At 31.0% G+C, this 69,182-nt stretch overlaps 5 protein-coding genes across 6 annotated transcripts; 4 read left to right on the top strand and 1 right to left on the bottom strand.

Annotated features, from left to right (window-relative positions):
- The first annotated feature begins 13,090 nt into the window (after positions 1-13,090).
- Positions 13,091-22,193, top strand: LOC132725550 (microfibril-associated glycoprotein 4-like). The gene is made up of 3 exons (XM_060710689.1): positions 13,091-13,294; positions 14,490-14,985; positions 21,892-22,193. Exons 1-3 carry the CDS (start codon positions 13,091-13,093, stop codon positions 22,191-22,193), a joined length of 1,002 nt encoding a protein of 333 aa, XP_060566672.1.
- An 8,145-nt stretch (positions 22,194-30,338) lies between these two features.
- Positions 30,339-34,549, top strand: LOC132725523 (microfibril-associated glycoprotein 4-like). The gene is made up of 2 exons (XM_060710661.1): positions 30,339-30,784; positions 32,890-34,549. Exons 1-2 carry the CDS (start codon positions 30,437-30,439, stop codon positions 33,577-33,579), a joined length of 1,038 nt encoding a protein of 345 aa, XP_060566644.1. The 5' UTR covers positions 30,339-30,436; the 3' UTR covers positions 33,580-34,549.
- Positions 34,550-43,497: 8,948 nt separating this feature from the next.
- LOC132725541 (microfibril-associated glycoprotein 4-like) lies at positions 43,498-45,074 on the top strand. The gene is made up of 2 exons (XM_060710679.1): positions 43,498-43,506; positions 43,804-45,074. Exons 1-2 carry the CDS (start codon positions 43,498-43,500, stop codon positions 44,479-44,481), a joined length of 687 nt encoding a protein of 228 aa, XP_060566662.1. The 3' UTR covers positions 44,482-45,074.
- Positions 45,075-54,109: 9,035 nt separating this feature from the next.
- On the bottom strand, positions 54,110-58,994 carry LOC132725561 (uncharacterized). 2 transcript variants are annotated; one of them, XM_060710707.1, is made up of 4 exons: positions 58,918-58,994; positions 56,902-57,115; positions 54,864-55,010; positions 54,110-54,329 (listed from the first exon to the last, which is right to left on the bottom strand). In XM_060710707.1, the coding sequence occupies exons 2-4, from the start codon at positions 57,098-57,100 to the stop codon at positions 54,127-54,129; spliced, it is 549 nt and encodes a 182-aa protein (XP_060566690.1). In that variant the 5' UTR covers positions 57,101-57,115; positions 58,918-58,994; the 3' UTR covers positions 54,110-54,126. The 2 variants fall into 2 exon arrangements, with proteins under 2 accessions (XP_060566690.1, XP_060566683.1); XM_060710700.1 differs by having other exon boundaries at positions 54,112-54,329; positions 58,896-58,994.
- Positions 58,995-62,850: 3,856 nt separating this feature from the next.
- LOC132725534 (ficolin-1-like) lies at positions 62,851-63,502 on the top strand. Its single transcript, XM_060710669.1, has one exon. The coding sequence runs from the start codon at positions 62,960-62,962 to the stop codon at positions 63,500-63,502; it is 543 nt and encodes a 180-aa protein (XP_060566652.1). The 5' UTR covers positions 62,851-62,959.
- The last annotated feature ends 5,680 nt before the right edge of the window (positions 63,503-69,182 follow it).

Raw genomic sequence — 69,182 nt, 5'->3', positions numbered from 1 at the left:
AATTTTAAAAGACCGACTATAGAGGCTGCTAAGCATTATATTAAGTACCAATACCAAAATCGAGAGAGAAACACAAAAAAAATATTAACAAAGTAGATATTTTTGACAAAAAGTGGGACAGTTTGAAATATATTTTCATTTCTTCATACCAAGATTAGTATGTGAGTGTGGACATGGTGTTATTGATTATGTGTTATTATTATTTTAAACACAATATGACTAGAAACGGTTTTTATTCATTAGACTACAGGCTACAAAACTATATATTGAAAAGTTAAGTGAGATTATAAATTAATCACAGGCTTCTATTTTTTAATGTACCTTGTGTGTTTGTTTTGTTTGTTTATATATATGTATGTCTTTGTATGTATGTATGTTTGTATGTATGTATTTATCTGTGTTCAAAATAAACGGGGTTACCATTTAAGGGCCTCTAAAAAAGAAATAAGTATTCCCTATGAACTTGAGGTGGAAAGTGAGTTTCTTTTATTTCAAAAGCTATACTTGAAGGCAATTTTGTTTGCTAAGCAGTTCTGCTAAATTTTTGAGACTTTGTAAATTAATTCTGAATGTCTGTTTCTAATGAGCAAACCATAAAAGCATATATTGAAGTAAAATGACTAAAATAAATTTAGAGATTTCATGTTTTTACCATGTTTAAATAAATAAGCTTTTCTTAAAAAAAAAAAAAAAAAAAAAAAATTGAATTTTATGGAATAGAGAGCAACAATTACAAGAAAAAATTTATTTTGCCATCTTTTATCTCATGTTTATTTGCGGCGCTGATATACACATTATATATTTAAAATTGATTTCTTTTCTTTTAAACATAACTCTCATGAATATTAATGATTATCACCCAGACTTTTAACGAAGTCTCTCTTTATTAAATGTGATCAAAGTTATAAAGGATATTGAATGAGTGTAAGTTCAATAATGAATTTATTGAACGAGTTGAATACAATTATATAATGCAAGCATAATATTATTTTATAGAACGCATTAATAACTTCAGTAATGAATTAACACAAACATAATATTCTTTTTATCACATACCCAAAATTAAGACTGTTTAAAGTAAAAAAGAACCATTTTCCATTGACGCGCCTATATTGCAAACCTTAAAGTTAGCTTGTCTTTACACTATATTTGTATAACGCAAATGAAGTCACGTCAAAATATATAAACGATCGTGCAATGCCATGTTTACGGTATCGCAAAAACGGAACAGATATGATATAAAATGTGGTATTGAACAATTTGCTAGGTGTTATTTGCGGGAAATTTATGCCCGACGAAAGAGAAAAGTAAGATTTCGATCCAGTACATCCATTAGCCTTCAAACGAAGCCATAATCAATTTAAATAATGTGCAATTATGGCTACAAAGTATAGTAAGCATTGTTGTTTATAAATACATGTTAAAACCTATTTCTACACCCAAAACAAATATATAAAAAGAAGAGTATCCCTGGTATCAAGCAATTTTGACTTTCTATACAATAAGAAGACTTAAAACAGAATAATAAAAATAAAACACACACACATATTTTGGCTTTCATAAAAAATATGAAATTAGTATATAAATGTGTATTGCTAAATCAACACGAGCAAAATATGTGTCAGGTTATTTGCCTATGCATATTGTTTCAGGGAACTAGAACAGTGCATACAAAATAAAAAAGAGGCTTTTGCAGAATAACAAACCTTTTTGGCATAATGGACGTTTAAATAAGATGAATAAATAATTACAATGGTTTTTGTGGGTTATCATGACAGTCAGATAATTCACAATTAAAAATCAAAAGACACAGTTAATTTTACGCAAACCTCCAAAGAATCTGAAAATACTGATTTGTAGGACAGAAATGTTCTTTGGATATCATGAATGATGGAACAAGTCAATTTTTACTCTTCATTGGCGATGCAGGTGTTGTTTTTCTATAGCCAATTTTAACAATTTTATTGCACGATCAAGACAACAGCAATGAATGATTATTGCAGTCATTGAGATGTGTGGACAAAATGTAAAGTTACTTACATACGAATATTCTGTTGTTTGTTGATAATTGTCTATGTAAAGTTACAGAATATTTTTCATTTAATGCGATAATAACATTTAGATCATAACATATCTATTAAAGTTAGCATTAAGTCAACCAACAATCTTGCAACAGAATATAAAGACAGCCGTCTAATCTTATCTTATGCGCTTTTCAATATCCATAAATAATATTTTTATTATTTTATAACTCGCTAAAATGCAAATATCAGATATACTAGGTCGAAACAGGGTAAAGTTTTTAATGTTGTTGAATTTATATGTTAATGAATGCTTCTAGAAGCTATAATTTGCAGGGCACGTGGACACGACGAACTATCAGTATTTTTTTCAGTAGAAGATGAACACTGTATATAAAATATTAAAGAAGCACATGAAGCATACTTGTTTCAAAATAGCTTTTTTCATTTTGTATCAGAACTATTTTTGTTCTATGATATTTATGCTTGTAATACAACTTATGCAATTTTAACATAGATATCATATATCCGAATGGAAGGATTGTCAAACAAACACTCCGCTGGAACCATAAGCCGTTTAACTATAAATTTTAATAACAAAGAATTCCCAGAGGAACAAAATAAAAGTATGTTTACTAAATATAGTGACAATTACGTCATAACATTTAAACAACATCCATTCATTGCTTAAGCATACTTTATTAAAGTACCATGGTGTGGTTCTGTTTTGATTGATTAGATAGGCCTCACAGGAAAACACCGCAATACACCTGTCAATTACAAAACAGGCTTTTTCTCACCAAATTATGAATAAATTATCAAAAGCAAATTTTAGAAAAGTGAGCTAATGATAAATTTGGAAACTTGGAGGCTGGGTCAATATGTAATGCAATATAGTTAATTCATTTAACAAAAGAGCAAATATTTAACAGTTTTCTATTTTCGCCATTTTTATTGTGTAGAAATACAAAGTTTCAGACAATAATCTAATTTTTATATGTTTCAGCATTATCCTTCTCAGGTTAAGATAAAGAGTAAATTAAATAAAGCTTGAAATAACCCAGTTTTTTCTCCTATTGGTATTACTCATTACTGATTTATGACTGATGATAACCAAATGTTGTAGATAACAGTGATAGTTCGTAATACCCGAGACAGTTATAAAACTCTGACATCTACTTATCTTAAATATTAATGCAATCAATATTCAAACGTAATAGCATTTTTTTCATCACATGGATTCGAAAAGAGTCACATTGAAGTTTAATTGATCATCAAATTGATTTGAGGATGTTTTTTTTATTCCACAATATCAAGTATTGATATAAAACAATATTGCATTCCAAAATGATTATGAACAGGCTCTCACAACAACCTATATAGCCAAAATTCAACATTTTCTTTTTTGACTTGTTTGGGCAACCTTCTAGATTTCCTGTTTGCACTTACTTTGAAGACTTTATCACCCAATCGACCAAACTTTAAACGCATTGCTTCCAAATAAATTACTTTTCAGGAGCAAATTCATATTTAGACTTTTGAAAATCCATTTAAATAATTCAAAATTTTAGGCTTATCAAAGTTCAGTTAAATCTTTATTTCAAAACCGGTAACAAAGTAATGTAAAGAGCTAAAGTAACAAAAAAAGGCTTTTGCAGAAAGATTTAAAACATTGGCTTGTCAATGAACAAATCAAATGATAGAAATTACACATTCATTGTACACATCTTGTACACCATCTAACTCTAAGTAAAAAACTTAGTCAAAAAATCACAATGTCAACCATAAGAAGATAACATAAGGTAAAATTCAGAAAGCTTTTCACTGATAGAAAAAAAACCCGATTTTGTTTAAAAAAAAGGAACATGTGCGGGGCAAATATTGTCATTTCTGCCCTTTTTTTGTTTTAAATCTTACAAACAATTAATTCGCCCGAGATAAAAAATTTTAAGGGTTTTGAAGAAATTTGTTCGTTTACAATAAATCTATTTTAAGGGAAACTCATAAAAAAAAAGGGGGCCTCTGTAAAACGGGTTCCAAATAAAGCTTTCATTTTTAATTTAAAAAAAAATGCTAACCTTTGCAAAATATTATGTTGTAACAGTTTTGTCCTTCATTTTGGATTCATTTATTTTAAATTTTTATTCAGTACATAAAGATTATTTATTTCTTCAGTAAAATAAATTAGGGGCAAAATTAATTCCCAAAACACTTGACTTTTAACATACCCTTACTCCGAAAAAAAAAAACACAATATAAACCATAAGTAAACAACAGGTTAATTTCAGAAAGTTTTTCACTGAACGAAAAAATGGATATTAGGTTAGAAAATGAACGTGTGCGTGCAAATATTGTCATTGCGTACACTTTTCTGTTTTTAATATTGAAACACAAATTAAATCAGCCGGGATAAATATATAAAATGATTATGTATATTTATGACAATAAAAAAAAATAAGCTTTGTAGATTTAAAACAACTTTTGAATATTCCTAGCATATAATTAAATCATAGAATCCAGGATATATTGATGGTAACGAAATAATTTCTGTCGGCAAACAAATCATTGCTTTGCTATGTCCGCATAAAGCATTAGGAAAATCCGACAAGAAAACAGTGAGCTGTTTGTGAAAAGCTGATACTGCGTTATAACTGTTAAAATAATTAGAAATGATTTCAAGTGATATTTGTAATATTTATATTTGAATCCAATGAGAATGCGTATAATGCAATAAGGGATCGTTTTTAATTTTCTTATGCAATACGTTCATAAGAATTACAAAATTTTGATGTCTTTACAACCTCAATCAATCAACTTGATCTTCTAACTTGAGTATACAAATTATTATGGTCTTTAGTTTGTCTGTACCTCATAAATCTGATATGTTAAAAGAAACTTCGCACAAGTATGTGTGCGGTCAGACAATCTGCTTGTACATACGTTTTTCGTTGTCATGTTTGAGTATTTAGGGTATGTTTGACACAGTACTTGTAATTGTCACTGCGTTATAAGGTCTTTTGTCTGATTGCAACAGTAGTGTTTGGTTAGATAGAGTATGCTTTACAAAGAATATGCAATGATCAATGTATTTTGAAACATTTTGTCTAATTGTAACAGTAGTGTTTTTGGTTAGATTGAGTATGCTTAAAGAAGTAATTTTAGTAAAATATTTTGTATCTACTCTTGTCGGGATATTTGTCATTTTTTTGACTAATCTGTTATAACCGAACGAAAACCAGCGTTGTTTATTTTCAAGACCAGCTGGATCTGCAACAAATTTAATGTTATGGATTAGAATATAAACGATTTACAGCGACAATTTCAATGCCATCTTTTTATCTCACGTTTTATTTGGTGGCGATGATGAAATCCCATATATTACTTAAAAATTAAATTCATAATATGTCACTGAGCATAAGTGATTATCACCCAGACTTTCAAAGCGAAGTTTTCTCTTTATAAAAGGTTGATCAAAGTTTAAAGATGAAAAATATTGATAGAGTGTAAGTTCAATACTGAATTTAAGTTGTAACTTCAGTTATCGAACTTATACGAATGTAATATTTCTATTAATTACATAGCCCTAAGTTTAAAGTAAAAAAAATCATTTCCATTGACGCGTCTCTAGTGCAACGATAATAAAAAGCGCTTTTTACACGCAAAATATAAAAATGCGTCAAAATAGATGCACGGCTATGCAATACCAGTTTTACGGTGTCGCAAAAAAGCGTGACAGGTATATTATAAAGTGTGTAATTGAAACAATTCGCTAGGTGTTTATAATTTTTTAGCGAATGTTTCTGTATTTATTGTATCTGATAAACATAGCGGGAATTTATGCCTGATGAGAGAAATGTAAGATTAGTTTAGCCATATTCAGTTGAAATAATGTAAATTATGGCTACAAAGAATAGTATGAATTGATTGTTTTATAAATACATCTTAAAACCATTACGACATCAAACAAACACAAATGTTGAAAAGAAGCGTTTTCCTGGTATCAAGTAAGTTTTGACTTTCTATACAACAGGAAAACATAATGCAGACGTTTTCGAATGAATATAATACACACATATAAATATTTTGGCTTCCATACAAAATACTAAATCACTATATCAATGCTTATTGCAAACATCAACAGAAGCAAAATATGCTTCATGTTATTTTCCCATCATGAATATTGTTTTGGGAAACTAGAATAATAATCTTTTGCAGAATAACAGATGGTTTGGTTTGTTATCACGATAGTCAAATAATTCAGGATCCAAATTCAAATGACATAGTTAATTTTACGCAAACCTGCAAAGGATCTGAAAATATTAATTTGTAGGATAGAAATGTTCTGTGGATATCATGAATGATGGAACATGTCAATTTTCAATCTTCATGGGCGAAGCAGGACCTGTTTACCTATAGCCAATTTTAACAATTTGATTGCACGACCAAGACAACAGCAATGAATGATTGATTGAGATGTGTGGACAAAATGTAAAGTTACTTACATACGTTTATTCTGTTGTTTGCTGATAATTTTCTATGTAAATTTAAGATTTTTTTTATTTAATGCTATAATAACATTTAATTCATAACATACCTATTTAGTTTAGCTTTACGTCAACAATCTTGCAACAGAATATTAAGACAGTCTTATCTTATCTTATGTGCTTTTCAATATCCATAAATGATATGGTTATTATTTTATAACTCGCTAAAATCAAATATCAGATATAATAGGTCGAAAAAAGATAAAGTTGTTTATGTTGTTGACTTTATGTGATGAAACTATATGTGAAGCTATAATTTGCAGGGTACATGGACACGACGAACTTTCAGTATTCTTTAATTAGAAGATGAACACTGTTTATAAAATATTAAAGAAGCATACTAGTTTTCCATGTAAAAGCGACTAGATTTTTTCACTTTGTATCATAACTATTTTTGTTCTTTGGTATTCATTCTTGTTATACAACTCATGAAATGTAAACATAGTCATCATATATCCGAATGGAAGGACTGTCAGACAAACACTTCGTTGGAACCATTAGTAATTCAACTATAAAGTATAATTACAAAGTATTCCCAAAGGAAGAAATAAAAGTATGTTGAACTTAATATAGAAAGAATTACGTCAAAACCTTTAAACACCATCCATTCATTGCTTAAGCATATGCAAAATTTATTAAAGTACCATGGTGTGTGCCTGTAAGGATTGATTTGATAGGCCTCTCTTGGAAACACCGCAATACACCTGTCAATTACAAAACAGGCTTTTTTGCGCCACATTATGAATAAGTTATCAAAAGCAAATTTTAGAAAAGTGAGCAAATAATAAATTGAGATACTTGGAGGCTTCGTCAATATGTAATGCAATATGGTTAATTAATTTAACAAAAGAGCAAATATTTAACAGTTTTCTATTGCACCCCTTTTATTGTACAGAAATACAAAGTTCCAGACGATTATCTAATTTTTAAATGTTACAGCATTATCTTCCTCAGGTTTAGATAAAAAATAAATTAACTAAAGCCTTAAATAAGCGAGATTTTTGTCAACATAGCTGAATTGTCACAACTGACTGATACAACCAATTGTTTTATATAAAAGTGATAGTTTGTTATACCCGAGACAGTTAATACTTTGAAATTTACCTGAAATATTAATGCAATCAATATTCAAACGTAAGAGCAATTGTTTGATCACATATTAACAAATGCTTTATGATTCGAACAATTCGTTTTAAATAAATTCGCAACAAAGCATGGCTTAATTTTTTATTTGCATTCCGAAATGACAATGAACAGACTCTCTCAACAAACAATATAGCTAAATATTCAACATTTTCATTTTTGACCTGTCGGGCAACCTTCAAGAATTCCTATTTGCACTAACCTTGAAGACTTCATCACCCAATCGCCCAAACTTTAAACGCATTGTTTCCAAATAAATGACTTTATTTTCAGCAGCAAATTCATAACTATTCATCTCTGCACTTTTGAAACGTCATTTAAATAATCCAGAATTGTACACTTATCAAAGTACAGTTACATCGTTATTACAAAACTGGTAACAAAGTAATGTAATGAACTGTAGTAACAATAAAAAGGCTTTTGCAGAAAGATTTGAAACATTGGCTTGCCAATGAACAAATTAAATAATTGATATTACACATTCATACCTTACTAGAATTCAAATAGAATTCGGAACAACTAATTGTCTGGCTTGTTTGTTTGAAAACAGAAACGATTTTAAATGAGATTGATTTTTTTAATTAGCTGATAATCGGAAACCTTCTTTTACATATAGCATGGTTGTTGTTATTGGTGTTGTAATGCTTTTAGTAACACCGACCCTGTAATGGTCAAATGGCAACAATCAAGCATAACTCTGGTGGACAAAGACGTCAATTACAGCTTTGTGTATCATTTCTGACATGAGCGAGAACATGAGTATAACCACTTACGTTCCATTATTTAGCTGGATTGCATCCTAACTTAAAACCTTTCTTAAAGTACAAAACCAATGACTACTTTGCATTAAAATAGAAGAAATAAAACATTTGGACACTTAAAAGACCCATGCATGAGCAGGGTGGACATCCCATGTGACCTGTGACAACAGAAGTGATATGTAATTGAATGTCGGCACACATTATCAAAGCGATTCCAAATTATATTTTCCAAGCTTCTTCTTTTATTTAAAACCATTTTCAAACGAATTAAAGCCGTGTTTAGTGCAAACAATATGAATGTGTTTGAGTTTGTTTATGTGTGCCGCCATTCAACTCATTATCATTTCTGATGTCACACGACTTGTGGGCTTGCACATGGTGAGGAAGCTCAAACAACAGTTCTGAAATATAACATTGTCAATAATCACCACAATCTTACAGTTAATTTAACTTTTAAGTAATTTTATTTTTGCTGTTTTATAACGTTTGAAAGATATATCAACTAAGATATAACATGGTATTCAGCTCAGAAATGCAATTTCGGTATTTCTCGTATCAAATAGTGATTCTACAACAAACGTGTGGTGAACAAGATATATGTTGCTCTTTGATAAGTTTTTTTAAGGACTTTAAAAACATATGACAAATGTTCATGTGGGTATAGTCGATAAAACACCTGTTCTAGTAGATTCAGAACCTAGTGCACTGTATCTTTTTGACACATTGATCTTCTTTGCTCTTAGGAAAATATATGCAACAACAGCAGAAATAACAGAGGAAGGTAATGGTATATAAAATGCTGACCAATACGACAGACCAGAATTCGTAGTATTGCTAAAAATCCATGATTTAAAATTGATTTCAAACTACAACATCTGAATTGCGCTATGTGTATAAATAAAGCAATGTACGTTTACAATAAGATCTATATTAAGAAAAACTTTAAGCATGGCGCTCTGTTAGACAGCCAAAATGAAGCTAGCATTTCTAAGTTCTTTAAATAAAATGCAAACCTATGCAAACTATGGTGATGTAACAAGATTTGGATTCATTTATTATTATAGCTGAGTAATTACAAAAAGTTGTATTTACTTTCTATCAGTAAAATAAAACATACTGTACACCATCTTACACCAAGTAAAAAACTTAGTCAAAAAATCACAATGTCAACCATAAGAAGATAACAGGTAAATTTCAGAAAGTTTTTCACTGAAAGAAAAAATTGATATTAGCTTAGAAAAAGAACATGTGGGTGCAAATATTGTCATTGTGTACATTTTTCTATTCTTAATCTTGAAACACAAATTAATTCAGTCGGGATGAATATATAACATGTTTATGTCAAAAAAGAAACTAAGCTATGTAGATTTATAACAATTTTTGAATATTCCTAGCATATAATTAAATCATAGAATCCAGGATATATTGATGGTAACGAAATCATTCCTATCGGCAAACAAATCGTTGCTTTATCCGCACATAAAGAATTAGGAAAATCCGACAACAAAACACTGAGCTGTTTGTGAAAAGCTGATACTGCGTCGTAACTGTTAAACTTATTAGAAATGATTTTAAGTTATATTTGGAATATTTATATTTGAATTCAATGAGAATACGTACTATGCAATAAGGGGTCGTTTTAATTTCGTAATGCAATACGTTCATAAGAATAACAAAGTTTAGATGTCGTTTCAAGCTCAATCAATCAAATGAGTATGCAAATTATTATGGTCTTTAGTTTGTCTGTACCTCAAAAACGTGATATGTTGAGAGAAACTTCGCACAAGTGTGTGGTCAGTTAGACAATGGCACAAACGTTTTTCGTTGTCATGTTTGATTAGTTTAGGTATGTTTGACACCGTACTTGTAATTATTACTGCGTTTTTACGCCTTTATTCTGATTGTAACAGTAGTGTTTAGTTAGATTGAGTATCCTTTAAGAAGTAATTTTAGTAAATATTAAGGCTTCTCTCTGGTCAAAGTAGTTGTCATGTTTGACTTACCTGTTTATATCGAACGGAATTCAGTGTTTGTTTTATTTCAGGCTAGCTCGGATAGCAGCAATTGAATGTTATGGATTAGAGAGCAACAATTTCAGCGAAAATTTCTATTTTTGCTCTGTTGTATTCATTCTTGTTATACAACATATGCAATATTAACAAAGTCACCATGTTTCCGAATGGAAGGATTGCCAAACAAACACTCCATTAGAACAATTGACAATTCAACTATAAATTTTAATTACAAAGTATTCCCAGAGGAAGAAATAAAAGTATATAGAAATAAATACATTTATAATTACGTCATAACCTTAAAACACCATCCATTTATTGTTTAAGCATATGCATAATTTATTAAAGTACCATGGTGTGATTCTGTTTTGATCGACTAGATAGGCCTCTCTGGAAAACACCACAATACACCTGTCAAACACAAAATAATGAATAAATTATAAAAAGCAAATTTTAAAAAAAGTGCTCAAATAATAAATTGGAATACTACAAGGCTGGGTTGAGATGTAATCCAATATGGTTAATAAATTTAACAAAAGAACATGACTTGCAAAATGTGTTTTTGTTCAGTCACAAAATGGAAAAAAATGGTATCAGAGTGCCATGTCTTCAGGATACAGTGTAAGTTTATGAACGGCCACCCGTTTCCCCTCAAAAATTCAATTACAGTATCTCTTTTGTGTGCAATAGCGTTTTCATGCAGAAAATACAGGCCTTTTATACCAGTCAAAAGACGAACTTTATTAATGAGTTTTCAATTTTCGTATAATAACACGAATATCTCTCATAATATTTGGATGTGATACCAACTAGAAACTGAATTGGAGAAAACATAACGTAGTACTACATAAACAACTTGACACTTGTCAATCACAGTACATGGTCGATGCACAGTTTTATTGTTACACCTGCAAATTGGTGTAAAATAGTGAAACAAGCTGTCAGCAGCAGTCACAATCTAAGAAAAAAGGACGATTTCATACTTAGGAAACATTTTTGTCAATTCGAATAGTAGAGCTTAATAAAAGCGAAATGTCGCTGTGTAGAAAAAAATGTATTTTATCAAATCGAAATAATATTTGTAAATACGAAATAACATTCCGTAAAACCGAAAAGACATTGCCTTATGTATGGAAGAAGAGAAGGGGTTAAATACTTTAAAAGACTATTTCATTTTACTACATTATGAAATAAAAAAAACAGTCCATTGAAGTTTTTGTATTGTCTGACATACATCGAATTTGTAATGTCGACAATCGCATATCGAACTTCAACAAACGAATGTTTCCTTCATCTTTCTACTTAAACCTATCCTTGATACTATAAACTTTGTCATGGATTGTATACATGCATTTCTCTGTATACCCGTTAGTGCAAATAGGAGTTTATATGTACAGTTTAGGTGTAAAGTGGTCCTGACAGTCTCATCTCTATCCATTATACAAAAATATGAAACATCCATTAACAAACAAGTAATTTACTTTAGCTACTATGTAATATTCAACTAACAAGCACCATCTGCTCGCGGAACATGTTATATTACATTCTTAACCATCATAATATCGATTCACCGAGTATTTAAAAATTAAAATCAAAAGCACAACAGAATTTTACCAAACGTTTGCCATAATGATTATACTTGCAACCTTTGATTGGTTGCCTAGGAATATCAAAGTATTACTTTACGATTTTTAATATGGCACATCACCAATAATGTTATTTAACATGTTACTTGCCTAATCGGGGATTAAATCAAGAATGGTTTTAGTCCTAACATTACAGTCACAAGCAATAATCAATATACAGGTTTATCACTTATAGTAGTTGTGTGGTTATCAAATAATTGAATACCAACTTATAGAAATAAGAGCCATGTGGTGAATTATACAAAATATTATAAACATATCATTGATGTTATTAAAATAAAATAACAAAAAAATCCAGAAATTATCATAAGCTCTTGTGAATATATTGTTATAAATATATTAACATTGAATAAATTTTAATGAAAACGCATACACCTTCAATTCCTCTATTGCTTCCATTAGTACCCTGAAAGTTACTTATACAATTACTAGTAACAAAAGAATTTAAAACAAACAATGTAGTCTGATTAAATGAGTTTTTACTACGAATATAAAAGTAAGAAATAACATATTTATGAAGTCATCTAAATTCATATCTAATGGCACGCTTAGTGTTGCTGAAAGAAATTTCTCCTTTCTTTCTGAGTTCACTCATTTATTTTAATCATTTATATCCTCACCTTGGATGGAAAAAACAAAAATTCATTTTCAATGCATCATACAAGTAATAAACATCTTATGTTATAAACAAATATGTTTCATTTAGTTACACCATTCTGCAATTCATCTCTGGATTTGTATTGTCATTTTTATGAAGCCAAAAAAGGTATTTGAAAGAAAGAGGAAATATATTTTTAAGAAAAGAAAATGGTACAATATGACATTAAGCTTATTTGGGTTATTTGTATTGTCATTTTGCAAACACAGATTGGATTAGGCGAAGAATGGACAAATTCCAGCGAAACAGTGATGTTAAAGTTGTCATATATAAATGAGATACAAAAAAGGAATAGCCTTGTTAGTATGTCGCAAGGTATATCCTTTCCAGCGTGTAAATACCATTGTATGGAATGGAAATACGCTGCATTTATCTACATCGAGAGCAATAAAACATGTCTTTGTGGCTCAGAAGAATATACAAATAATGTAGAATATGCAAGTTCTGATGAAAACACAGGTCTAGTTTATGGAGTGAGGGAAACTACTGTTTTGACATCATATGTGCAGGTACTTTTTGTTTAGCTTTTCATTGCGTAGGTATTAATCTATATAAAACAGCAATGTTATTGATTTGTCATGCCATGGAAAATTCACAAAATAAGTTAAACATCAATCAATATTATGTTACTAAAAGCATTTTAAATCACCATATTTAAAATAATGATAACTTTTAAGAATCAGATCAATTTCTTAGATACCACTTTGAAAACGATTAATGACGATGATAATAAAATAAAAACAACTGCGGTAAATAATCAAATTTATATCTTATTTGAATTATATTTAAAAAAAAAGTAAAAACACTTGATTTTCAAGAGTAAGTAAAGTGGACACAAGGAAAAATTTTTAAACTACTGAGAAAAATAAGTACCCTTGGGGGTCATCGAAACATTACATTGCATTTTTAAGCCATAAGGGGACAGCATTGTTTTAAGAGCCTTTTCCCTAATATATTTTACAAATATATCTTGCGTGCCCAATAAAAGATTTCATTTGCCCCTTGCGATCACCGGGGCACTATTGATACTGTAGCTAAAAGGGGGGCAAAAGTTTTTTACGCCTTTTACGTCGTTTTCCCCAGTGAAAAAAAATTCTTTTTTTCATGCATGAAAAGCGTTTGACAATATTTAAAAAGTTATTTACCTATTATTTTGGGGAATTTTTTGTTAAAGCCTTTTTTTAGAGGTCGTCTTCAAGAGATGTCTTTAAAAAAAATGAAAAAACGTTCAAAAAATTGCATACTTTGTTTAAAACTTTCCGGGCAATTAAACGCTCTCGCACTTAATTATTTCCTTTTTCCGTAACGCCCTTTCGTTTCTCCCCAAAAACCTTTTTTTTACTTGTGATTTTTTCCTTTCAAGACTGAAAAACATCTGCGGTCATTACACAAAGTTAAAATGATTTAAAAGTTGGAAAACCTTTATTATTTAAAAGTTTTTTTTTAAGGGACTTGTTGACGCATTTAAAATTGGATTAAATGGATAAAACTTTGAATTTCTGGAATAGGAGATTTTTTGTGTTGAAATAGACAATGGTAAAATATCTGCTCGTTTGTTATTTTTTTAACCATATAACACTACATGTTGACCCATCCTCGTTTATATATTTTCTTAATTGAAAATGACTGACGATAAATATTTGTACCATAATTTACTTTTGCAGACATCCGAAAAGTTAAACAAGAAAATACATCGTCTACCAGGCGTTTCTGACTGTTTTATCCCTATATGAGCTTGGCTATGCTGAAGACGGTGTGTATGTTATTCAACCGAAGGAAGGTGTTGATATTGAGGTGTGGTGTGACATGTCAAATGGTGGATGGACAGTAATTCAACGCCGTCAGGATGGATCTGAAATCTTTTATAGAAATTGGGATGAATATGTAAATGGCTTCGGGAACACAACAGGCGAGTACTGGCTTGGTCTTAAGTACATAAACATATTAACTACAATTGGGAGTGCACTTTATATAGAAATGGAAACGTTTGAACATGATAATGTATCACCCGCATCAGCTTTTGCCGAATATTCCACATTTAAGGTTAATGACGAAACTGATAAATATAGGTTGACAGTTGCAGGATTTTACGGAAACTGTTTCGATTGTTTAAATGCTCATAACGGTGTGAGATTCACTACATTCGATAATGATAATGACTTGAGAGGTGGTGATAATTGTGCCGTTATGTTCCATGGAGGTTGGTGGTATACAAACTGTCAATAATCCCATTTAAAGTGGTTTGAAAACTTGGGAGGTGCCGGGCTCAGAGTTTGGCAAAGGTAGTCACTTGGGTACAGATGTTGGGGCCGCACACGATAAGTCGTTAAAAGTGTTGTTCATGAATACTAGAAATTGGGTCTTCAGTTGTTAAATTTTTTTTCTTGAGGCACATTTATTTGTATACCTTAATCCCATTCAACGTTGTTGTTGTTGGTATTTAGTTTTTTTTGTTTGTTTGTTTTTGGTCCTTTTTCACGTTTCTTAAAATGTCTCATTAAATTTCACATTTGTTATCTAAAACTTTCCATGTGGCAGAACAAACATATCCTTTTTTTAAGTCATAATATTAACATTTTTTTTTTTTTTGATTTTTTTTTTAACTAAATCTTTTAATTATTGAAACGATGGAATGGATACTCAAAGCGTCAAGATCGCTCTCCTGGATAAAATTTTAATGCCTTTTTTATAAAGATAGCCTTTGATAATGGATAACCTTGATACATGATATACACTTTGCTTATTCGAAATGCATAAAATATATAATAATATACACATATGTATATAAATATATAGAACGTTTCATTGTGTACTGTAAAACCGACTTTTATATTGATTAGGTGATAGCATTTATATTAGGAATGTAAATGAATGTAATGGAAGCTAGCTTACAACGTCCCTAGTTTTGTAGTTTATAGTTAAGTATGATATTATAGAAAAAGGAACTGGAATCTTACGAGGAACAATTAAACGTAAAGTACTAAATTGACGGAAGGTGATATTCATCATGTAAGTCAGTACAGCACGTGTAAATTTTTTTTAAAAAAATTTATAATTTTTGAAGTTTTCTTCTTAAATTGTTTTAAAAGACCCAAAAAATTTTTGACTTTAAAAATTTTCTCTATTTTATTTGTAATGGGCAGTTTTTTTAAATTTTTTAATACAAAAGATAAAAGCAAGAGGCATTCGCCAGTACAAAAACATCAGCAATATATGTGATTTAAATTTAAACACAAAAAGTCCTGTTAAATCATTCATTGAAAATTACATTTTAAAAAGGTCATGTGAATTAAAACGCAAAAAATTTTAAATTTTTGTTCTGCAAAACGATATTTTTATAACAAATTTAAAATTTATAAAAATATTTTACCTGTATTCTTGGATCTGTTTTTTTATTTAGAATCCTGTGCAGTATTGATACATTAAAGGGCAATTTTCTATTCAAAACAGTGGCAAAAAGACCCCAAGATAATCTAGGAGTTGGGATGTCTAAATTAATGCATTTTTTCAAAAAACTTGTACAAAAGTCAAATCTTTTTTGCCTTTCGGAAACCCAAATTTCAACCAAAATGAATAAATTGTATTATTAATTAAAATATGTACAACAATTAATATAGTTACCATACAAGTAGCCGTTTATATTAATAAACGCCATACTTTTAGTAAAAAGCGTTGCACAATAAAAACGCATTACATGTATTCTTGAAAATGGTCTGACAATTTTGACCAACACTCGATCAAATGGTATAAAATTCTCGGAAGAATGAAGAATATTTCAGTCCTAGCAGTTTCTTTAAATTCATCTAAAGCTAAAATTATCCAAAAACAACACCAACAAGGCAAATTTGAATAACGGTTATACTATGTATTCCTCCAGGAGTTTGCTTTTAAATTACATTGAATATAGCAGATAAAGAGATCATATTATCAAATAAAACTCAATAAAGCATGTGCCAGTGTCAACTTTCGTAGAAAGTGCCGGTTAGCCCAATAAGGAAAAGCGTTGAACTGTATATCGTGCGACCCAGGTTCGTTTTCCGTGCATCTTTCTTGTGATTGATCATGAAATCATTTCTATGGTCATTCGCACTGTACCTCTGCTCTAACATGTACATAAGTTATCAGTTCCTTGCGATATTGAGGCAAGTAGTACTGGGAAATTGCTTGACAGCCGTCCAGTTAAATGCGGTTGCTGAACGGAGCTCTTGTAAATTTAATGTGGCTAACTGCCGTTTATCCGGAGTGAAAACTACCAGCCCACCACCCCTTCCTAATATTTGCTTAAACTTTTTGTTAAAAATTTAAAACAGTACTTATCAAAAAATGATCATGAAATTTTTGTTAATTATTCGATTGACACTTCTAAAATGGCCAAAGTATTTTGTGACATAAATGAGAAACTCTACCTTTAAAATCGATATAATCGTTTTCTAACACCTGTTAATTCAAACAAAAGACCATTCTCAAATATTAATGACTTACTTTAAATTCATCACGGTAATATAGATTATTAGATACAGAAACATTGTAACAAGTTAATTAACTTGCGAATTTCAAGCAAGCGCTAAAAGAACTATTGCGCGAAAAGCACCGAAAATATTATTGCAAATACATAATAAAATAAATTAGGTAGACCGCAACCTTACATATTGTCACGGTTAAATACGTGGTAAGTAATAACTCAAAAAGAAAGGGAAAATGGCAGCGTGATTTCAATTGGCTCTAATCAAACAAGATCCTATTAGTGCTCATCTTGGCAAAACTTACCGTTACAAATTCTAAGCATATCGACAGATGGAATAAGTAGGATTTGGTAAATTAAAAAAAACGTTAGAAATTTGGAAATTATAAAATTTTCAATTAAAAATTTACAAAAAAAACAATTTTTTAACGTTTTGAAAAAAGAATCAAATCAATTTGGAAAAACATTTTTTCTATAAGTTCCCCGTTTTGTTTAAAAAAATTTTTCAAAATTTTTTGGCAAATATTTCAAAAAAATTACTTTTCCCCGTAGTAAAAACAAAAGCCCGTTTTGGTTGTAGTTATATGCTTTTAATTTTGGAATTTTAAAACCAAAAAAGAAAAAGCACTAATAAGGATTAAATTTTCCTTTTTTGAAATTCGGGTTTTTTTCCTAATAAAAATTTTTATTTCCCCTTTTTTAATTGATAAAGTTAATATTTTTTTGGGCCCAAATTTAAAAACTTGTTTTCCCCGGAAACCTCTGAAGCACATAAAAATTTTTTTAAAATTGAGGTTTTTTTTTTTAACGAAAAAAACTTTTTTTAATTTTATTTCCTTTAAATTTTGGGTTTTTTTTTCCGGGGGGGGTAAAGGGGGGCCTAAACGCGTCCCGTACAACTCAAAAAGATTTTTTTTCGATTATGAATTTTTCAACGCCATTATTGGTTTTTTGTATTTTTTTTTTTTTTTTTTTCCAGGGGGCTTGACCGTTGTCGGTATTTCTAAATTGCACACTGTTTAATCACTTAAAGGGTATTTATGTGCTTTTAAATTTCTCTTTGGCTGCTAATTTATGATATTTTGGTTTCATTACCGCAGATTGCTTTTTTTACAATGTTGCTAAGATGTCCAGAGCTTCTTGCTTACTATTCTCTTGGCAAAATATGTTTAACTGATTTGTACTTCTTTGTACTTTGTATTTTAAAGGAACATATATCTATACTGTGTAAACTATTTGATACCAACATTCGGAATCAAATATGTTTAAAAAGAGCCTAAATATACAACACAGAGTAGGGAAGTGAGGCAAGCATTGTATTCGTAATGAGCAAAAGTACTTACGTCCTGTCCTTACCTAACAGTATCAGCATTACATATATCCAATGAACACCATGAATAGCATATTTTGATATAATATTTGTAATAAGTAAAAAAACAGATTTATTTTAAAACTTTTATTCTGACGGCACATTGTTCTGACGGCACATTACATCCCATGATTGAAAAGAATTTCTTTTTGTTATAAAGTGTAAACAGGTGTTTTAAAAAGTTCTTATAATGCACCTGAAGAAAAAACGGTGCTGAAATGGCAACTGTAAACGTATGTCAGGAAGGGAAAATTGAATGCCATTCTTTTACAGTTTCTAAGTTTATAACAATTTTTTCGGCAACGACAGTGTCTAGTGAGTAAGTAATATTGGATTTAAATACAAACTAACTTACAAGTTGGGATACCGATGACGTTTTAAGATATTTATTCAATTTGAACTTAGACGGTTTAAAAAATTTATTTACACTTCTTGAAGTCAAGACCGAAGTGATAACTTTGATTCAGACTTTTATAAGGTTCGATGTTTGAAATCCACCAATGAAAGTCCAGAAATCCGGAAATCCTCCAATGGACGGACGGCCGGATTTCAGAATATGAAATCTTAAGTTTCCATGAGGGCCATATTGAATTCTGATATAAAATCTGCATATGAAAATCGTTAATAAACAGGAACATGTAGTAAATACTTAAAGATTTTTGACCTTAAACAAACATAAACTTTACATCAATAATGTTCTTGAAGTGACTTTGCCTTAAATTGATATTAACAATAAGAATTTTTCTTTAAAAAAATGATGTGACAGATTTCAAGGCTGTCTGTCATTGGACGTCTGCTACACAGGAAATATAAAGAGTAAGTCAGTTTTCTGCTATACATAAAGGTTAGTGTAACACTTCTACCAGCTAAAATTGCAAAATGTCTTTACAGTGTTCCTTGGTCAATCAGGTAAGTGAATTTTTTTCTTGCAGAAATCAACAATATATGAAGCTATAGGATTTCACAATGCCACTTGGATTTCATTACGAGTATAAGTTCTGTTGGAAGTACATTTCAGAACTAGATGGTCAGATCCTTACACAACATTTTCAATATTGTCGTTTTTGGCGTTCTTTAGAGATTCATTTTTTCTCTTTTTTGATTTTAACTTTTTTTAAATAAAATACACTTACAGGAAAATAATAAATTTCCACACCATAGAAATACAAACTTATACATCACTCATAGAATAAATTCCTATGGATGATAATTCATAGAATACCGCGGTACATGTTACTAATTATTATGTTTTAACTGTATTACAACATAATAATATCTTTATTTAATTGTTTTAAACAGCATTTACATAGTATATTATACACATAGACCTATCTTTACTCCAATTATGTGATTACTCCAAAATGAATTTGATGAGTTTGACTTTGTAACAGTTCAGGTTCGAACAGGAGCATGGATGAAAATAAAAAGGGTTTATACGATGAAAGATCATATGATCATGATAAGGATTTATCCTACGTATGATTATAATGATGATTAATCAGAAGGGGGATTCATCCTATAGATGATAATAATAAGAGTTTATCCTTTTGATGATCATAAGGAAGATTTATCTTTATCGTATGAATAATCTCAAAGAGGGTTTATCCCATGGATATGGATAAGGAGGGTTCATTCTACGATAACCAAAGGAGGGTTTATTCTATGAATTATCATCCATAGGAATTTATTCTATGAGTGATCATTAGGAGGATTTTTCCTGTGGATGATCACAAGGAAAGTTTATCCCATAATTGATCATTAAAATTATTTGTCCTATGAATGGTCATAAGGCTGATTTATCTATTGGCAAATGATCATTCATGTTCAATACCTTAAATGTGTCTTTTTGATTATTGCATTATGAAATAAAACATTTTTAAAACAGAAAATCATGGTATTGGTTTATCAAAGTCAAAAAACTGATTCAACATGCATTTATTGTTCAGAAATACGTTATAATGAATAGTCTCAGTCTGTATTTATGCAATTATCTGTGATGATATTTTTCAAGTCTTGTCAAGAATAAATATTTTAAGTTCTCATTATTGATACTGGCTTTTTTGAAGGACTAAAATGATGTTGCTGTCAAATTGATTGATTGCATAACGCACAATAATATAAAATTTTTGACGATATTATTTATGAGTGCATTTATATTCATGGCGGACGGAATGCCTGATTGTTCAGCAAGAAAGATAAATAATCAATCAATCACAGTATCATTCAAATACTCCCAAGTCCATAGACAATGAAAAAATAGTGAAGTAACAAATTAGTTTCATTTATGTTAATTACAAAAATCGGGCGAACTCCTACACATGATGCTACTGTAACGCAACTGGAACAGCTTTACGTCATTGTTTACACTCACGCATTTTTTATTTAAACTAATTCATCTGAATTCTAATGATCAGTTTGGCTTATAACACTACAGACATCTCTATGTTTTAAGACAAGTTGTTCTTTAAGCATACGAAAAATCAAAACTTTTAACATCAATATTAAATTGGTTCTGACACTGGAAGAAATTTCATAATGGCATTTTGGATTGTGAGTAACATCGTTCTTAATACTCTGATTGGACTCAGTTTTAGTAAAGACTGGACAAAATATGGTGAAACTGTTATGTATAATTTGTCATATGTAACGGAAATACCACAAAGGAATAAACTTGTCACTATACCTCAAAGGGTATCCTTTTCAACTTGTAAATTTCATTGTAAAGAACAGAAATGCGTTGCATTTTTCTATATTAAACACAATGAAACGTGCCTTTGTGACGTAGAAGAATCTGCAAGTACGGAAGATATTGCAAACTCTGATCAAAACACAGGCTTAGTATATGGACTTAAGAAAACCAGAGTTTTGACGTCATATTTACAGGTACGTATTAAATATTCCTTTGAAACATTACATTTATATTTTAAGGTTTCATCTTTAATATAAGGCTGAAAGTTTACCAATGCCTTTATTTTTCTTTAAAGTCTTAAAAGAACTGTCCATATCAAATTATCAAAGGAAATATTGAACAAAGGTAATTGTAAATTTTAAGGAACGTAAGAAGGTTCCAAACCATTTTGATTATAATCTTGTGATTTTTTCTCTTTCGTAGACAACCGATGGATTGTTCAAGAAAAAACATCGCCAACCAAGCGTTTTAGACTGTTTATCCCTTTATGAGATGGGCTATGCCGAAGACGGTGTGTATGTTATTCAACCGTCTGAAGGTGTAAATATTGACGTGTGATGTGATATGTCCAATGGTGGATGAACAGTTATACAGCGGCGCCAAGATGGATCTGTGGACTTCTATAGAGGTTGGGATGAATACGTGGATGGATTTGGGAACACAACAGGCGAGTACTGGCTTGGTCTTAAATACATTAATATATTAACAACAATTAGTAGTGAACTTTATATAGAAATGGAAACGTTTGAACATGGTAATGTTTCACCCGCATCAGCTTTTGCCGAATATTCCACCTTTAAAGTCAATGGCGAAAGTGACGAATACAGGTTGTCAGTATCGGGATATAATGGAAACTGTGCGGATTCCTTTAGCAATCATAACGGCTGAAAATTTTCCACATTCGACAATGATAATGACGAAACAGGTAGCGGAAAGTGTGCCGTTGATTACAATGGAGCCTGGTGGTACAGAGACTGTCATGCTTGTAATTTAAATGGGTTATATTTGGGCGGTTCTAACACAGAATGTGGTAAAGGTATCACCTGGTCAACGCAAGTAAGGCATCAAGACCCCTTGACTTCTCGACCCCTTAGGATATTAAAATGACACTTAGACCCCTTGACTCTTAGACCCCTTGTAAGATGATTTTTCGACCCCTACTGACTAAGACATTTCGACCCCTATTTTAAATACTGGACTTTAAAAGAACCGTAAATATATTTTGAAAATATTGTATGACTTATATAATTCATAATTTTTAAGATTTTGTTTAAATTTATTTGTTTTTCTGAAATTTCAGTTGCAAAATTTACATTTTTTAAAATCTAATTTTGGTGATTAATAAACAAATCACAGTTTTCATTTGTTTAATTACGGATTTAAGTCCCGTGGTTTAATGTCATGGTGCTAATTTATAATTTCGTCATTAGCGCATTAAGTAACAATTATTTATTAGATATATAACATCGCAAGTTACAAATTATCTTTGATGTTATAGAAAGCCTTTGCTAATTATTTACACACATTTTTTAATAATATCATTTACTAAAATTTGTGAAGATATACAAAGAACGAGTATTTTCTACAACATTTCAGTTCTATTAACATTAAGCGTGTTTCCTATTAATATTGCCTGAATTGAAGGAATATTATTACAGACCTTTTTGCGTATATATTTGTCATAATCATATTAATTTATTAAATCATTATTTATTAAATGATAATGTCCGTTTTGTGTATTGCGTGCAAGGAGACTGTTCGTCCTTTACAACATGCCGTTACATGTGATATTTGTGAGAAGGTGCAACACAGAACCTGCAACACTGGTGAGTAATGTTTCATTTTTCTATAATTCATACGAATGTCGTATCAATATAAACTAAAAATTTGTAATCTTCAGTTTATTATTTTGTAAGACATAATAAAGTTACATTGGCAATGAACGTTTATACTAAATGAAATATTGAATTGTGTGTAATAGTTTACGGGAATGTAATTATTGACTGCGTAATAATATACGGTAGCTGACCCCACCATATTTATCAAAATAAAATATAAAAAACTATCGGTACTTTTAGGTAAAAGATATAGTTGAAGATATATTTATTGACTTGGTCTGTCAGATATTTACAAACTCACTACTAAAACAATTAAAACTCGTAACGGTGAAAATTAGAATCAGCGGTTAAACTGTATCCAATAAAAATAATTAAATAATAAGGATTTAGTTTTGATACACATTTAATCACTTTCATAGATATTTTGACCACAAAAATGAAAATGACTTTAATAAATTATCATCATACATCTCCCGTGTCATACATGTAAATGTTTAATCAGTGACACGTGATGGGATAAACACCGGCGCGTGCTGTTTATTAATCAAATTATCGGTTATACATGTATGTGTTTATTCAGTGACACGTAATTGGATTAACACCGGCGCTGACCGATACTAATCCGATTATCGCTCAATAGAACGGTATATACATGTACTATCAATAAACATAACTTCTTTTTTTTAAATTTCGTTATAAGATGAAACATTTGTATTTTGCAGGTATCAGTAGAATCGATTATTACATGGCACCTAAACGTTTAAACGTTGTATTTTTTTTATACAGTTCAGTTGTAGTATTTGCAGTAACGCTCCTTCAGATCAAGTTACACCTGATCATGACAATTCCGTTGATCCAGCAGACAAAGAAATGTTTAATTGGAAAAAAAGATTATCAATAAAAAATACAAAAATACAGTTTCAAAAAGTGCATATATTGTTAATATTGTAGTTATTACATACCTGTTTATAAAGAGAGTGATAGTGTCTGCGTATTTTATGTATTGTTATTTCAATGTAACGTGTGAGCATGCATATTTATTTGTGTTACTGTTTTTGTAAATAATATACATAAATGAAAAATAAACGGCTGAAAATGATGTTCTAACCTAGTCATTACTTTGTTTTTGTTTTTAGAAAATCACAGACTTTCCTAATATAACAAGACATTAATTAAGGGGTCGAAATGTCAGGTATATTTAAGGGGTCTAAGTGTCTTAGGGGTTTAAGTGTCAGGGGTCGAGATGTCTAAGGGGTCGAGGTGTCAAGGGGTCGAGGTGTCAAGGGGCCTAGATGTCATAGACTCCTGGTCAACATGCTGGGGGCAAAAATATTCTCTTAAACGTAGCGTGATAAAGATACGCCGAAAAACCGGAAAACGTAAGGTTTAAACAAAAATGTTAGCCTAAGGATTATTGCATAACTATCTTTCTATTTTTAAGACATTATTTCTGATGACAACTTTCTTATTAACAGTTGGCAAGATAAGTAGATAACATTTCTAAAGCAAATGTGTGAGAACATAAGATTGGAACTAAGTCTTATATTGCGTACATACTCTATAAACTCATATATTTTTGGAATAATTAAAAACAAACGTGATTAATTCATCCCCGTGTTATGATAAAATAATGAGAAATATGTGAACAAATAGTTGCATGTATGTACACATGCTGACAATATGGCATACATTTTCTATTTGGAAAAATACGCCGCTTTACATTTTTATTTGACCGTTTTTGATGATCTTTGTATGTATCACTATTTTTTTCTTTCCTTGTAAAGGTATATGTGGGTTATGTTTTTACAAGTGAATTGTTTTGATGCTTATTCTTTAGTTTTTGGAAAAATGAAAGGTGAATGTAAGATAATACCTGTATCATTTTATACTTTCTCTCTTTTTTTGTTGTTGTTGTTGTAAAGACGTAATTGGGTTATAGATAACTGTCTGTTGTTCTCTCTTTAAGGAGAGTAGAAGATATAATTGTTTATCAAAATAAGAAGTGTTTTTGGAAAAATATAAGTTATGAATGATTATAGCATGTTATAATAATGAGTCTTTTTCATTATGTTACAATCAGTCAAATGTATGAACATCCAAAGTTGATATGTATTTTCTTCCTACTGTTAACAGAAAAATAGGAAAGACGTTATAATATGTCTAATTATTTTTTTGACATAAGAGTTAATAATTGACAGCTTAGATTTGCAATTTAATAATATATTACATAAAATCGCCCATAGAACTGTTAAAAATTAAAGCCTGTACATAAACTTAGTTGAATAAGTTCATGTATTATATATAATTATTCTTTTTCTTTTTAGATAAAAAGACAATTTGAGTTTGAATGTATTGTATTTTTGCGAGTACAAAACAGTACTATGCTTATAATTGGGAAAAATAAACAGTAACATGTTTACAGAAAATTTAAAAAAAAACATTTTCTACATTTGTATTTGGAAAAATACGCCGTTTTAAATTTTCATTTTGCCATTTGAGATGATATATAATTTTCATGTTCTATATTTCACAATTATAATGAACATTCAGAAATGTTTGACAATATTCTTAATTTCGTTATAGTATTTAGTTATACAGGTTTGCTTATAATATACAACATTTAGCTTATAGACAAAATATGGAATGTATTCAGTGTTTGAATATGTCTTAAAGAAGTATGAACAAATTATCTGTTTCCTTACAATATTCTGATTCTTTTGATGGTTTTATCGGGAATTAATCGTATTCAATCTGGGATTTTTAAGACATCAAAGCCTGTGGAGAGATTAATTTTAATATATTGCAAGTTAAATCGACCGTCAGTTTTTATTTTCTGTTGGAAAAACACTTATGCGTTGTTTCAAACTATGTATTTCAATAATTTTAGTTTGGAAAGTTCATCATATAACTGTAATGCCTTCTTCAAAACAACATCAAGACAGCAATTCAAGGCGCGCCGTTGAGGTTCGTTTCTAAAAATAGAAGATCTCCGCTTTACTAATTTACATACAAAGTGCGGATCGTATATCAGAGGTATCGAGGGATTTCCTTATTGTTTCGGCAAAATTCATTTTCACCATTATACTTCTTTTGATTTGACAATTGTATGAAACTATCTAACTAAAATTAACATATTTTACCTTAAGAAAAGCTGAAAGTCGCTTTAATTTCGGTTAAAAATGTTCTAGTATACAGCAGTTTATCGAGAATTATGGAATATATTTTTTACTTTAATGACACTTATGTTAAAAGATATAGTCAGATATTTGTTATTCTTTTTGTTTAATAACTAGGTAGTATGCATCTGTATAAATGCGTATTGTTTTATTTAATATGTACTCCGTAGTTAGTTAAGCATTATAATTTGTTTTTCCTAGTCACGTAACATTTCTATGAAAAATAAAATATATTTGTACTTTTTGCAGCTGGAGAAAATGATGTTATGTTTACTTCTAGCAGATTAAAAGCGAAATTAATCAAGGCCAATATTAATTTTGTCAGTGCATATCACATCATATTCTTCAGCTAATATTGATATACTCTCACTTGTAGACTCGAATAGTATGTAATTATCGTCATTGTTAAAATGTCGCCCTTTTATTTGTTTATTTGTGGGATTGACAACTTTGAATACTGTCAGAATTGTTAAGATGATAGATTGATTTCATTATTTGCATATTTTCTTGTAAACAGCATACATTTAGCTAGGAGGTTGCATTTATAGTACTTTTACTTGATACACTTTGACTTTTGTTGTTGTTTGCTGATGCAATATGGGTTGTATATCTTACGTTGTGAAAGCAATTGCTGCTGAAGTAAATAATTCCAAACATTTTTTCATCAAAAGCACGAGACTTATAGGAATTCCACAGTATAAGTCTTTTTTATAAACATAATATGAATTGATTTATCATATTTTTTTTGTAAACTTTCATATAACTTGTTAGACTTGTTAATGTTCGGATTTTTCGGTTGGTTGACAGCCTTCATTGTGTATGTAAATGATTGTTTCCGGACATTTAATGATCAGTTTTTTGACTTCGAACATTGATTTTTCGTTAGTTTTTTTCAGATTTGGTATAATAAATTGGCCCAAAACGGGTTTCATTTGACTTTCGGTTAGTTGCATGTAACATTATTGACATTTTCTGCTGAACGGCAATTCTATTAGATTTTAAGGCAAAACAAAACAAAGACTTTAGGCTATTCCTTTGCATTAACTCAATAAGTACCTAAAATAAATAATAAAGACTTTTGGTTATTACTTCACATTATAACGGGTAATGATTTCATATTTTATAAAGAAATTAATCGGCAGTCCCGGATAATAATTATGCAAAGTTTATAAGATTTAGATCTATACGATATTAAGGACTGAATTATCTTGCGTATACATGTGTTGATTTTATTTGCAATACTGTTATTTTATTGACAGTTAAATTCATGTACAATTAAACACTTATTAATAAAATAGGAAAACTGTGAACATTCTTTATTCTTTTTGACTCGAGTTTCATCTTAAAATACGGCGTACCTCCAGAAGTAATGTATTATTGCAATGTACAGTGCATTACAGTTACAATGCCATATACAGTTATGCAGAGAAGCCCACTATTGACAGATGTTATTATGGCATATTTAAGCTAAACAGATTCACAAACTTTGATAGCTGCCTAAAACAAGTATCATCAATCCCTTTAACCCTATCCATTTCTATATAAGAAAGTACATTGTTATAATTGTGATAATGTAATTGTTCGTTAATACATTATCCTTACAGTGCTGCTAAATTATTGGTTATCTAGGTTTGTGCACGTTATCATAGCTGGATTGTAACACTACATTTACTTGGATTATCAGTGGGATTAGATAATCAAATAACAAATCCAGTGATACGAATCCAAGCCTTAGCGAGACTTCAGATGCCAAGATGAATACAAGGCAAGCAATCAATAGTGGGATGTCATTTTCTTTCAACTCGTGAAGTAAGGCATGGCAAAATAAAAAAGTGAGGATAATAACATGTCAGTCCTATCTCATATGATGTGCGATTAGGGAGAAATTGGTGTTAACACATCACCAACCTTACAAAATTTACATGAAATAATAATGTGAATGACGTCCTTATCAATTCACCTGTGTTTTTAAAGATGTAGTCATTGAACTGAGAAGTTTCAATGTTCACTTTTAGGCATCAATGAAGGCTATAAAGATAAAGTTTTATTATAAATGAAGTTGATCTGAAGTGAACTTGAATAATTACAAGAATTAAACCCCCTTTTGGTACACTCTTACATATGTATAGAGGAAATTGGCAAGACCGTCAAGGTACATATGACCTTATTTATTATTCAATGTTTCAAGGCTAATTTGATAAAAATGATTCCGATATAAATATCTCTCAAGTTGACCCAAAATGTGTCCTTTTACATCAGTCTATGTATCTGGTTCTAACACATACCAGTATGTGAACTTTCAGTCACCACACTTTGCAACAGGTGACACAACCACCCAATGTAACCAGTAATTATGATGATTGTAGTTATCCTTATTATTCAATGTCAAGGTACAGTGCCGCAACAGAATTGAAGGCGCAAATTTTAAACTGGCACCATTTAATTTGTTACGCAATGAACATGTAAAACGTTCTTAGCATGCTTTTTATGATCTCACCGGTTCCACCATTAAATTGCTATGCTTATTTTTAAACACCTTCCCTGTACAGATGACAATTTATATCTCTAAAAAACAATATATAGCAGATGCTCAACAGCCAAGATAATTTAACAACCCGCTCACAGGTCTTTGGTCGGCGCCATCTTGAAAATTCATACAACAGAAAAAGAGATACATATTTTTTCCTATTTTTACAATTGATAAATATAGTATTCTTGTTATTTAAAAATTATAAATAAACATTGATAATATGTAAAAACTTATGATAATATGCAAATTTCTTGTAAGGACAAATATTATAAAGCCCTTACAAACTCCGGTATCACATAGATGTAAGAGTTGTCACCTGTTTTTCAGGGACGACTTAAAACCGTAAGTGAAGTACATATATAAAATAATTTATTATACTTGAAGATAATGATATTTACAGTGTTTCTTGTATGATTTGCAGTAACATACATATTATGGGAGAAGTTAATACAACATTCACTGATTGTGATTTATTTAAGTGATTGAACTACAGCCACCGACGAAATCAATTTTTAGCTCCGAAAACGATGGCGATATCGACAACCCTTACTCTTGCGCAATGTTAAACCAATAAAGTGAATAAACTTATCAAAAAAGGACAGTGCACTAGAACCATAACTCTATTTAAAGTATTTAAAGAGTTATTGCCCTTTGTTACTTTTCCATTGCTTTTCTTTTGACCGGAGCATAAATTGAAGACTAATGGTTGGAATGCAATACAATTTCATCAAATGATCAAACATATTGAGAGGAAGTGCAGTGCATAAGAACCATATCGCCATCTTGACAGACTACAGAGTTATTGCCCTTTGTTTCTTTTCCTTGTCCGGGGGATAACTTGAAAAATACTGGTTAGAATTCAATACAACTTCATAAAATGTTCAAGCACATTAAAAGGAAGTGCAGTCGCAAGAACCATAACTTTATCTAAAGTTATAACAGAGTAAATGCCCCTTGTTACATATCCATTGCTTTTTTGTTCGTAGCATAACTTAAAGATTATTGGTTGGAATTCAGTATTACTTCATACAATGATCAAGCATATAGAGAGAAATTACAGTGCTCAAGAGCTATAACTCAATCTTGACTAATTACATAGTTATTGCCCTTTGTTACTTTTCTTTGTCCGGAGCATAACTTAAAAACTACCAGTTGGAATTCAATAACAACTTCATGCAATGGCCAAGCGCAAAAAGGGAAAGTGCAGTGCACAAGAACAATGACTCTATCTGAAGTAGTTACAAAGTTATTGTCGTTTGTTACTTTTCCGTGGCTATTAATTAACTATTGATTATTAACAAACCCGAATGTTATAAGGGAAATGACAAATTGATTAAATTGTGTATGAATCACGTAAGTCGTGCAATTCTTAACGGTGTGTTATTTGAACCGTTACATAATTGTTTACGCTTACGCCTTTGTGATCACTTTATTCATCTGAAATACAATTAATTGTGTTATCCATTAATTTCTCAGAACTTGGCATGTTTGGATGTGAGTTAAGTTGTTTTTAAAAAGTAAAGAAAAGTCGCAAACCTTTTTGCAGCAATTTAATGAATTTGTTCTGAGACTGGAAAAGATAACATTATGGCATTTTGGATTGTGAATATGGCCATTCTTTTTGCACTGAATGGATTCGCTTTAAGTGAAGACTGGACAACTTCCAGTGAAACAGTAATGTATAGTTTGGCATATGTAACGGAAATAACACAAAGCAATAATCTTGTCACTTTGCAGCAAAGGATGTCCTTTTCAACTTGTAAATTTCATTGTACGGAACGGAAATGCGTTGCATTCTTCTACATTGAAAACAATGAAAGGTGTCTTTGTAACTTGGAGGAATATGCAAGCACTGAAGAAAATGTAAATTCTGTTGAAAGCACAGGCATTATTTACGGCCTAAAGAAAACTAACGTTTTGACTTCATATTTACAGGTAACCATTATGAAATAATGAAAAATGTCTTTTTTTGTAAATTTATAATCATTTCGAACATCTTATTTCAATATTTATGGTTAACCTTCTAGATAATACTGAATAGTTAACCAATGTCTTTATATCTTTAAACTAGAGTTCTATGAAGCCTTTATTATACTCCCGCACAACAAAGTTGTAAGGAGGGTATACTGGCTCAGCTTGTCCGTCTGGTCATTCGGCCGTCGGCGTTGCCGGTTTTTCATTGTCCGCCCAATAACTTAAGATTTCTTTGACCCACAGTCTTGATATTTAGCATAGAGGTTAATCATGATTAGAAGATGAACCCTATTGGTTTCGAGGTAACCAGATCAACGTCAATGTCTCAGGGACCTTGACTTAAAAAAGCTTGTCCGCCATATAACTGAATAATCCTTTGACCCACAGTCTTTGTTTATAGCATGAAGGCTAGACATGATTAGTAGATGACCCCTATATATTTAAAGGTCACCAGGTCTAAGGTCAAGGTCACAGGGACCTTGACAATGAAAAGCTTGTCCCCGAAATAACTGAATAATCCTTTGATCCTCATCTTCATATCTGGCATTTAGGTTGATCTTGATTATTAGATGACTCCATTTTATTTTGAACTCAACTGGGTAAGGTCGCAGGGGGCTTTACTGAGAAAAGCTTTTCCGCCAAACAAATTAAAAAATCTTTTGATCCACAATCTTCATATTTTGCATGGAGGTTAGACGTGATAAGTAGATGACCTCTATTGATTTTGAGGTCACCAGGTCAAAGGTCATGCTCACAGGGGTCTTGACTAAAAAAAGTTTGTCAGCCCAATAACCTAAATATCCTTTGACCCAGAGTCTTTATATTCTGCATGGAGGTTAATAATGATTAGTAGATGACCATGATTGATTTTGAGGTCACCATGTCAAAGGTCAAGGTAACAGGAGCCTTGACTTAAAACGCTTGTCCGCCAAATAACCTAAGAATCTTTTGACCCACAGTCTCCATATCTGGCATAGAGGTTAGGCACAATAAGTAGATGACCTCTATTGATTTTAAGGTCACTTGATCCAAGGTCAAGATCGCAGGGGTCTTAACTTCAAAAAGCTTGTCCACCCAATAAACTTAAAATCCTCGGACCCACAGTCTTCATATTTGGCATGAAGGTTGGCCATGATTATAAAATGAACCCTATTGATTTTGAGGTCACTTGGTCAAAGGTCACAGGGGCCTTTACTTCAAAAAGCTTGTCTGCCTAATAACCTAAGAATTCTTGGACCCACATTCTTCATAGTTTGCATGGAGGTTTGTGATGATAAGTAGATGACTCCTGATGACTTTTAGGTCACCAAGTCAAAGGTCAAGGTCACAGAACCCTTGACTATATAAAGCTTGTCTGCCCAATAACTGAAGAATCCTATGACCCAGTCTTTATATTTGGCATGGAGGTAAGTCATGATTATTAGCTGACCCATATTGATTTTTAGGTCAACAAGTCAAAGGTCAAGGTAACAGGGGTCTTGACTTCAAAAAGCTTGTCCGCCCATTAACTTAAGAATACTTTGATCCATAGTCTCCATATTTGGAATAAAGGTTGCTCATGACCATTGTTGACCCGTATTGATTATAAGGTCACTGGGTCAAAGGTCAAGGTAAGGGCCTTAAAGTTTAGTTTAAAAGCTTGTCCACTCAATTGCTTAAGAATGCTTAGTTAACAGTCTTCATATTTGGTATTGAGGTTGGTTAAGCCTAGTAGAAGACCCCTATTGTTTGTGAGGTCACTAGGTCAAATGTCAATGTCAGAAAGGCCTTGACTTAAAATGTTTATCAGCCCAATACAAATAATCATTTGACCCACATTCTTCAATTTTGGCATTAAAGTTGGTCATGACCATATTTGGCTGGTAGGTTGCCCTTGAGCTCTGAATGACCACTGTTGATTCTGACAAAGTGGTATGCGGGAGTATTCATGCCCTGACAGTGGCACTTCTAGTTTGTTTCTTTTTTGTGTAATATAATTTCAAAGAAATATAAAGGCAAAATATAAATAATGTAAAAAGGTTTTAAGACAGTTTCCGATCATAAACTGGCCATGTTTTCATCTACAGACATCCAATAGGTTGAACAAAAGATTACATCGCCAACCAGGTGTCTTTGACTGCTTATCCCTTTATAAGCTGGGCTATCCTGAAGACGGTGTGTATGTTATTCAACTAAAGGAAGATGTGAATATTGACGTGTGGTGTGATATGTCCAATGGTGGATGGACAATTATACAGCGGCGCCAAGATGGATCTGTGGACTTTTACAGAGATTGGGATCAATACGTGAATGGCTTTGGGAACACAACAGGCGAGTACTGGCTTGGTCTTAAATACATTAACATACTAACAACAATAGGAAGTGAACTTTATATAGAAATGGAAACGTTTGAAACAGATAATGTTTCACCCGCATCAGCTTATGCCGAATATTCCACATTTAAGATCAATGACGAGACTGACAAATTCAGGTTGTCAGTTTCAGGATATAATGGTAGCTGTGCGGATTCTTTGGCTTTTCATAACGGTTGGAGATTCTCCACGTTCGACAATGACAATGACGGAAAAGGTAGCGAAAATTGCGCTGTTGAGTACAACGGTGCTTGGTGGTATAGAACGTGTCACGCAAGCAATTTAAACGGGTTATATTTGAAAGGTTCTAACACAGAATACGGTAGTGGTGTTGTTTGGGCCACGTGTTGGGGATTCAATTATTCGCTAAAACGAAACGTTATGAAAATACGCCAGAAAACTTAAAATTGTAACGAAATTGTTTAAATCTTATTCTATAACTAAAAGAAGATTTTACTTTTTTACTCATAAAATATATTTTCTTTTATAATTATCTCTTATTAACAGTTACCCAGATAAGTAAATAAATTGTTAAAAGCAAAACGTGTCAGAAAATACTTAACATTTGAATCTATATCATCGTATTTTGTTTAAAAGAATATCTAAATGATACCTAATCGTTGTTTTATTAAGATTTGAAATACTTTTGGAAAATTTGCCTTTTGTAGCGAAAACTAGTTTTGGTATACCTCTGGTAGGAAACGTTATTTGGTTAGTCTAGTTCTTATTATATAACGAACATTTTTACGTGTGGAGTGACAGTCAATTTTTGCCGTTTATAATTGATAAAGGCTTGAAATATACTATTATGACGATTTGACCAATTACTTATTTCGGAGCAGATGTATTTCTATGTTTTAATATTTTATAAAGATTGATAAACATTATTATTAAATTTTACTTCAGTTGTTTCTGATTGAAATAAAATGTTTTTGTTACTATACCAGTAAGTTTTTAAATTATGGATTGTGTGCCTTTATATTGCACTTGTAAATAAATATAAGCATTTATGTAAATGGATGTTAAAGAACATATAAAAAGTAAGTAAGCGAAAAACTATGTTAAAAATTATTATATAACTATTTATACGTACTTTCCTAGATAAACAGTTTTTTCGCATTTGACATACACTGAGGGGCAATTGAATTTTGTTCATTGGCATAACTAGATGATACTCTGAGGATAAAATAGACAAGAGTATTCAAAATAATACTTTTTCATCGTGCAATCTTTCCAATTGATGACTTACATTTTCACTGTGCCTGAATTGCAAAACATCATAATTTTATATAGAATATAAAATTCTATAAAACATGAAGAAAAATCGGATTTTCATTTCAAAACAACATTCAGTTGGCGAGATGATATATTATTGGATAAGTTAAACTGCATTTCTTTTATCTCATTAGTGTTTACAGCGTTATGTAGTCCTGCGCCTTAAGTGCGCCTTAACCGAATATTACAGATATTTAGTCAATTTAGGTCAGTAACGGGTTAGCTTCTGTTAAATCATATAAGGAGTTAACTTGTTACTACACTTAGGTGACGATATAGACTGATCATCACTGATGTTTCTACTCGATTGGACCTATACCATTTATTCACATATTTGTTCAATTATTCTCTTTCTCCCAGTTTTTATCTTGTTTTGTGGTCGTCATTCAGTGTAATTGTTTTCAATTCTTAGATCATAAACAGTGGAGAAGTGGGACATTGAAGAGATGCATTATTTTTTTAAATGATTGATCTACTCAATCGAACGGAATCGTCATAATTTCAGTTATGTCTGAATGCATTCCTTGCTTTCTCTCAAGTGATTCAGTATAATTTCAGATTCCATCGACAGTACAGGTACGGTGGTTGCTTTTAAAGCGGAGATTTGCTTTGAACTTAGATTAACTATAGACATAAACCTCATAGGTGCACTACAAAATGTTAAGCATGAATCGACGTTTGGATATAAAACCATATCGATCTAGAAAAAAATGCCGAGTGAATGTATATATTCATTTGTTATAAAATAATATGAGGTTATTATACGAATCCAACACTCAATTATATAAGACGAGTAAACAGCTGTCAACATTGTATTGGCCGAGGCGCTAGCCGAGTCTGAAATATGTTTGGCAGCTTTGTACGAGTCCAACATTATCGCTTTCAACGTGTTTAATGACCTCTGTATCTCACACTTCCATTTGTTGACATATTGATAAAAGTTTATGACTCCAATTTCATAAGGATTTGATATGGATTTTTTGGAATTTAAATTTTTAAAATTTAAGCGAAAATAGATAGAGTATGAGTTGCATTTAATATTTTGAAATCTAAGAATAGAAAATGAAGCTATAATGGGTGTGATATGAATTTGATATGGACCTTTTGGGGCTCTAGAAATTAAAACGAGTTTAAGGTTGGACCCAATAATTGTTTCTATTGAAACATTGTCAGAATAATCATACAGTTTCACTAGTTTTTTTACAACGAGTCAGCGATACACTGAAGTGTATCAGATTTCAATGTACAGTTTCATTTATAAACCTGTTGCCGGGAGTTTAAAATATATCTACATGTATAGAAGCTAGCATATATGCGAGGTTTTGCGAGATTTTACATCAGTTAGGAGAGACACGCTGATAGTGTGTAGCGGTTATTTTTTACTGAGCAGACAATTTGTTGTTTTTAAGGGAGTTTTGTTGATTTGTTGAAGTTGGTTGAATATAATTGTGATGATCTTAATTGATCAGGGTTTATTGGTTGTAATTAGTTGTTTTGGTTGTTGAGTTATATCTGTTTGGTAATAAATATTTGGTTGAAATTGGTTGAATGTTTGTCTGCTCAAGATTATATTAGTTGATGTTTTGTTTTGAGGATATATGTAAATATTGGGTGCTTTAGTTTAAGTTGTTTTCTGATGCTGATTAGATTGTGTGAAGTTAATATTGTTGAATGAATGTTTGTGGTTTATACTGTATCTTAGAGTTGAAAAAATAGTCATTTCTGTGTTCTTCATTTTGTGGTGATTCTGTTGTTTTGTTTAATCATAATTTGTGTAGAGCTTGGGCTCGCCAGGTGTCTAGTATTGCTTCGTATAAAACACGTATACGTGAAAAGATATTTCGTATATAAGTGGTTGATAAATGACGTGTGTTTGTTTTGGGTGTAAATAATGATCAGAGTTCTTTGTTTTTTGTGTAAATAATAGTCAGAGTTTGTTGTTTAAATGTATATATGAATTTAAGATAGAAAAAAATAAAATACCTAAAAAGAAATAGTGTTAACTAAACAATTACATGCTAGTTTTCCAACTGAGAATATTTCAATTTTATGTCAGGCGGTCTGCCCAGCCCCCATATCTAGGAAATTGGTTCTAGTATTTATTACTAAATCTTTCCTTAGATTTAATAACATCAAGGCAGTCATTTCTCCTGACAAACATCACGTGGTACAATTTCTGAAAGTGCATTCAGTTTGTTTATTTTTTAAGTGTGAAATAATTATATTTATATTACGATATGTGCACATTTAATTTTAGATTGTATAATACTGACTTTTATATTATAATTATGAACATTGACTAACATTTTACTCGTTATAAAGTGCCACGATTAAAAAAGAACAACCTGTTTTTAAATTAAAATTTAAAATTTACATATAATGTATATTGAACAATGTTCAATATTTCGTGTATGCAATGATAATTGAAACATATAATCCAACACTATCATGTTTAACGAAACTAATTTTGCCGTCCGTGAAACACGACATTTGGGATTTTTATACTTATGAAGTATCTGAAAATTAAGTACAAATAATGTTGTGCAATAAATTTATTTCAGAACTTGAAAGATGATGATAATAAAGATGAGCTGAAACTATTTCACCATATATTTTGCAATGAACTGTCAGTGTTTTGTAAAACGGAAGAAAAAGATTAGTCATATTTTTGTATTACCATATAATAAAGGCCCTGTCACACTAGACTGCACTTTTACTGCGTTTGCATGGCGTTGTTAAATTTAACAAAGCGCCGCGAGATTGCAATAAAAAATGTGATATTTTTGATGACATAGATACTTCACGGCGTCTTCACGGCGTCCTCTAGGCGATCATAGCAATGATATGGAGCTTCCACGGCGTTTTAATTGGCGATTGTCTACGTTCGAACTGCGCTACTACTGTGTTCTTTGCGCTTCAGCTGAGCTTTTACGGCGCTCACACGGCGCTCTCGCGACGCTCACACTGCGCCGAAATCTTAAAGCTCGGTATAAACGGCATGCAAACGCATTATAAGCGCGGAAAAGACGCCGCACGATCTCCGTACAAGCGATGTGGAAAACCACAGCTTTCATTCGGCGATCTTTTGCGCTTTCACGGCGCTTCTGTTGCGTTGTTTCTTACTGCGATCCCACTGCGCTGTTCAAAATGCGCGCCGTCAGTCGGCGTTTTATGCGATGCCACTACGATGCTACGGCGATGCTGCAGCGAAATTTGCGATCTTATTGGGCTCACCTCGGCGTTCTGAATTTTCTTTGAACGCCATGAGAACGTCGTTCTAGTGTGACTGGGGTTTAAATCTAGTGTGACTGGGGTTTAAATGAAAAATTATAAACATAAAATTGCCTCGAGTAGAGTCTCATTATAAAGACTACATTTGAATATTTAGTTATATTATAGATCTGTATTTGCACGTATTTGCATGAAACATTTCATTTTAATGAGATTTTGAAACACCCTCTTGTAAACATCCGTTTCACGATAGAAATTTTAAAGGGTATTTTGGGTTTTAATTAAGAGCTGTTTTTTATGTAAATATCAAAACATTCAATACAATTCAGCACATTTTGGCTTAGATACAAGTATCAAAGTGCCTCGAGTAGAGTCTTAATATAAAAAGATACATATTCCCTATCGCCATTTTAGAAATGTAATTCCTAGCCAAAGAAAGTCTTTGCAGAACTACGAAAAAAAGTGATATATTTAATATATTTTTCCATCATCTATCTAATTGTCAATCTGTCAGTCTGCTTGTTTGTCCGTCGAACTAATCACAAAACCTACTGGTGCAATGAGCCTTTAATTACTTTTTTTTTTTAATTTGTTCGGATCACCCCCTCGTATACTACCAATGCAATTTGAGTGAATATTTACAGACTTGATCAGAACCACAAATACTTGCGCATATGTAACTCGCGTGTCGGTTGAATCATTTTTGGCTGAGTTATGACCCTGGAATAAGAAAAGCGCTGCTAGCTGTTAATAAATATTGTTTCTCCTGCTACAGAATATGATTATTGTAATAAGTTTATCATCGCTTTTTTTGTGATTGTCAATAAAAAGAACCCTAAGTTATTTCGAATCATTCCCCGTATGTTTTGTCATGCCATTCGTCTAAGTCAATATTCTAGTCAAATAGGACCCATAGCAACCAGGTGTTTGTAATTCATTAAATAATATATTAAATGTTTGCTCTTTCATTTCTATAAATGACAGGTAACAACCAGAGTACTGGTGCAGTCGTATATATTTTCAATAGCTTCAACAAGGACTATTTCGAAACTTGAAATATAATTGCATTTTTTTCTGTATACGGATTATTTTCTTTTAATGCAATGTTGCTTATTTTGGTAATTATCCACTCTTTTGGAACAGCTCAAAGCTTAGGAAATGAATTTGCGTCATCTTTTTTCGAGATAGAGAAAGTTTTTCAGTTTCCCAAAAATGACCCTTCACTTTTTTTAATACAAGCAAAGTCAGTGATTTCATGCAGTTTTAATTGTCAGAAATTAGAATTGCCATCGTTTTACTATTTTGAAAATAATGCAACATGTTTCTGTTGTTCCGGTCTTGACAATATCACTGGTGAGGAGGGGGATACTGACAATGAAATTATCCATGGGAAAAGAACAGAGACGGTGTCAGCAACGGATACTCAAGTAAGAATTATTACTTTTTTATGATAAATTTTTGTTTAAATCTATATAATATTCATTTTAAAAATATTCTGATAATAGACAAATAAATGGCACTGAAAGAGCCAGTCCATGGCATCCACTTTCTGATTGTACCGGTTTGTTGTCATTTGGTCGGCCTTAAAAACTGGACGGAGTGAACGTGTCTGCCCAAAACGCATGTCTGAGGCACCTATCCGAAACACCTGAAAAAGTCTGTCCTTATAGCAATGGTCAGTAAACCTCGCACGTCCGCTTAATGAGATCCTTTGTTAAGACAGCAACACATTCATTAATCATACCATGTACAAATTGGTCTCATGAACCCACTTGCATTAATTTGATTGAATTATGTAGAACCATACAGTGAATCAAATCAAATAGATCATCACTTTAAACAATAAATTTTGTTTAAAAACATAAATGGTATTATGTCCGGGTCCGTACTGTTAGTCCCCGAAAGGGCAGGTGACCCTCATGAAGCATAAAATACATGACATAACATAAAGCAATGTGTATTCGTGACAAAACCTATCCGGAGTAATGCAAAATATACAAATGTGTTTACGTTCTGCAAATAACTTGCAAACATGTTATGATGTAAATACTTAATTAAGTATTTTATGTACATTATATAACTTGCTTAAATATATATTATGCTCAACCTTGAGGAAAATACTTTTATTGCACAAATTTATTGAAATCTAGAAGATTCTTACCAAATATGTCTTATTTTAAAAAAAGAACGTACAAATTATATATCGGACTCTGTGTTCCTTAGTACAGGTCAAGTAAAGTGGGTTCTTTCTTTAAAAAAACTGCCATTTTTTAATGACACTTTATTTAAATTGTGATGATCTATAATGTGTTTCAAACACAACATACATGTATCTACTTCGTCTAATGTCAAAACATGTTTATTTAATGTATTTACAAAGAGACTGCGAAGCAATTATCAGTATTTTCAAATATCAAATTTGAGCATGCTATATCTTTAACCCCATATGAATTAACATGTCTTAAACTCTTCGTATGTCTTTGTATATTTTGAAAATCTGCAACTCGTCTGGGGACATGTACTTATTGTTAAAATAAAATTGAAGATGTCAGCTTTTTACTTCATTTTAAATATGTCTAATGGAGTGTGTAAATAATTGTAAATGGATGTAATAAATTTCAAATATGAATTTTAAAATCTATTAACATGAGTTTGTATTTACATTTTCTGTTACAATTTCTAAAAAAATATTTCTGTAATTTATTTCCAAGTTATCTGACTGTAAAGTTTTTCCGCCAAAACATTCTAACATCGGCGAAATCGTCATTTCCGGAATTTCATTTTGTACAATCTTTGGTATTACATAATTTTAAGCGTTTATAACCGGAATTTAGCTCATAGCGATAAAGGATTATAAAGTATCTTATGCCAAACATGTTGAAAAAATAACATTCCGGAAAAAACCGATTTACTACGATATTGGTCGATGTTAGAAATTTTTTGGGCGGGAAAACATAACAGTAAGACTACCTTAATATAAGACTAACAAAGCTCAGTTGTTGCAGTAATAAAACAATAGAAAATAGAAATCATATAATTCAATGTATTCACATTTTCTGTGTCATCCTATGATAAGGCAATTGTGTATTTATATATAGATGATATTAAATGAGTATAGGTTCAATACTGAATTTATTTGACCGTAATATTCTTCAATATACTCAGTAATATAGCTACACGAATACAATATTTTAATTATCACAAATCCAAAAAGAAAGAAGTATTTACAGTAAAACAATCTGCTTTACAACGATTCGCCTATACCGTAACGCTTATATTTAGCAATCTTTACACTATGTCTGTATAACGCAAATTACGTCATGACAAACACGAAGTGTTTCTTTAAAAGGTGATTTGCCGAGATTAATCTGCTTTTACTTGTAGTTTTTCTTTTCAGTAACACTGTCCCTAATAATTTTATTCGTACTCAAAATGTTCGTTTTAACTCATTTTTACCATCGTGTATAACGTTTGAAACAAAGTTTTTTTAGCAGTATGTTTAATTCTGAATGGGTGTTTTTTTCACTTAAAGTGAATTACTTTTTTAAATAAGCAATTGAAGTTTTATCAAATTGAAATTTTAATAGAAAGTTTTTTTGATACTAAAGCACTGGTGGAAACAATCAATAAACTTTTTAAATTCGAAACAAACCGTAAGTCTGTTACCTGAAAACTTTAGAAAAACAATTAAAATTGACAAACAATTAACACCTTGGTGTTATAAATATATTTAATCTATATTCAAACATATATAAAATATAAATTGAAGACAAACTATTTTACTCAGTATATGATGATATTTCAAGTGGTGTAAATAATTTATGGGGGAAACATAATTTAAAAGAACTGATACATATGATGAAAAAAAAAGGTAAACGATAGAACTTAAAAATCTGAGTAACTTCAGAAGATAGTTTGTTTCCGGAATTCATTAAGATTAGTAAAACATAAGACGCGTTCACCATTTCAAAAAGATTTTTTTACATTAGTTTACTTAATTTAGAATGGCCAATGAGATTCCCAGATGTTAAAATGACCAATATGAATTATGCTAATATTCAGTTCTTCGCTGTCAATTTTACAGGACGTCAGACTTATTTAAGAAGACCTTCGGCCGAAATATATGCAAAACCGTACAATACCATTTTTACGGTTTCGCCAAAACGATACAAGTATGTGATAAAAAGGACATTATGCAATGACTCTTTGAACAAACCCTTTATAACGACCCCTTATGTCTTTATGTAAATTACCCTTCAAACCTTGGAACTCTTTAACTCCTGGCGCCGGGCGATTGTTACCGTCCAAATATCAAGTAACAATATGAAACATCTCTGGTTCCAAGTTGGCAAGTTAAATACAATAAATACAAATGATTACAAGTTTCACAACCATTTAAAAAATCTACTTCAAACAATGATATTGTGGTTTTGTTTTATTCATAATAAACAATTTATGCCAGTTGTGAAACGAAATATTAAATAATTTAAAAGCTTTACTGACCACCAAATTTCTAAAAAGATTTTGGTGTTAAATAAACATCGACAGAAAATTAAGAAATCTTGTTAGAACTTAAATTAAAATCGATATTGAGTGCGATTCCTTGACCAACTTAAGCTAAAAGAGATTATGAGATAATTGTTGTTTTTTGTGTGTGTTTTTATTTAAAGCAGCACGCTTCCAGATTCATAGATTGTAAAAAATCTAATGTCCAAGATGTTGAAAAAATAATGTTCCGGGAATAACCGATTTTCTACGATATTGATCGATGTATGAATTTTTGGGCATTACAGTAAGACTACCTTAATATAAGACTAACATAACTGAGTTGTTGCAGTAATAAAAAACAATAGTGAATAGAAATGATATTATTCAATGTATTCACATTTTCTGTGTTATCCTATGAAAGATAAGACAATTGAATATTATATAGATGATATTGAATGACTATAGGTTCAATGCTGAATTTATTGACAAGGTTGCTAACTATTTCATCTTATGTATGATTTTTGTGATTAACCTGCACTTTCTCTGCCTCTGCCCTGTTTGGGGACTTCTGGGCTCCTTGCCACTGGCTCTTGTTGCTGGATCGTGTGGGGGTTGCGTTCATTGAACGCCGCCTTTACTTGTTGATCTTGTTTATCATATTGAATAAATTTCATTATGAACGCCTAATATTTTTCAATAAATTAAGTAATATAGATACAAGAAAACAATATTTTAATTATCACAAATCCAAAAATAAGTACTCACAGTACAAAAAATCTGCTTTTCAACGAATCGCCTGTACCGTAACATTTATATATAGGGATCATTACCCTATGTTTGTATAGCGCAAATGACGTCATGTCAAACACAAGTATTTCTTTTTAAGATACTTGGCCGAGATAAATGTGCTTTTTCTTGTAGTTCTTATTTTCAGTAACATTTACCCTAATAATTTTATTCGTACTCAAAACGTTCGTTTTAATTCATTATACCATCATGTATAACGTTTTAAACAAAGTTTATTCTGTAATATGTTTAATTCTGAATGGTATTTTAGAATTAAAGTGATCGTGAATTTCTTATCTAAAAAAGTAATTGAAGTAATTTGATCTTCGAATTTTGGAACCCTTAAACCCCTGACGACGCTGAAATATTTACATTTCTCTGGTTTAAAATAAAATGTTTACAAGTTTTACAATAATGTAAAGAAAAACACCTTCAGACAAGTATATATTATGTTTTGTATATTTATAATAAACAACTTTTGCCCGTAATAGCCCAAGTCATCGAAATATTAAAATGAGCTTTACTGACCACCAAAACTCTAAAATGGTTTCAGTATTAAATAAACATATACAGAAAATTAAGAAATGTAGTAAGAACTTAATTGAAAATCGATATTGAGTGCGATTCCTTGACTAATTTAAGCTTAAAGAGATTATTAAACAATTGTTGTTGTTGTTAAATTGTCTGCGCGCGTGTGCGTGCGTGCGTATGTGTGTAAAGTCATGTTGCACATAAAATAATTTACCTCTAATATGTAATCAATCCGATTAAAAGGGGTTTCTCTGTAATAATTTATGGGAAGAATTGTTACATAATGTTTAAGAAATAATATACTTAATTGCTTCACAGGAAGGCGGTTTAAAGATAAAAAGAATACACAAGCAACCAGAGCCATTTGACTGCCTGGAGCTTTATCAACAAGGCTATAGCGAGGACGGTATTTATGTGATTAAACCAACCGGAAGAATTACTTCTGATGTGTGGTGTGATATGACCAATGGTGGATGGACAGTTATACAACGACGACTGGATGGGTCAGAAAACTTCTACAGAACATGGACAGATTATGTTTGTGGATTCGGTAACATATCAGGAGAGTACTGGCTTGGCCTTGAGAATATATATTGGCTTACTACTATAGACAGTTCTTTGAGAATTGAAATGGACGCATTTGAAGACGTATCACCTACACATGCTTATGCACAGTATCACAAGTTCAGGGTTGACGACGAAGATTCAAATTTTAGATTGCATGTTAATGGTTTCTCCGGAAACTGCAATGATAGTCTCGGTGTACATGATGGAAATATGTTCTCGACTAAAGACAGGGATAACGACGTATGGTACAACAACTGCGCTCAAAAATACAAAGGAGCATGGTGGTATAAATATTGTCATCAAAGCAATTTGAATGGACTATACTTACCTGGATATCACAATCAGTATGCTATTGGTATTAACTGGAAAACGTGTTGGGGTTACCATTATTCTATTCGCAATGTCCATATGAAGGTGAAAAGAAATTAGAAATAAAGTGTAACCTCGAACCGACTGCATTATATATGAGTATATTTAAAGCAGCACGCCTCCAGATAAATGATAATTTTTATGAAAATTTTGGAAATGTATTCAAAAGTAAAATATTGTGAGATGAACGAAATAAGCAATTTACATCCTGCAATCGGTAAATAAAATCCGAGAAAAATACCAAAATGTGGTCAATATATATATGCAAAAACAGCCCTTACTGCGTTAGTATCGCAAAAGGATTATGGGCATAAAAAACCTTAAAAGCAGGCTAAAACCGCATATAACATCTAAAATATCACTTGAATCTTGAATGTTTTTACCTTTCTTAAATTTTTAGAACATTTTTTGCAGCTTGAATATAGTAAAACATGTATTATCAAAAATGTAGCTCAATTGTGAACAAGTAATTATTTTCGATTTTTACTTTAAATGGTTGTTTAATTGTTTCACTGGAAATAAAATATTTAAGTTCAGCCAATATATTTTCTCAGTAAATTCTAAGTAAATTACATGCTTTATAAGGACCAGTATATGTAATTTTATATTTGATCTCTTAAAATAATATAGCAATGTATATCAGAATGATTGTTTGAAATGATGAGTCTTTTTTCAGAGTGTCAATGTATTTTTATTATTTAACACTCAGTTTTCAACAAGCTTAAATGTTGGGAATATATTTTAGAAAGCAATTTGATGTAAGAGACTAGACATTTTGTTTAAACAAACATCTGGAAAACATATTTGTTGAGCTTTGTTATGTAAATTCAGTAAAGTGTTTGATAATTTAAAAAAAAAAAAGAAAAAAGAAAAATCCATTATTTAATCCTTGAATTTAATTAAAAAGTCCATCTAATACAACAGTAAATAAATCAGTACCTGGAACAATTGTGGCAGCATATTAGATGAAATGTAAAATGTTTATAAGGGTATAACAATTCTCTGTAGAAACCTATAAAAAAGAATCAGTGATATTAAAAGAAGTGTATCGAACAATTGACTATAACGTTCATTTCAATAAAAGATTATATTAGACGGGTAAACAGCTGTCAACATTGTATTGGCCGAGGCGCTAGCCGAGTCTGAAATAAGTTTGGCAGCTATGTGTCAAACATCATTGCTTTCAACATGTTTAATGACCTCTGTTTAAAAATCAGTTTAAGGACCACTTCGAAAATGTTTGTAACAAAATAATGTTGTTAGGCTGAGAAAATGATGTATGTACTTTTTTAATGTTGTTCTCAGAATGGTCTGATCAAAATAATGTTAATTATGTTGTCTCTTCGTAAAAGGTAAGACATCTTTATTTTTTCATAAACAAGGCGGTATGATTGTACACTTATATATATGTAATTGAAATCCACTGAATCCTTGCATTTTAAAAGATATTCATGCGTGCAAATTTTAATTGTATCCAAATTTATGCACCGAATCGAAACTGTGGTACAGTTTTTTACCTTTTTTCTTCTTTTTCTTCTTTCATTGTCAAACAATTGTTATTTCGCCGAATGAAAATATGTAAATGTACAAACATTTAAACGTTTTTTAATATTTTATTTTTTTAAATGCAATTGTATTATAAACATTTATAAAAGTCTTTTAAAACATTTATTTTGAAGTTGTTTGCTTAATATATTCATTTTAGTTGCTCATACGTCATGTCATCTTGCTAGATTTAATTTGTCTTAAACGATTTAGCAACGTTTTAATTTAAGACGATGTATTAACAAAAATCTTCTAGTAATTCATTCATGTGAATGTATCCAATATTACAACATATGTTAAAGTTGATGTTATGTTTAGTTTATACTAACTGTATTTAAGTTTGATTGTGTTGCGTTGGAAGTTCTAAGCTAATTGAAACACTCTTGATATTTTCCTTGAATAAAAAGTTTCTTGCTAACAGAAACAACAGCTTGCCCCTGACCAGGTTTGAATCCACGTGGCCAGCAATTCTCAGATTACTAGTCCGACGCGTTACCACTCGGCCATGCCGCCACTCTAAATATTTTGTTTTGTAAATGTGTAAACATTTTATTTCATTTCTGTTTTAAAGAGATTCATAATATCACCAGAAGTATGTGCACAATAATATGTTGTTTAAAAGAATTGTACTTAGAGTATAATTAATTGAGCAGATTATAAAAATATGCTGGATTTTATTTACTATATAAAATATATAGTTTCGAAAGGTTTAAAAAGCAACATTTAATTATAGTTTGACAAAAGTAAATAATGAGCATACCAGGGTTCGTGAATTGTCCTTGTATATATTGGTCCTTATTTGTTTATATTTGTATTTATTACTTAGCAATATCACCTCCTCTTGCCGCCCTGTGCGCTATTGCCTTTGTTCAATTTCTGTTTTGTGACCGAGTGTGTCTCAACGTTATTTATGGCTGCGTGCTGTGAAAGGCTCTCTTCCCTTATAAATATATATCTTGTTCTGATATCGACGGTTAATATCTTTTTCCTCCTATTGTGCCAATATTGAACTCCCCCGCCCTCCCCGGCATCAAGCCTCTTTCCCCTATACACGAGTCCTAGCGACACTTTTTAATGTATTTTGTATTTTGTATGCTTTCAATTTCTGTTGTAAAATAACGCCACGTTTTTGCATCGTGTGGTAGCTCCTGTTAATATTTATCTTTTCTTGTGAATATATCATATTTTGGTAGTTTATAATTAAGTTTCTAACCATGAATGTCGACCAGATTGATTTTAAAGTTAAAATAAGTAGATTAATATTAGCTATCTAAAAGAATAGAGATTATTTATTTTTATAATGTTAATATATATTTTCGATTCTTCAACTCTTTTGTTTTGAATTTGTTGTTGCGTTAATTTGTTACTCGGTGTGCTAGATTTGTGTGTTACTCCTTTTACATAATTACCCTCTTTGTAAGTCAAGGACGTGATAAAATGAATAATTCAAGAAAGCATAGTGAGTTTTCGTTATGTTAAGAATAAAATGTTTATAAAATGATTTATTGTTGAAACGAATGTGTTAGACATTTAGAATTTGCTTTTTGCTATATTATGCTATAAATCCTAGCTTTATAATTCAATCCCATTATATTTTCATAGCGACCGATTGCTTAAATCAAATAGACACAACGAAACCATTCAATTGGTCAGAATGTCTTGAAGTTTTGATAAGGAATGAATAACCCGTATAAATTTAATGTATCGAGAGGATGATCCTAATTGATTTTATCTGCTAAAATGATTAGAAGATATTATGAAAGGTCTGTTATTAAATATATATACTTTTTTTTCTCAAAACAGTTTTGGTAAAGTTAATACTGTATAAATGTCTGATCAAGTACATTGTTCATGGAGAATGACAAAATGCACTGAAATCTTCATAAATATAAAATGCAATCAATATCAAAATTAAAATTGTTCTATTTAACATAAATGATTCATGATCAAACGATTTGTTTGATTTAAAAAAAGACATGTATCAGATATTCTATGAAACCTCTTACTTGTTGACCGTTCAAAAACTTGAATCGAATGGCACGGATGAAGTTTCTATTATCACCTTATAAAGCGACACCATTGAATTGTTATGGCAGTCTTAAATCTTTGATAAGGTACTGGAAACCGACTAATATAATCAATGTTTTAATATGATTATTCAAAGCAAATGCATTTCACCCACAAGTGTGCAAAAAGATGTATGCAAATTGTGATCATATTGCATTAAAGGTTTATGATACATTACAAACAGGTTTGCATTCAACGTTACAAAATCGTCGCCAATTTCTGTTGTTATTGTTTGCAACTGATTCATGACTTGTTATGAAGAAGTGAATTGTAATATATTACAATGATAATTCGTAAAATTCGAGGAAGGGAAACTATAATAAAATCCTTATGAAATATTTATGCAATCACTATTTTAACGAAATAGCCGTTGTTTCAGAAACAAATGCTTATTGATGCAAACGATTTGCTTTAAATTGATTTTTTAATATAGCAGGTTTTTTTTCAAATTTAAAATTCCATTTCATTTACGTCTGCCTTTTGACTTGTAATTAATTAGATGCACTTTTTTGGTTCAAGACCTGTTTTAAAAGAAATGGATCAAAGCACATTTAAGGATGTTTCTTTATTTTTAAAACATTTATTAATATATAAAATTTTGGCTACGAAAACGACTTTAAGCATCTTTGCCGTGTCAGATAACCTTCAGGAAATTCTCTTTTTTACACAACTGTAAGTTATCAAACGGTCCTAAGTTGTTCTGAATCAAATATGCTAGTATATCATTTACAGTGAAGCTTATGGTACATTTGCTAGTCTAAGAATACAATATAATATCATAGAGAACCTCTGTATACTTTATTTTTAGCACATAAATTCAAAGTAAGACTACTGTTCCAATTCCTTGAAGCGTGAATTGATTATCCTTTTTTGAATAGGACATTAATCTATCTTATAATAAAGTTATAAGCTACATTGTTATAATAACAGATATCAATGTTTCATAATCTGACTGATTCAAGTTTCCATCTTTCTATATAATCTATTACTTCTTGCTGTTAATTGAAATGACGTCGAAAAGCCTTGTGCTGGAAATTTTGAAACTTTCGTTTCTCAATGTACAAGCCTAATGATGGCAGTTTATTATTACACTTTCATACTAAACATTATTTAACGATTTAAGAAAAGATTAAATTGCTAGCTTGTTTCATTGGAGTATAGGAATGATTAAAAATGCCATCGAATTGCTTTTGAAATGTTTTGAAACCCTTGTGTTGTTTGGATTTAAGTCACAGCGACCCTGTTATGATCAGCTGGCGACTTTTCTGCTTTACTTGTGAAGAAAACCCTCAGTTGCCACTCCGTGCCAACGTGATTTCCCCTAATCAGTATAGCAATCTCTGCCACCACACATATTTTTTAACAATATTTTGTTATTTTATGTTTTTTATTTTTTGAATTTATTTTTTTCATTATTTTGTATACTTTTGATAATCGCTTTAAATCAATTATTTGGTCAATAGAGTATATTGATTACTATCATTAATGTTATTATGCGTGCTTCAATTCAAATTTGTGATCAATAAATTCTTTTGTTTTGAATTAGTTGTTGCGTTAATTTGATACTCCATGTGCGATATTCGTTTGTAACTCCTTTTACAAAATTAATCTCTTCTTAAGTCATAGACATACTAAATGGCATTATTCCAGAATGCATAGTGATTGTTCGATAGGTTAAGAATAAAATATTTATAAAATGATTTATTGTTGAAACGGAATTGTTAGACATTTGGAATTCGCCTTTTCCCTTATTTTACGATAAATTTTAGCTATATAATTTCATCCCATTAATTTTCATAGCAAACGATTGCTTAAATCAAATAGATACGACGAAACCATTCAATTGATTAGAATGTCCTGAAATTTTCATAAGGAAGGGGTTACCTGTCTAAATTCAGAGTATCAAAAGAGTGTTCCTAATTGATTTTGTTTGCTAAAATGGTTTGAAGATATTTCCATCGTCTGTTATAAAATATATATACTTTTTTCTCAAAACATTTTTTGTAAAGTTAATTCTGTATAAATGTCTGATCAAGTACATTGCTAATGGAGAATGACAAAATGCACTGAAATCTTCATGAAAATAAAATGCAATCAATATCAAAATTAAAATTGTTCTAATATAACATAAATGATTCATGATTCAAACGATTTGTTCGATTTAAAAAAAAACAACATGTATCAGATATTCTATGAACCTTTTATTTTGTTGACCGTACATAAATTTGAATTGACTGCCACGGATAAAGTTTCAATTATCACCTGATGTAGCGTTACCTTTGAATTGTTCTGGCAGTCTTAAATCTTTGATAAGGTACAGGAAACCGACTAATGTAATCAATGTGTTAATGTGATTATTCAAACCAATTTCATTTTACCAACAGGTTCCCAAGTGTACAAAAAAGGTATGCAAATAAATTTTATATCGCATGAAAGGTCTATGATACATTACAAACAGGTTTGCATTCAACGTTACTAAATCGTTGCCAATTTCTATTGTTATTGTGAACAATTTATTATTACTTGTTCTAAATAAGTGAATTGTTTAATATAACAAATGATAGTTCGTAAATTTCGAGGAAGGGAAGATACAATACAATCCTGATGAAATATTTATGCAATCACTATTGCGACGTAATAACGATTGTTTTAGAAAACAAATGCTTATTGATGCAAACAATTTGTTTCCAATTGAATTTGCAATATAGCAGGGCATTAATTCAAATTTAAAATCCCTATTCATTTACTTCTCCATTTGTCCTTGTTATTATTTAGATGCACTATGTTGGTTCATACCTTGCTTTAAACGGAATAGATCAAAACATATTTATAGCTGTTTCTTTATTCTTGATACATTCATTGATATATATAACATCTTGCTTCCAAAGCGACTTTAAGCAGGCTCTTTCTACAAAATATGCTTTCAACTTTGCCGTCTTGAATAACCTTCAGGAAGTTCTCTTTTTTCACAACTGCAAATTATCGAACGGAATTAGGTGATTTGAATCAAACATGCTAGTTATAATGAACTAAACATAATCAAAAAACATCATTAACAATGATGCTTATGGTACATTTGCTAGTCTATGAATACAATATAATATCCTAGATAACTACTGTTCATCAAAATAAATGACTTCATTTTTATCACACAAACTAAAAATAAGACCACTTTTTCCAATTCTTTTAAATGTGAATTGATTTTTTTAAATAGAACATAAATCTTTTTTATAATAACGTTATAAGCTACACTATTTTTACAGATATCAAGGTTTCATCATTTGAATTATTCAAGTTTCCATCTTTCTATTATTATCTATTACTTCTTGCTGTTAATTGAAATGAGGTCGAAAAGCCTTGTGCTGGAAATTTTGAAACTTTCGTTTCTCTATGAACAAGTCTTATGATGGCAGTTTAATTTTGAACTTTCATACTAAACAATTTAAAATTTAAATAAAGTTCAAAAGTTATTATATTCTAGCTTGTTCCATTGCAGTACAGGAATGATTTTAATTGCCATTAAATTTGCTTTTGCTTATTGTTTTTAAACCCTTGTGTTGTTTGGATTTAAGTCACAGTGGTCCTGTTATGATCAGCTGGCGACTTTTTAGCTTAACTTGTGTAGAAAACCCTCGGTTGCCACTCCGTGCCAACCTACGCAGTTACTTCCCCTAATTAGTATAGCAATCTCTTCCACCACACATATTTTTAACAATATTTGTTAGTTAATATATTTAAGATTATGAATTTATTTTTCATCATTTTGTATACTTTTGATAATATTTATTATATAAACTATATCGAACGTAGGTACGAAACGTTACGAAACGTTAAAAAATAAAAAAGAAAAATGACATTAGATTTTACGGCATCTATGTCAGCATCATGTGAGGTCTATGAAAGCAGTGATTACAATCTGCCAATTGCAAGAGATCAATGTGAAGCGTTTGACTCCGTGTGTAATCTCAGGAACAAACGGCAATCGGAATAGAAACACCCATCGAAGTTTCGTAAGCTTGCTGCAGGAATATTCTTTTCAAGGTGCAAAACCAGTTACTGTGGTATATAAGCATATAAAATATTTTACAATAAGTTAATAAAACGTACCCATATATGAGGAACTTATAAAACTGTTCAGAAATTATTACCAAAATTCACAACAAAATAGCATTTGGACTTTATGTTATATCTCTTTACGTTAATGCTTTATTGTTGCTAATTCTAATTCAGTAAACGCTATAAAGTAATATAAACGTACACAAGATATCATGTTGTTTTCTGCTATATAGACCTTGTGCAAAGTCGGCATTCAAATAGTGCTTTGACTACACGCGCCTTGTGTACAAGATATGTATGATACAAATACAAGACATTTATATAGCGCAAAAATGTATTAAATATTCGATTGCGCTGTACAGTATTAAGACTTTATACATATATGCTTGATCAAGACACTCCCAAACCCAGTCTCGATGGCACAGAAAATCTACAACTCTAGTTGAAAAACAGTCCAAACAAGTATGTTTTAAGTTTGGCCTTAAACTGAATTTCATTGGTAATGTCCTTCAGATAGTCTGGCAATGAATTCCACCATTTAGGTCCCACAATAGCCAAAGACCTATCTGCAAGTTTTGAATTTGTTGATGGTATATCAAACCGAATGTTGCTAGATGATGAAGATCTCAGTCTTTTCCTGTACTGACTCTGGCATTTAGTGAACAATTCACAAAGATACAATGGAGCGGTGCCATTTGCAACACGAAACACAGTCACAATAACTTTGTACATGATTCTTGCTCGAATTGGAAGCCAGTGGAGTGATTTAAGAATTTCAGCACTGGATTGATAGTAAGCAGCTCCAGTGACAATTCTAGCAGCATAATTCTGCACACGTTGTAGTTTATCAAGTTGATAGGCTGGAATATCAGCGAATAATCCATTGCAAAAGTCTAAATGTGAATGAATCAAACCGTGAACAAGGATTTCTGCAGATTTCTGAGTGAGATGTTTTCTGATTGCTTTCAAATTTCTTAACTGCATGTGTGCAATCTGACACTTCTTTTGAATATGGATGTCAAAACTTAAAGTGCTGGTCATCTGTACTCCAAGGTCTCTCACATTGTCAACACAGTTGACTTCGACCCCACCAACATTGACACTGGAAATGTTCAATTTCTTCAGCTGATGTCTTGTACCATAAATGATGATTTCTGTTTTGCTATTGTTCATTTTTAACTTAAATCTGGTCATCCATGACACAATATCATTAAGACAGTCAGTGAGTTTTTGGCGAACGATTTCTTCGCTGTGATGGTCACCAGCTCTAATTTTAAATGCCACTTTATGATCGTCTGCATAACCATACAATTCCGCCGGATATTTCTGGACTATTTTGTTAAGGGCAGCTATATAGAGAGTAAATATCACCGGTCCAGCACAAGAACCCTGGGGAACCCCGAACCTCAGTGGTTCAGTATCCGATGAGGACTGTTCAATGACAACTTTCATATCTCTGTTGGTTAAATAAGATTCGATCCACTTTAATGGAATACCCTGTATGGCAAAGTCCTTCTGTAGGATTTCAAGTAATATTGGTATATCGATAGTATCGAAGGCGGCGCTTAAATCAATCATTACAACTATTGTCACATGGCGGCTATCAGCTGTTTCTAGCAGATCACTGTACATTTTCATCATAGCAGACTCAACACTGTGAAATTTACGGTATGCACTTTGGTAAGATGGTAACAAATTGTTGGACTCAATGTGGCTTGAAATTTGGTTCATTGCAGCTTTTTCAAGAATTTTCGACAAGAATGACAGGTTTGATACAGGCCGATAGTTTTTCAATTCTAAGGGAAGGCCTTTCTTTTTCAAAAGGGGTTTGATAACAGCGCTCTTCCACGTCTCTGGAAAAACACCAGAAGACAATGACCGATTCACGATTTCTATCACAATAGGTGCAAGCAAATGAAGATTTTCTTTCAGCTTTGGTGTTGGCATAACGTCCACTGTGATACATCATTGACATTTATATGATGTCTTTAATACAATACAAGTGACCACATATCTCAAATGATAGGGAATAATTAATCAAACACTCGTTCTCGCAGATTCAAAACCTATTGGACTATATCCGTGCGACACATGGCTCTTCTTTGCTCTGAAGACAACATATGCAGCAATAATAGAGCTAACCGAGGAAGGTAATGTCAGATAAAATGCTGACCCATATGTCAGACCAGAATCTGTAGTGTTGCTTGCAAACACGATCATTGCTGTTATAACTAAAATAACTGAAAACGGAGAAAACAAAGAAAAGAAAAACAGAATCCTTAAAAATGCCAAGAACAGCAAAATTGAAAATAGTGGAGATTTGGTTTAATTATTATAATAAGATGGTTCATTGACGGCTAACGTCAACGCATCACCTTCTCCCCTAACACAGAAAACTCAGTCATTACAAGGTGTAGTTTTAATTCTGAAATATCAGAAGTTATTTAGGAACAGAAAAATTTTTCCAGATAGTTTTTAGACACATCTTGCTCAATAAAAAACTTAAAACTGGCTACAAAGATAAGAAGAGTAAAGTAGCTATAAAATTGCTTAAGACCTTTTCACTCTTCCTTCATCTTTGTTAATGAAACAATAATTAAATATATGAAGACGGAATAAAAGAATCCTCAAATACAAAAAAAATAGTTTTAATAGATGTAATAAAACAAATATATTCAGTAAATCGAAATTATCAAAAGACACTAAGTCTTTAGAAGTATAACGCTTTTCTCATTAAATTGATTTAGATTATTTGAATGAGAATGTGTATTTACCTCCTAACAATAAAGTTATTATGCGCATATTTGCTAAAGATTCTGTACTTCGATTCGCTGCGTATTTTACTACAAGTAACAGACTTAATCCAACCATCACAGTTCCAACTATCAAAAGACCTCGCGTAGCATTCACAAAATCTTTAACTGAAGAAGAAAACTGAAACAGCTTAAAGAAAGAAAGAACTTTACTTAACATTTGTATTCAAGCTCGATCCTTACAGCAAAATTAACGGAACGGAACGATCATCTGGTAATTAATTAAGATGAATGATTTTTGTTTTTTTTTTGGTAATTGCATTCATCACAAAAATCTGTGATTAAAAACAAAGTGAAAATAACATACGATAAATCGTATAAATGCTTTTTGTAGTATCAAAAATAATTTCGTTTGGGACGATATGTAATGAGTAAAGGTTCAATAATAAATCAAGTGAACGAATAAAATAGAATTATATTTTGCGAGCCTCGGGCTACGATGGTACTATTTTATTCAACGATTCTAATAAATTAAAAACATTTCAAATGAAGTTTAACAAGTTCAATAATCCTTTTAATCACATACACAAAATAAGAATAATGTCTTCCTGTAGTTATAATTGTTTGATATTTGAAAATATCTTTTTGTATGGAATATGTTTATTTTTTAAAGAGTTTCAAATTGTAATTTCTTTAAAAAGAAACATGTATATAATAAATAGTACATTCAAGTTTATTTTTATAAATACAGGATTAATCTTCCTCTTGTGGTATGCAAATATGAAAAAAGTCATATTTCACTTCTGGCTACTGCCACTCATGAAATATTTCTTTTCATACCACTCTATGAAAATAAGTCATGTTCTTATATAAAAAGCACTTGAATATCCTCTATACACTTCATGAGAGCGTATGGAAAATGCACACAATTTTTTCTAAACGGTTCAGGTCATTCTTAAAATACATGTTTCCTGGACATTTTATTCTGTTTTTGTAAAACATTCTGTTTCAACTATTTCAAGTTTCTGGAAGCAACATAATTTAATCAAAATTTTTATGAAAATATTCACTGGATATAATTTCTCCATGTTTGTATAACTCATGTGCGTAATGTAAATATATATGCAGGGCTCGTCCCGAACCATTTTTATTGAATCTTACAAGCCGCGCGATTATGTATTGTGGCTGATTCGCGTCATGTCGTGTTCTCGCTTCTTTGCCTCCCTTATGCGAAAATGCGAAAACACAAATGGACGACAAAGTTGACTTTGTCATCTCTCCGTATTTTTACTTTTTTGGATTTTCGAGGCGAAAAAACGAAAATACGACAGAAGAAGGGCGACAATACGACACGTAAAATATGTCGTCTCTTTGCATCTGTCGTATTTACGCTTTTTAGCAATGTTGCATCTTGACTTTTTCGCATCGATGTGTTTTCGCTTTGTCGCATTGTTGTTATTTGACTTTTTCGCATTGTTGTGTTTTTCCTTTTGCCTATTATTGTCTGTTTTCATTTCTGTATGCACGCCTTTTCGCTTTTTTGTATATTTGCGATCCGGTGAAGCATGCGCAGATTGATTACACATATGCTAGCGGAAAATGGAGTCGAATTTAAATTCAAGGGGTAATTTATAAATATCAGCTCTAGTAACCATGCTTCAAATTTAATTAACATTATCCTCAAGTACATTCTATCACATTTTATACTAAGCGAAAATGCAGCAATGCTTAAAATGTAACAATGTGAAAGACTTAGTGTACCAATGCGAAAAAATTAAAAATGCAACAATGCACAAATGTAACAATGCGAAAAGGTGACAATTCGAAGGGACGACAAAGTTATACATGGTCATCTTTTTGTGTTTTCGCCTTTTTCGTATTTTGAGGCGAAGTTGCGAAAATACAACATGGCGTAAATCAGCCACCATAATTATTTGATAAAAACAACTAACGTCTCAAATTGTCACTTGTTATTTCAGTGATTCGTATTGAATCATACATATCTTGATATTATATACATATCTTGATAATAATGTTGTCGTTATTTGATAGGTCTTACCGTCTGTAAACAGTATGCACTCTGTATCCCCAAGAGCTTCAGCACAGTCCTTCCAAAGGCCGGCATACGAGTATACTGGCACGTTGTCTACCGTGATTTCAGTAGTTAACCAGAAAGGAATTGCGATACTCGTACTGCTCAGTGAAAAGGCGCAAACAATCGCAGTAATACTGAAGATGATCTCTTTGTCTGCATGCATTCTCAACGTTAAGAACTGTAAAACAAATAAATGTTTGTTGAAAAAATAGTAAAGAACATGTTTAAGGACTTATTAGGATAAAGTGTCATAATGCCAATATAAGTGTAAATGGTCAGTGATCAGGTCTACTTGAAATAACCTGACATTATTCCACGGCACTTTCTTTAAATTAATATCGTTCAATTTCGTCCATTTTTGTTTAATCACCATAAAAATTGCAAATCTTTTTTTAAATATATTTATTTACTAATTCAACACAACTTTATAGCAAAATTTAAAGAAGCATAATTATTGTCAATTAAATGATGAAAATTACAAAAGCAAAAATGTGTATGAGTGTTTTAATATGGGCATGTTTTTTCCATCAATACAAGATGTATTTTCATTGATTGGTATGAAAATAAATATGTCATGAGCGGCGGTAGCATGAGTGGAATATGATAATTTTTTTAACTACAACCTGAAAATGAAGCCTGTATTTATAGCAAAAAGCTTGAATTTCTTCTTATAACATACATATTTATTTTTTCCGACATAACATTTTGAAACACATAAAATGTGTTTTGGCTGAATTTAGGAGGAAATAGCCCGGCAAGACACCAATGAAAATACCCTGCAGTGAGAAATAAAATTTGATAGTGAAAATACAGAAAATGAAAATATGCAAATTATTTCATCAATATCTCAGTCATAGTATATAAGACATACACATTTATAATACGACAATGCATGTTTATTACCAGTTTTAAACAAGGTATTGTCCTATGTTTGGTATTAAACAATAACGCTCTTTAATGATGTTTGATTTGATAGTCTAGATATATTCATAGAGTCATATGGAAATGATGTATTTTTTTTAAATCACATAGATTGTTTTGTTATATTATCATGTAACATGTATCAATACGTTTATTAGTTCATTGCTTTTGTTATCATATACATGTGCAATAAACGTAATACACACACTGCTTGGTTGTGTGTAAACACTTATATAATAGATACATCCTTACTTATATTTCGTCTTCTTTTATCACGACCTACATATTTACAATATAAAATGTTATAGATAATTACAGAGAAAATCATAATGATGAAGATTATCTTTTAAGGCCTCCATGAAAAAGGGGTTCAGGTAGCTAACATTAAACTGTTAGCCAGGGATTATGGAATTTTGCATGTAAAACTGTTATCAAGCCTTCTAACGGAAGATCAGTGTTTTGATTAAGGTGCCTTATAGTGTCGGTGTCCCTTAAAGCAGCATGCCTCCAAGGCTAGGCTAATTTTCATAAACATTTTGAAAAACAAAAACAACATTTTTTAAAAAAAGTTAACTATTTTCAAGTGAACAAATGCATTTATTTACACATTATAAACGGCACTTTAAATGAAATAAATGGGAAAAAGCCATACTCCTTACTGCCAAAGTCATGCAGTAAAAATATCTTTATAAATATTGTAAAACCAGTTATTTATTGCACGTAACATCTAATTGAATTATTACTTGAATTGTCTATTATTTACTTTTCTTGAATTTTATTAAGGCTTTATCTTTTTCAATTATTTAGGCAAATTTGCCGGCATGCAGCTTTCAAGACTAAACCAAAAGTAAAATGTCTGATTCGAGCTATTCGCCTTGTCCTTTTTATTTGTGTATGAATGTAAATATTATGCAAAATGAAATCTGTATTTCGTTATGCACATTATTAAATATAATTTTTAAATAATTTTCTTTTTCCATTAAAGCCTCTCATTCAATCAAAGTGATCCTGAAAGTAAATACGTTAATTTTTATTACCTGTTATTATGTATGTACTCACTAATTCGGTTTTCTATCCTTTTTTTGGTTTGTTTGTAAACTGTCCCACCAAATATACGTCCAACTTCCCGATTGTTACCTTAAATACTTGCATCTTTATCAACTACAATAACATACTAGTAACTGCTACTTTCAGTTTACTCCAGGTTTTTGTTTGGTACCCTCTGGGTGTCCTACTTGGGTGTGTCCGGGGGCGGCGTCCTGTGAACGTAGCCTTTGCCTTGTTGATCTTTATTCTTGTTATTTTAATACTTACCAACTTCTTGAGACTAAACAACATCAAACACGGGGAGTGGGGTGGATGGCGGAACCCCATATGGATCTCAAAATTGACTAAAGAATAAATGTGAATTTTCCGCTCATTAAGATGCGCGCTATAACTTTATACGTAAAGGAGAAAACAGGTCAATCACAGATAAGAAGTTTACGCATTCGCTAACCTTTCGTCAATTTCTTAACTGCAGTAAATAGGTGGAGAACAGGTGACCAATATGTGGTATCGGTGTTAAATACGTTGCCATCCGTACGGTTCAAATGATAGTATAGCTAAATATAACCAATGGTGTGAGTACATCGAAATGGTACATTAACAGAGTCAAGCATTTCAGACATAGTTTTTGTTTTTCCGATCAAAAAGCTTGACTTCATGTACAATTGACAGAGCAGAACTGAATACATGTAAAATTTGCATTGATCATTAAACAATTACAAACTGAGATCAGGGAATCTCATTGGTCATTCCAAAATAAGTTTATAATCTTGAGGATCTTCCTGAAACATACACATGTTCAAATTCCTGTATAACAGGAGAAAAAAGTTCCAATGTCTATTTATAGAATGTAATTCAATTTCCAAGTCTTTAAAAAGTCAGCAACTAAATTTACATAAAAGGCTTTTAACGAAAACCACCTTCAATCTAGATCATACATATTTTAACATTGTGTCATTTCGTAACAATTGAACAGTTTATCATTTTTTTAATTTTATTAAAATCGTAAGCAGCTTTCTTTAAAATATTGTTGAATTGTATAATGATATGCATTAGTTTAAACACCTACAGTTTTAAATAGTAGACAAGTAGCTTTTCAAAGCATGTTCCGATATTGGCAAACCGCATTTAGAAGTTGTCATTTGCAATCAGATTTTTTTTATCTCGGGTTTGTAAATTACCATACATTGTTTTTCAACCATTTAATATGTTTATGGCATTGATAACTATAATTACAATTCGTTTCATTTTTGTTTATAATAAAATGTGAGGTGATTTTTAATATTTTCTGCGTACTGCTGGAGGAAGGAATTAATATTTGACCGAACGAAAACATTTTTTTTTTGCAAAAGTCTCGTTTTTTTTTCTTATATAAGTCCAATGTCTTGAACAAATATTACCGTTGATTGCAACATAGGTCAGTTGTATGCCTTAAAGGACACCTGTATGGATAAAAATAAATTTATCTTACGGTTAACGAGAAAAGAACGTTTTGTATGAAACAATTAAAGGTTTGTTATTAGAAGGGCTCTTTTCAAGAATTAAAGCAACAAATATGATATCATCAAATGAAAAATGTTTCCCTATTGATCATAATCAGAAAACAAGCATAGCACACGCGAAATTATACGTTCAACGGATTATCTACTGTTCAGGCAATTACAAAACAAAGTTACATGATTGGAAATGGATAGCATAAAGCGTACGTGCATGCGCGCGCGTGCGCGCGCGCGTGTGTGTGTGTGCACAAACAAAAATTTAGTATGCTAAACTTAAATGTATCCATAGATTACAAATTATTTAATATTCCATAAAATTGAAAGAGTCATGCATTATATATAGGTTGCTTCCAAATAACAGACAATTAAGCCAGTGTGACGAAAAGTGTGTTCCGTTCACATAGACGAAAAGACATCACAATGTTAATATGGTTTTTATTTGTTTCGCCATTCGCAGCTTTACAGTTGATAATAAAAACGCTGTAGAAGCGTGCCTAGAAAGTTGCATTCCGGCTTGATTACAAACGCGTTACGTTTTATGTCTTAGCATTTAGTATTTAAGCATGTATCATGTAATGGCTATTAGCAAAATGTGACTTAATGTAAGTGACTGAAGGCAAATGCTGTTTAGAATGCTGAACAGAATGCATGCTTGCAGGATTATATGTTATTATCTGTTTCATTTGTTCACAAATGTGTTGATAGATGCTCAAAATGAAACAATTATCTATAATCATGGACTGGAGACAAAATCGCGTTTAACATCTATATCAGATGTGAGTTATACAGAGTGTTTGAATCATTTCCGAAATAACAAATCTCACATAAATGTTATGGTCTATAGAAGACGATTTCGACTGTGTGATACGTATTTTGTTACGGGAACGATTTCGTATAAACAGGAGCCTGGGTCAATGCTTGCATACCGTCCTGTTATTGGTAAGTTTAGATAATTAATTGTTTACTTTCCATTTTCAGAGGGATGTGGCAAATATTTTGTGTTGCTTTTACTATAATATATGTTTAAATTAATTTATGTATACATTGTACATTAGTTTATTCGACTTATGTATAGATTTTTTATAAGGAATATATAGGAGGAAAAATCGGGAATTTAATTTCATTTGGCACATCGAGAAAATCGACTAATCGAAGATGGACTCATAGGAGTTCTACTGTATATTTATTTATTAATAAAAGGAAGGGTAAAATATCATCCAGACAGAAAAAACAAGAGATAAAACAATTATCAATGTTACGAACTAATGTATGTGCTGTTTTTTCTTCTTCCAAACACAAACATTAAAAAACATTAATGATATGAAATTTTAACTAAGCTGTTATAGTTACATAACTGAAAAAGTATCAACTCATCTCTTTAATTTGATCTTCAGATGTACTGTTTTAACTTGAGTACGTTTGGTTCCATGATTACCGCTGTATGAACACATCTGCGGATGTTTCTGAATTCAAAATTTCCACATTTTCGTGTTTGAATGTTTAATTCTGCTTAAGCCGGTTCTAGGGGGCGTGGACTGTAACTTGCACTTTCCAGTACCGTCCATGAACATACTCAATTAAACCGAGCCTGAAACATTTCGATATTTCCGTGTTGGGCTTTCATTAGGGATTCTGTTTTTCTCTGTATTATATCTATATCTACTAGTCATGAAAATTACAAAAGGTTCATTGAGAAGTCAAACTTGAACAAATGTATCAGGGTAATGATGTAGATTTAATCTGATTCTATTACAAGTTTTCCTCGGTTTTACCGCCGTTGGACACTGACATGGATCTGCTGCTAAGTTCCCACTTCTGAAGATTTTGTTTAGATGTTTGGACTTCTGGTGCACAGATTCTTTTATATTCTTTTAAACCCCTTTGTTGCATGTCTCAACCGTTTATTTGCCTGTTTTGTTTTAGTAAATGTTATCTTCAGACAAAAATTTTGGTTTTTTTGCCTTTTAAGCTCAACCTTTGAATACGCAAACAAGGTGTTTACATCTTAACTATTAAACTTGCGGAAGTTTTGGACGCTTAAGGTTGCAAACAGTCGCATAAAGTCGCAGTTTCTCGTAGTGACATTAAATTAGGAAAATTAGCTATCGAATCGATTAACAATAACAGCAATATTTATTTCTGCAAATATGTACCACGCGACCTTATTTAACCTGTCAAAAGACATTGTATTCTATGTAACTACTAAACAATCTTTGTTACATGGTAGACTTGTATAAACATTACACAGAAGTCCAATTAATTAGAATATTGGAAGTTTAGAATTGGGTTGATTATTTCTTTGTTTGCAATCGAAACATTTTGAATTATTTTATTTTGTTTAATGCGAAATGTGATGCTATTTCTTAACAAGTTGATACTGATATCGGTAAGGTCTTTTGGGCAAGTTATTTATTTATTTATTTCATTAATTTAGTTTGCATGTTTGATTTACAGAACAAAAGGATTGTCTTGCACTTTTTGAAAAAGGATGTAAGGAAGACGGTATATATACAATAGAACCCGTCGGCAGGTTAAGCATACAGACATGGTGCGATATGAAAAATGGTGGATGGACAGTTATACAACACCGACTGGATGGGTCAGAAAACTTCTACAGAATATGGTCAGATTATGTTTGTGGATTCGGTAACATATCAGGAGAGTACTGGCTTGGCCTTGAGAATATATATCGGCTTACTACTAATGACAGTTCTTTGAGAATTGAAATGGAAGCATTTGAAGACGTATCACCTACACATGCTTATGCACAGTATGACACGTTCAGAGTTGACGACGAAGATTCAAGTTTTAGATTGCATGTAAAAGGCTTTTCCGGAAACTGTGGTGATAGTCTTAGTTACCATGATGGAAATATGTTCTCGACTAAAGACAGGGATAACGACGTATGGTCTGACAACTGTGCTCAACGGTTTGGAGGAGCATGGTGGTACAAAGCTTGTCATTATAGCAATTTGAATGGACTATACTTATCGGGGAATCACTCTTCGCCCGCTAATGGTATAACTTGGTACTTTTGTTGGGGTCGTCATTATTCTATTCGCCGCGTAGTGATGAAGGTAAAAAGAAATTTTCCGTAACAGCAAAGTGAAACTGAAATTTGAACATTAAGAAACAATACTGGGAAGAAAAAACAAAAAAAAACAGCTAAACATTATTTAACGATTTAACGAAAGGAATGACATGGTAAGATACATCACAGTACGAAAATGTCGACTATTTTATATATTATTTTAAGTGTAGCAGAAATGTATAGTAGTACTGACGATGTTTGTTTCATTTCCACAGTCGTTATGCCCTGTTTGACATATTTCAGCTGATAGAATGGTTGAGCTGAAAATAATGAACATCTATTGAAAGTTACCATTGAAGAAGTAGTCATTCAGTTAATCATTTTGGAATTTCGTAAATTATAACTAAAATTAACTTTATGAACATTCTTAGGATAGACATTATATACATGACAGATATAACAAATTTTGCCTTAAATTTTCAACCATTCTATATGCTTAAATGTATGCATTTAAACATTAAGTGTAAGTTTGTATTTGTCTTTTAAATGCTTCCAAGAATAGGTTTTGATAATAATAATAATTTTTTAATTAGTAATCATTCTCGATTTTGACTTTAAATTATTGTTCAATTGTTTAACTAGAAATAGATTATGTAGGTTAAAACAAGGTTACGTATGAAAATTCGAAGTAAATGACATGCTTTATAAAGACCAGTATATGTAAATTTATATTTGATCTCTCAATATAATATAGCACTGTTTATCGGAATGATTGTTTGAAATGATGAGTCCTCTTGGAGAGTGTCAATGTATTTTTATTATTTTTCACTCAGTTTTCAACAAGCTTATTAAATAAATGTTGTGAATATTTTGTAGAAAGCAATTTGATGTAAGAGATAGGAAGTTTTGTTCTGAACAACATCTGGAAACATATTTGTTGAACTTTGTTATGTTAATGCAGTTAAGTGTTTGATAATTATATAGTGTATTCTCTGTAGAAAGCTGTAAAACAGAATTAGTGACATAGAATTGAATAATTGAATATAACCTTTTATAACAGTTAAATAAAGAATCAAAGTAAAACTCAAGTGATAACACAGACGGTTTATCAGTATAAGGACCACTTCAAAAATGTTTATAACAAAATAATGTTATTAGGCTGAATATACGATGTATGTGCTTTTTAAATGGTGTTATCAAAATGTTCTGATGAAAATAATGTTATTCATGTTGTCTCTTTGTAAAAGGAAAGACATCTTTATTTTTTTCACAAACAAGGCGGTATGATTGTACACTTATATGTCATTTATTGAAATCCACTGAATCCTTGCATTTTAAAAGATATTCATGTGTGAAAATTTAATTGTACCCGAATTTATGCATCGAATCGAAACTGTAGTACAGTTTTATAACCCCTTTTCTTCTTTTTCTTTCTTTCTTTGTCAAACAATTGTTATTAAACCGAATGAAAATATGTAAAGGTACTAAGATTTAAACGTTTTTTTTTTCAATATTTTATTTTTTTAAATGCACTTGTATGATAATCAACGTCAAGTCTTTTAATATATTTATTTTGAAGTTGTTTGCTTAATATATTCATTTTAATTGCTCATATGTCATGTCATCTTGCTAGATTTAATTTGCCTTAAACGATTTAGCAACGTTTTTATTTAAGAGAATGTGTAAACGAAATTCTTCTTTCTATGCTTGTTGGTGATTCATCCATGTGAATGCATCCAATATTACAACATATGTCAAAGTCGATGTTAAGCTTAGTTTATACTAATTGTATTATAGATTGATTGTGTTGTGTTGGAAGTTCTAAGCTAATTGAAACACTCTCGATTTTTTCCTTGAAACAACCAGTTCTAATAAGTTACGTGCTAACAGACACAACAGCTTGCCCCTGACCAGGTTTGAATCCACGTGGCCAGCAATTCTCAGATTTACTAGTCCGACGCGACCACTCGGCCATGCCGCCACTCTAAATATTTTGTTTAAAAAGTTAGATGTTTTGTAAATGTGTACATATTTTATTTTATTTCTGTTTCAAAAGAGTCATAATATCACCAGAAGTATTTGCGCAATAATATGTTGTTTAAAGGAATTGTACTTAGAGCATTATTAATTGAGGAGATTATAAAAAATATGCTGGATTTTATTTACTAATATAATTAGGTTTTTTTTTTCGAAAGGCTTGAAAAGCAACTTTAAATTATAGTTTGACAAAAGTAAATAATGTGCATACCAGGGTCCGTGAGTGGTCTTATAAATTAGTCCTTTTTTGTTTATACTTGTATTTATTACTAAGCAATATAACCTCCTCTTTCCGCCCTGTGCTCTATTGCCTTTGTTCAGTTTCTGTTTGATGACCGAGTGTGTCTCAACGTTATTTAGGGCTGCGTGCTGTAAAAGGCTCTCTTCCCTTATACATATATATCTTGTTCTGATGTCGACGGTAAATATCTCCTTCCTCATATTGTGCCAATATTGAACTCCATCCCTCTCCCCGGCATCCAGCCTCTTTCCCCTACACACGAGTCCTAGCGACCCTTTTTAAGGTATTTTGTATGATTTCAATTTCTGTTGTAAAAAATAACGCCCCGTTTTTGCTTCGGTCGAGTGGTAGGTCCTGTTGATAGTAATCCTTTCTTGTGAATATATTATACATGTACTTTGGTAGTTTATAATTAAGTTTCTTACCATGAATGTCGACCAGATTGAATAAGTAGATTAATATCAGCTATCTAGAATAATAGAGATTATTGATTTTTATAATGTTAATATACGTTTGCGATTCTTAAACTCTTTTGTTTTGAATTTGTTGTTGCGTTAATTTGTTTCTCGGTGTGCTAGATTTGTGCGTTACTCCTTTTACATAATTACCCTCTTTGTCTCTTTGTAAGTCAAGGACGTGATAAAATGAATAATTCTAGAAAGCTTAGTGAGTTTGTTATGAATAAAATGTTTATAAAATGATTTATTGTTAAAACGAATGTGTTAGACATTTAGAATTTGCTTTTTGCTATATCATGCTATAAATTCTAGCTATATAATTCAGTCCCATTATATTTTCATAGCAACCGATTGCTTAAATCAAATAGATACAACGAAACCATTCAATTGATCAGAATGTCTTGAAATTTTGATAAGGAAGGGATAACCCGTATAGATTTAATGTATCGAGAGGATGATCCTAAATGATTTTATCTGCTAAAATGATTAGAAGATATTATGAAAGGTCTGTTATTAAATATATATAAATTGTTCATGGAGAATGACAAACTGCACTGAAATTTTCATAAAAATAAAATGCAATCAATATCAAAATTAAAATTGATCTATTTAACATAAATGATTCATGATGCAAACGATTTGTTTGATTTAAAACAAAACATGTATCAGATATTCTATGAAACCTTTAACTTGTTGACCGTACAAAAACTTGAATCGAATGGCACGGATGAAGTTTCTGTTATCACCTTACAAAGCGACACCATTGGATTGTTATGGCAGTCTTAAATCTTTGATAAGGTACTGGAAACCGACTTATATAATCAATGTGTTAATATGATTATTCAAAGCAAATGCATTTCACCCAAAAGTGTGCAAAAAGAGGTATGCAAATAGAGATCATATTGCATTAAAGGTTTATGATACATTACAAACAGGTTGCATTCAACGTTACTAAATCGTCGCCAAATTCTGTTGTTATTGTTTTCAACTGATTCATGATTTGTTATGAAGAAGTGAATTGTAAAATATTACAATGATAATTCGTAAAATTCGAGGAAGGGAAACTATAATAAAATCCTCATGAAATATTTATGCAATCACTATTTAAACGAAATAGCCGTTGTTTCATAAAACAAATGCTTATTGATGCAAACTATTTGCTTTAAATTGATTTTTTAATATAGCAGGGCTTTTTTTTCAAATTTAAAATTCCATTTCATTTACGTCTGCCTTTTGACTTGTAATTAACTAGATGCACTTTTTTGGTTCAAGACCTGTTTTAAACGAAATGGATCAAAGCACATTTAAGGATGTTTCTTTATTCTGAATACATTTATTAATATATAAAATTTTGGCTTCGAAAACGACTTTAAGCATCTTTGCCGTGTCAGATAACCTTCAGGAAATTCTCTTTTTTACACAACTGTAAGTTATCAAACGGTAGTAGGTTGTTCTGAATCAAATATGCTAGTATATCATTTACAGTGAAGCCATGTGCTTTTCTCAATGTACAAGCCTAATGACGGGAGTATATTATTACACTTTCATACTAAACATTATTAAACGATTTAAGAAAAGATTAAACTGCTAGCTTGTTTCATTGGAGTACAGGTACTGGAATGATTAAAAATGCTATCGAATTGCTTTTGCTTAATGTTTTGAAACCTTTGTGTTGTTTAGATTTAAGTCAAAGCAACCCTGTTATGATCAGCTGGCGTCTTTTCTGCTTTACTTGTGAAGAAAGCCCTCAGTTGACACTCCGTGCCAACGTACGCAGTGATTTCCCCTAATCAGTATAGCAATCTCTGCCACAACACATATTTTTTAACAATATTTTGTTATTTTATGTTTTTTATTTTTTGAATTTATTTTTATCATTATTTTGTATACTTTTGATAATCGCTTTAAATCAATTATTTGGTCAATAGAGTATATTGATTATTATAATTAATGTATACGTGCTTCAATTCAAATTTGTGATCAATAAATTCTTTTGTTTTGAATTAGTTGTTGCGTTAATTTGATACTCTATGTGCGATATTCGTTTGTAACTCCTTTCACAAAATCACTCTCTTCTTAAGTCAGAGACATAGTTACTAAATGGCATTATTCCAGAATGCTTTGTGATTGTTCGATAGGTTAAGAATAAAATATTTATAAAATGATTTATTGTTGAAACGAAATTATCAGACATTGGAATTCGCTTTTTCCTTATTTTACTATGAATTTTAGCTATATCTCATCAACTTTTCATAGCAAACGATTGCTTAAATCAAATAGATACGACGAAACCATTTAATTAATCAGAATGTCCTGAAATTTTGATAAGGAAGGGATTACCTGTCTAATATCAGAGTATCAAAAGGATGTTCCTAATTGATTGTGTTTGCAAAAATGGTTTGACGATATTTTCCATCGTATGAAAGGTCTGTTATGAAATATATATACTTTTTTCTAAAAACATTTTTTGTAAAGTTAATTCTGTATAAAAATCTGATCAGGTACATTGTTAATTGAGAATGACGCAATGCACTGAAATCTTCATAAAAATTATATACAATCAATATCAAAATTAAAATAAAAATTGTTCTATATAAAATAAATGATTCATGATTTAAACGATAAACATGTAACTATCAAATATTCTATTTTGACCGTACACAAACATGAATCGAATGTCACGGATGAAGTTATTATCCCCTAATGTGTTAAATAAAAGTGATTATTCAAACCAATTTCATTTTACCCACAGGTTCCTAAGTTTCAAAAAAGGGGGTGCAAGTAGAGTACATATAGCGTGATAAGTCTATGATAAATTACGAACAGGTTTGCATGCAGTTTCTAAATCGTCGCCGATTTCTATTGTGATTGTTTTACAATTCAAGCATGACATGTTCTGAATAGGTGAATTGTTAAATATAACAATGATAAGTGTTCGTTAACTTCGAAGAAGGGAAAATACAATAAAATCCTCATGAAATATTTATGCAGTCACTATTTAAACGAAATAG

This window comes from Ruditapes philippinarum, unplaced genomic scaffold (assembly GCF_026571515.1).
Source record: "Ruditapes philippinarum isolate M1 unplaced genomic scaffold, ASM2657151v2 ctg5354_1_1_1_1, whole genome shotgun sequence".
NCBI lineage: Eukaryota > Metazoa > Mollusca > Bivalvia > Venerida > Veneridae > Ruditapes > Ruditapes philippinarum.
The sequence above is the reverse complement of the archived record's forward strand: the minus strand, read 5'-3'. Positions and strand labels throughout refer to the sequence as shown.

Excerpts from the sequence above, each read along its gene's own strand:
- LOC132725534 (XM_060710669.1), top strand. The coding sequence starts at position 62,960 with ATGAAAAATGGTGGATGGACAGTTATACAACACCGACTGGATGGGTCA.
- LOC132725561 (XM_060710707.1), bottom strand. The coding sequence starts at position 57,100 with ATGCATGCAGACAAAGAGATCATCTTCAGTATTACTGCGATTGTTTGC. Across the intron at positions 55,011-56,901 it reads GTGCATACTGTTTACAGACG|TTAAAGATTTTGTGAATGCT; the intron begins GTAAGACCTATC and ends TTTCTTCTTCAG. Across the intron at positions 54,330-54,863 it reads AATAACTTTATTGTTAGGAG|TTATTTTAGTTATAACAGCA; the intron begins GTAAATACACAT and ends CTCCGTTTTCAG.
- LOC132725523 (XM_060710661.1), top strand. The coding sequence starts at position 30,437 with ATGGCATTTTGGATTGTGAATATGGCCATTCTTTTTGCACTGAATGGA. Across the intron at positions 30,785-32,889 it reads TTTTGACTTCATATTTACAG|ACATCCAATAGGTTGAACAA; the intron begins GTAACCATTATG and ends TTTCATCTACAG.
- LOC132725550 (XM_060710689.1), top strand. The coding sequence starts at position 13,091 with ATGTCGCAAGGTATATCCTTTCCAGCGTGTAAATACCATTGTATGGAA. Across the intron at positions 13,295-14,489 it reads TTTTGACATCATATGTGCAG|GCGTTTCTGACTGTTTTATC; the intron begins GTACTTTTTGTT and ends ATCGTCTACCAG. Across the intron at positions 14,986-21,891 it reads TGCCGTTATGTTCCATGGAG|TTATACAGCGGCGCCAAGAT; the intron begins GTTGGTGGTATA and ends GTGGATGAACAG.